The sequence below is a fragment of the Pipistrellus hanaki genome (assembly GCF_964339955.1).
Source record: "Pipistrellus hanaki genome assembly, chromosome: 18".
In the NCBI taxonomy this organism is placed as follows: domain Eukaryota; kingdom Metazoa; phylum Chordata; class Mammalia; order Chiroptera; family Vespertilionidae; genus Pipistrellus; species Pipistrellus hanaki.
This window is the reverse complement of record NC_140520.1, coordinates 39,203,912-39,275,363: the sequence shown is the minus strand read 5'-3', so window position 1 is coordinate 39,275,363 and position 71,452 is coordinate 39,203,912. Positions and strand designations below refer to the sequence as shown.

The 71,452-nt window shown below is 48.0% G+C and overlaps 1 protein-coding gene across 1 annotated transcript; it reads right to left on the bottom strand.

Annotated features, from left to right (window-relative positions):
• Positions 1-15,459: 15,459 nt before the first annotated feature.
• Positions 15,460-42,233, bottom strand: LOC311613328 (natural killer cell receptor 2B4-like). The gene is made up of 6 exons (XM_084867120.1): positions 42,056-42,233; positions 31,599-31,946; positions 31,250-31,528; positions 30,027-30,131; positions 29,564-29,643; positions 15,460-16,003 (listed from the first exon to the last, which is right to left on the bottom strand). The coding sequence occupies exons 1-6, from the start codon at positions 42,111-42,113 to the stop codon at positions 15,962-15,964; spliced, it is 912 nt and encodes a 303-aa protein (XP_084723246.1). The 5' UTR covers positions 42,114-42,233; the 3' UTR covers positions 15,460-15,961.
• Positions 42,234-71,452: the final 29,219 nt, after the last annotated feature.

The window sequence follows — 71,452 nt, the reverse complement described above, 5'->3', positions numbered from 1 at the left end:
TACCTTTCTTGGATTTTTTCTACAACTTTTTCTTTTTAGCTGCTACCCTTTAAAATTACACCTTGTTGGAAAAAGGCAAGTTTCAGCTGAAGAAAACTGTGAAGAACAAATAATCTGAGCAGATGAAATCTCAACCCCTATGCTTTTAATTCAGTCAGTACTTACTGATTCTCTACTTGGTGCACAGCTTTGGCGAATGAAACTTGAATTGATGGGAATATGAGTTCTCAAAAGGATTGCCAGATGTACATCACCTGCATAGCTACATCTGGACTTGCCCAGACTTCCCATTCTCCGAGATGCTGTTTTCTTTCTTCTCTCTGTCCTATTCAAACACCGGCCACCTTTGGATCTGTTGGGCAGGAAGCAATCAAAGCTTTATCATAGGAAGGCCTGAAGAGGCAAGACTTATGCTGGAACATGAGGCTTTACATTATGATATAAACATACACTTGACTCCTTTGCTGATATTAACTTTAGTTTTCTTGAGAAAGCTAATATTTATTCATTTACAAGATCCACCTTTAAAATAAATAAATAAACATATATGGATATAGATGTAGACATATAGATGTAGATATAAATTAGATATAGATATAGATATATAGATATTGATATTTTGGGCACTCATCAATTTGGAACTCACCATTGACCAATCCTCACTTATCTAGACACAAAAATCTTGAGCACTTAGGCTATTTGTTCAAAATCAAGATCTGGATTAGGACATAGTAAGCCACCTTCTCACTTTCCACAAAATATCGGCTTTCTAAAAGTTTGATTATTCCTCTGCATCTCTGTTAGTCAGAATTACCTTTAAAAAAGAGAAAATAATTAGTGTAAAATCACACATTACATACTGATATAGATTTTATATGATTGACATTAAATAGATTCTAAGGGAAAATTGGGAAGAAGTAATCATTGCATGCAAATATTCAGTTTTGAAAGATGAATAAGTCCTAGAGATCTACTGTACAGCATAGTGACTATAGTTAACAATTATGTATTATACACTTAACATTTTGCTGAGAGGTTAGTTCTTATGTCTGTGATCTTATCACACACACACACACACACACACACACACACACACACACAAGTGAATAAAAAGGATGGATGGAAGCTTTAGGAGGTAATAGATGGTTTTCGGTACAAATTGTGGCAATGTGTTGTGGTTATATACTATTTCCAAAGTCATGAAGCTGTGTACATTAAGTATGTGCAGCTTTTTGTATGTCAATCATATCTCAATAAAGTGACAAAAATTATTTTATTGGGATAAAATCTCACATACAAAATTATTATATCAAAGTCTTTTGAAAAAAGCCCTCATTCAAGGATATGTTTTTATTGATCTTAGAGAGAAGGAAGAAAGAAACTTCGATGTGAGAGAGAAACATCAATATGCACTCACCCCAAAGGGGATCGAAACTACACTTGGGTATATGCCTTACTGGGAATCAAACTCACCACCTTTTGGTGTATAGGATGACACTCCAACCAACTGAGCCACACCAGCCAAGGCTACATCAAAGTCTTTTGATAGAAATTTCCATATTGACTTCCAAAAACTTGTACTAGCATACAATCCTTAAAGAAAAAATTTATTTATTATGCTCTCAAAATTCAGTTCAATTATAACATCTGCATTACTGATCTATGAGGCACTTTCACTGGAAGGCACTCCTGCTTTCCCTGATTCTATGACAGTAGGCTTGATGTCAGAGTTATGAATTTACCTCATCTCATTTCATATTTCAGAAGATCACAGTTAGATTTCCGGTCAGGACACATACCTGGTTGCAGGAGGCAGCTGATCAATGATTCTCTCTCATCATTGATGTTTCTATCTCCCTCTTCCTCTCCCTTCCTCTCTGAAATCAATAAAAATATATTTTAAAAATATAGTCCTTTGCTTTAAATTGTTTCCACTCCAGTAGGACAGTATATTTGCCTTCCATGGCATGTACTTCTTGCTGTTTTATATTAGTTATACAGCTAATACAAAACAAAGTAATAAGAGCCATATTTACAAACAGTTTAATGAGGAAACAGAACAGACAAACCCATTTGATGAGATGGAGAGATCTAATATCAACTACTTAGGGCTTTGTCCTTTTCTGGCATTAAAAGGAGTAAAAGCCAGAGACAGAGCTTTGGGACCTTAAGATTCGTTTATATAAGTCTCTGGCAGAAATAGGAATTTAGACATTTGGGGTTTCTTTAAAGCATTGTATATGATGGAATGAAATCTCATGATTATCTTTATTATCATTTCCATAGTGTTTCAAGTGGAATGGATACACAAATCAACGCTTCATTTTGCATATATTATTGATCTATATATTTTAAGGTCTTTCCTTTTCCCATATGTAATAGAGATAAAACTGGTTCTTGTGGTGGAGTTAAACAAAAGAAACCAGTGAACCTTTGGCCTACTAGGATTCTGGCTGTATGTAGAGTGGAATAAAAAAAAAAAGAAAGGAAGAAAGAAAGATGTTCTGCTTTTATATTAATGCCATACACTTGTCCTATTACTCCTAGTGATCTATACAATGTAACTGTTTAAATTTACTTTTAAATTAATCATAATTAAATAAAACTTGAAATTTAGGTCCTCGGTCACACTAGCCATATTTAAACTCCTCAGTAGTCCATGTGGCTAGTGGCTACTGCCAATGATAAAAATAAAGTCAACTAGGCATTCTATTACCAAAAAAATGATTTATTCAGGAAAAAGAAGGGATTGCAGTCTATTACATATAGACATAATAAGTCACACTCACAAACTTGAGCCAAGGTAAAAACAGGAAGTCCCTTATATAGATGGAAGGAAGAAGTTAAGAGCTTCAACATAAAGCTCTGTTGAAACCATAGAAAGTTCTTTCTGTAGGGCTTTCCTGACCAGCATATGGAGTGATAGCTCCTCCCATAGGCCCTCTCAATTCCTGTCTCCGTTAAGGTCTCTGTTAAAAATTTTAACACTGCTGTACCGGATAGTGCACATCCAGAGCATCCCATCATTGTAGAAAGTTCTACTGGGCAGTGCTGCTGGCGAGTGTGAGGTAGTCCTGTGGTCTCACAGTCCGGAGAAACTGTTCTTCTCTCCTCACACTCACACTCACACTTCTGACCCAGATGTATGGGCTTTTACAACAAGCAGTTCTAACACGAACTGCCTGGAGTTCGTGCAGACTCCACAGGCTAAGGGTTCTATGCTAAAAGAGTTCCCCCTTCTTCAGATGGCAATTGTAATAAGCGGTTCCCCAGTTACCCACAACCTCCTACTGACATAGCTACAAATCTGAGGTTCTAGCATCCTCTTCCTGGGTTTTATAAGTTGCTAGACAACTCACAGAACCCTGGGACAGTTAACTTACTATTACTGAGTTATTACAAAAGAGCACAAGTGAACAGCCCCTTGAAGAAATACATAAGGCCAGGTCTGTGAATTTCCCAGTGCAGGTGCTCCTGCCCCCTTGGAGCTGGGATTTACCACCTCCCAGCACACGGATGTTCCTCAGCCTGGAAAATCCTGAAGTGTACTTCATCTTTCTCTTTTCTTAGCCTATTTTCCCTTTTTTTATTCTCTTTATTCCTATTTTCTATTCTATAGTTTATTATTTACTATTATTACTCTTTAAACTGATTTTATTTTAATTTTTTAATTTTTCTTTTCTTTTCTATCTTTCCTTGTATATTCTCTTTTTTTATTTCAGTTGTTTTTTTCTCCTCTAATCCTTTTTGCATATTTTGTTATTTATTTTTTGTGTGTGTGTCTCTTTTTTCTCCTTATACATTGTTGTTGTTTCTGTTTTTGTTGGTAGTGGTGGTTTTTAATTTCCTTTTGTTTTCAGTTTGATCCTGTTTTGTCTCTTTTGTTCTGTCAGTACCTGTACAACAGTTTGCACAATGTGGCCGGGATTGAGTCGCATTATCAGTCAACTCCAATTATCCGGACAACAGCAATCAAAACTGAGCTATACCAGGGGGGCCTACATAACCCACATAAGGGACATTCCTACAGCACCCAGCTCAGGAGATCAAAGAGATTACACCACTGGGTCCCACAGGACACTCACTACAGTCAAGACTTATCCTCAGTTTTGGTCCTTATAAGGGAATTCCTTGTATCACACGATCTAACGCATTTAGGGGAAATAATGAACAACATAAATTGATGAACAGAAATAGACCTGGAGACAGAGAAGCAGCGATCAGACTGTCAGGCCTCAGAGGGAAGGTAGGGGAGGGTGGGGGCAAAAAGGAGAGATCAACCAAAGGACCTGCATGCATGCATATAAGCCTAACCAGAGGTCATGGACAACAGGGGGTGGGCATACATGTGGAGGGGTTTGGGATGGGAATGGGGGGATGAGGACAATTATGTGACACCATAATCAATAAAGAAATTTAAAAAAGACTTTATTCCAGAACCAGAAAAAGACACTACACAGAAAGAAAATCATGGGCCAATATGGCTGATGTACATAGATGCTAAAATCCTCAGCAAAATATTTAACAAATTGGATCCAGAAACACATTAAAAAGTTTATACACTAGAAACTATGGCTACCATAAATAAATCAACAAACAACAAGTGCTGGTGAGGAAGTGGAGAAAAGAGAACACTAGTTCACTGGAAATGCAGACTGGTGCAGCCACTGTGGAAAACAGTGTGAAGTTTCCTCTAAAAATTAAAAATGGAACTGCCATTTGACCCAGTGACTCCACTTCTAGGAATAGATCCTTAGAATCCCAGAACACAAATCGGAAAGAATATATGCACCCCTATGTTCATAGCAGCATTATTTACAATCTCAAAGATCTGGAAACAGCCCACGTGCCCATCAGTAGATGAGTGGATAACAAAGAGGTGGTACATTTACACAATTGAATATTAGGCAGCTATAAGAAAAGAAGGATCCCTCACCCTTTGACACAGCATGGATGTGCCTGGAGATTACTATACTAAGCGAATAAGCCAGGCAGTGAAAGACAAATTTCACATGATCTCATTTATATGTCCAATCTGATGAACAAAATAAACTGGTGAACAAAATGGGACCAGAGGCATGGATACATGGAACAGACTGACAGATCTAAGAGGAGGGGAGTGGGAAGGGACTGGAGAGATAATGACGTCACAAAGGCCTAGTGGGGCTGGGGGTGGAGGGTGTTTGGAGGAGAGAAACAGGTGGGGGAGTGGTGAACATCGGTAACAGTATCAACAATATAAAAAAGAGAGAGAGAGAGAGAGAGAGAGAGAGAGAGAGAGAGAGAGAGAGAGAACAAACTAATAGTCTAAAATAATATAAGAAAATTCTTTAATCACAGTAAAGATGTGTCTTGGAGTTTTCTGGAAACAGAACCATTAAGTTTTGCCTAGAGCCCTTGACAAGAGCATTTGGGAAACCCTGTAACTGAATGCAATCTTAATATGAAAAATGCATTATTTGGACACTACAATATGCTGTGTGACCATCCTAAAACTGCCACATGAACAATATTTTTTCTCCTGCTCCTGCTTCTGTAGGTTGTTGGCAGTTTGGCTGATTTAGGATGAGCTCAGCCGGGTGGCTCTGCTCTAGAAGGAGGAAGCTGGGCTAGGTTGTTGGTGAACTCACGCCTATTCCCCATTTCCCCCAGGGCCTCGTCTAAAGGTCTCCATGGCTGTTTATCCAAGGGCAGTGGGGCAAATGCAGACACATATTTACCTTTTCTGATTGTGTCAAATGTGCGAAAGTTTCCCTGGCCAAAGCAAGTCATGGGCCAAGGCCACATCAGTGGTGGGAGAGGAGGGAAAGGGATGTGAACGTCTCTCCTGTGGGCCAGCAGGGAATATTTACTAAATCGTTACAGGTCATATGATTTCACTTTTAGGACTGTATCCTAGAGAAATAATGAGAAGTGCAGGCAAAGTTACCAATCTCTGCATTTGTAGTAAGATGAAAACAAACCAAACATGCAGATACCTAAAAGTATGGATAGCTGAGTAAAGTAGGATCTATGAGGAAATATTACACAGAAATCTGTAAAACATTATAAGGAAAACATGGGGAAATTCAGAAAGCAGCATGAAGGGGAAGACAAATTGCCGGTTATAAGGGAAATTCCCCAGGGACTGCTGCAGCATCTTCAGGAATCACAACGCTCTGCACAGGGAAACGCGGCCCCTTTGTTTGTGAAGGTGAAGGGGCGTCTCTGGCGCTGGAAAAGGGCACAGGCCCGTCTAGATAAGGAGAGATTTCAAAAAATCCGACAAATTTCTCATCATATTACAAGGTCTCAGTGTTTGCATTGGTGTCCTGAAAGATAGACTGTTTGAGACCTTGAGCGAGAAAGAGAAAAGAAGCAAGAGGAAGGTCCACCATAGAGCAGTAGTCCAGGCACTGGGGACACATTGCTTCTGAAATGGAAATAAATCTCTAATTATTATATAAGATTACTTAATCTTAATTTTTAAACCTTTCACCATATATTAATTCATGGTGCTTTTAATTAGAAAAGAAGAGCATGCCAAATACTCAAAATCTGTTAACACTTGAATAAAAAGGTAATTATATCTCTACTCACCAGCTGCAGAACTGAGGCCCAGTCAGTTCACTGGTCGGTTAGATTTATACATTGTATCTGCAGGTTAGTGAATCTGAGCCACAGGGACACCTGCTATTTCTTTTCCAGTTATTTTCCCGTCTTTTTCCTCTGCTATTGCTAAACCTTTAGCAAATACCTTTACTTTAATATCCAGCAGCAATGCGGGTTTGGTGTTTTGGGAACTATAGGAGTGGGAGCTAGGCAGTAAGAGGAAATGATAAGCAGGTGTGTGGGGGTGCGGGGGCAGGGGGTTCAGATGAGCAAGGGTGAACCAGAGCAATGACACCCGATGGAACATTCAGTAAGATAGCCATCTGTGCAAATTGAATATTTTCAGCCTGGGGACTTGATTTTCAATTTTACTTAGATAGAATTAATTTAAATATAAGCAGCCACATATGGCTATTATATTGGACAGCACCAAGGATCTAGATAAAACCAGAAAACAGTGGGTGAAAAACGATCAAAAGAATGTAAGTAGGTCGTCTGTCATTCAGAATTCTCAGAACTAGTATATCTGGGAATCACATAAAATAGAAGCTTGAAATAGTTTATTTCATTATTTTAGAAAGGGAAACTCTAAAATGTTGAAAGGTAAAGTGTATAAACTTAAAGTTTAAAGTACATTTCTGTGTTCAGAGAAAGGGTTGGAAGGTTATATTAAAAATGTTAAGTTTAGGTGGTGTGATTATAAATAATAGTTTTTTCTTTTCTTTACTGCACTTCTCAAATTTTCTCCATGAGCATGCATATGTTGTTATTTTATAGCTAACTGTTTACTAGTCTGGATAATCTTTTGAAGTACTAATTCTGCCCTACAATTTCTCCATTTCCTTCCTCTGCCCAATTGACCCTGGGCACCCTCATTTCTGGGAAAGTGTGTGGTTGGCAGAAAAGTGAAGTTCTCTGCAAGATTTCCGGTCTTTTGCTTTAGGATGTAAAGATGTGTAAAATTATTAAGAGAAATTGGGGGGTTTCAACAAACAGGAAGGGCAATAAAACTTGCCCCCAGAGAGCAAAATGCTTTTAGGGAGTGAGAGAAAGGTCTGTACATTTCAGACCACAGGCCATCAGAATGGGCCATCTGGTAGACCTGAGGTCTTACATAACCTCAGAGGGAAATGGCTGCAAGCAATGTGGGGAGAACTTACAAACCTTGGGATTCTCTGCTTTATAAGAATGACCCTTGCCGGCCAAACCGGTTTGGCTCAGTGGATAGAGCGTCGGCCTGTGGACTGAAAGGTCCAGGATTCAATTCTGGTCAAGGACATGTACCTTGGTTGCGGGTACATCCCCAGTAGGGGTTGAGCAAAAGGCAGCTGATCGATGATTCTCTCTCATCTCATTGATGTTTGTAGCTCTCTATTCCTCTCCCTTCCTCTCTGTATAAAATCAATAAAATATATTAAAAAAAAAAAAGAAAAAAAGAATGAGCTTTGTCTCAAGGGGGTGAGAGAAAGCTGCCAACCATGAAGGTGTCAGATAGCAGCAAAGAACATGTCAGTGGTAATCTGTGTGGACAAAGGGCCCAACACCACTTCCTGAATTTCATTACAGTCCTGGTGTAGGTGTGAAGGGCAAAGAAAGGAATGAAATTTCCTTCCAGCTGGTCAGGAAGGATTTGTAAAATATATATATATATATATATATATATATATATATATATATATATATATATATATATATTTTATAATATATTTTATTGATTTTTCACAGAGAGGAAGGGAGAGAGATAGAGAGCTAGAAACGTCGATGAGAGAGAAACATCAACCAGCTGCCTCTTGCACACCCCCTACCGGGGATGTGCCCACAACCAACATACATGCCCTTGACCGGAACTGAACCTGGGACCTTTCAGTCCGCAGACTGACGCTCTACAGTTGAGCCAAACCGGTTTCGGCTGTAAATTATATTGACTTAAGTAGCTTAAAAAAAAAAAAGGTGGCCCAGCTAGTGTGGCTTAGTAGTTGAGTCTTGACTCATGAACCAGCACATGCCCAAGTTGTGGGCTCAATCCCCAAAAGGCGGCGTGCAAGAGGCAGCCAATGGATGATTCTCTCTAATCATTGATGTTTCTATCTCTCCCTCTCCCTTCCTCTCCTTCTGATATCACTAAAATTATATTTTAAAAAAAAGTGAACAAAATGGAACCCTGTCCAGCATACCAAAAGATGGCTGGGCTTGATTTCCAGTCATGGCACATACCCAGATTGCAGATTTGATCCCCATTTGGGGTGTGTGTGCAAGGCAACTGATCAATGTTTCTCTGTCACATCAATTTTTTTCTCACTCTTCCTCCCCATTCTTTTCTCTAAAATCAACTTAAAATATCCCCCCCCCCCCCCCCGCCAAAAAAAAAAATAGAATGAAAATGAAATGCATTGCTGATTGGAAGGTGAAATGGTGCGGCCACAGTGGAAAGTTTAGCAGTTCCTCATAAAGTTAAACAAGGAGTTACATGATCCAGCAATTCTACTTCCAGGTATAGACACAAGATAATGGAAAGCACAAATGCCAACACATACTTGTGTGGACAAAAAAATGGCCACAAGCCGACAGCTAGCCTGACTAACTCAGGGAAGGCTTGTGTGGAGGCCTTGCAAACTCAAGAGACCTACACACAGGATGGTCTGAGATTAAAAACCTTTCTTTAAAAAGCAGTTGATGGTGGGTAGTCATTGAAATATGGTAGCAACCATACTTTGGTAAAAACTGCTGTTTGAATTTTAACCCTTTTGTCTGGCTCCTATACCTGATTAAACACAGGATGGTTACCTCAGCTTCCAGGTGGAGACCTGGAGGCTAAGGCAATTTTCCTGTGCCTGGGACTAGAACTACAGGAGATTGAATCCCACTGACTCAGTAGCTTCAGGGGTAGAAACTGTAGATAACCTTTAGAGACTAACCGCTGAGCTTTGCTTCTGTATTATCAGCTATCGCAAGATAGGGCCACATTCCAATGTCCAGCAGGATGTGACTGCAGGGTTCCCAGCCTTTAGAATTTAGAACTTAGAATTTAGAACAAAGGAAAATTCTTGTGGTTTAGGCCTTCAAAAGGATTGCCTACACCTTCAACGGTGTGGTTGTGTGGACTCCACTTGCATGTGGTGCTCTTGCGGCCGTCCTGGCCAGTTTTTCAATAAATCCTTGCCTGCTTTTTTAAATTAATTAGCTTCTGGTGGTCTTATTTTGAACCCAGGGTTCGACCCCACAATAGTCATGTCCTAGGCCAGTATCTTCCTTGACAAAGATCAACTTCAATCTTTATTGAGTCTATTGTCTTTTCGCATCTAAGATATCAATCCCGTGAAATGTCAGAGTAACTTGTAACTTCCCTTTTTCTATACCCCTCAGGGCACAACCAAATGTGTCAGGACTGGAGATCACAAATTCCTTAATTGTTATTGTTATCATGTTAATTGTTGACTGTTAACTATCCTATAGCCTCTTAAGTAAAAGAAGTCTGTGTCTATCACTTTACTTTTTATCCAGACCTAGAGGTTTCCTTGCTTTGCTTTCTCCCGCCTCCCCAATCTCCCATCAATGGGTTTCATGTAACCCACGTACATCTCTTCCTTTAATGGTAATGTACAAAGCAAGTGAGAGAGCAGGGTAGAACTCCTGAAATGGACCCTATCCCTCACCCAACCAATCAGGGTCAGCCAAAGCAGTGACATCACCACCCCTATAAAACCCCTTGATCTGTTGAAGCTTGCTCTCTTCTGCCACGCTGCTGTCGGTGTAAGTGGGACAGAGCCCATGCTAGCATGGAATACAGGCTTTCTGCTATTGCATTGGACTCAGCTACCTGGTGGTCTTTGGGGATCACGAAATCTGGGCATAACACAAGATGAAAAACTGCCATTCTGGAGCATTATCCAGCATTATGTGTTGAGATTCTGCTTCCTGGAAATTGTTCACAGTTTGGCTCAAATAAACTCACAAAAATTCATATATATATATATATATATATATATATATATATATATATATATATATATATATATATTATTAATGTCTTACAGAGAGGAAGAGAGAGGGATAGAGTTAGAAACATCGATGAGAGAGAATCATCAATCAGCTGCCTCTTGCACACCCCCTACTGGGGATGTGCCCCCAACCAAGGTACATGCCCTAGACTGGAATCGAACCTGGGACCTTTCAGTCTGCAGGCCGACATTCTATCCACTGAGCCAAACTGGTTTCAACTCACAAAAATCCTTTACAGGTTTGACTGTTTTTTTACATGAACACTTGTGCACCAATATTCATTGAAGCTATTCAAATAGCCAAAATGTGGGAATGACCCAAATGTCTATCACCAAGGTAGTGGTAGAACGGTGCCAGGCGTTATTGGTGATTGGACCTCAGTGCTTCAGTTTGGCAAAGAAAGGATCCAGGGCCAGGGAAATCCAATGAAGGAGGAAGTTTCTTTCGAAGCCACAGAACTGGAAAGAAGTGAGTCAGAGAGGTTGTGACAGCTCAGGAAATGGGTTATAGCAAGTGTGTCACACCCAAAGGCTAGCACAGGCCAAGTAAACAAGGTGTAAGTATATGTGGCCGCAAAACATCAAAAGCTTCAATTTTTGTAGAAACGGAGGTTTATTTCAATAGAGACTTGCTGAATACAAAGGGCTGAAATAAATGAGTAATCATTAGCATAAAATAATAGAGCATTTTAATAATTAATATTTTTTCTTACCAGACACTGAATAACTGCACAAATTAATAAGTGTAAGGCAAATACACCTATTTTTCTTGTTCTTCAAAAGCAAAATATTTCCTGTTGCACACACCAGACAAGTTGTTAGAGAGTGGGAAGTTTTGAGCATGCTTTCTCCTAGTCGACTTGGCCATAAATCCCAGCTACAGCTAACAAAATAGCCTTACAAGTGTTAAGGGGGAAAAACCATTGAAACCTGTAAAGAATTTTTGTGAGTTTATTTGAGCCAAACAGTCGACATATGCCGGGAAGCAGAACCTCAATGGATTGAGATAATGCTCTGAAGAATGGCGGGGTTACATTTCTATTTATACACTGAAATCAAAGGAGGGACATAGGTGGGTTACATGAAATTCATTGGTGATGGAGTAAGGAGGTGGGAGAAAGCAAAGCGGTGGGAAACCCCTGGGATTGGATAAAAAGTAAAATGATGGACGTGTACTCAGTGAGTGCAGGAACAATTAACATGATAAGGAAGGAATTTGAGGCATCTGTCCTGGCACCCACCACATTGGGTTGTGCCCCAGGGGCTCCAGAAAAAGGGAAGTTACAAGTTACTCAGACATCTCATAGATATGTTATCTTAGAGGCAAAAAGGCAAATGGGCTCAGTAAAAAGATCAAAGTTGATCTTTGTCTGGGAAAATATCGGCCTAGGACATGACTACCCACTATAACCTGTTTGTAGTTAGATATTTAATTTTCAAACCATCTTTTGTGGTTATTTTCGGTCTCTGGGTTTGCAAGACTGCCTCTAAGGACTCCCCTGAGCATGTCAGGTCAGCATGTGACTCTTTTCCTTCACACAAGATAGATCCCTGTCAAGTTTCCTGATACTTACTCACCAGGCACCAGGACCCTATAAATGACATGTTGACTTTACCTAAGAAAAACTGCTTTGTTTAAATTGTTTGCTATGCAAAAACAGGAGGCAGTGAATGGGTATAAATATGGCCGGACACAAAGGTTCAGGCTGCTCTCGGGGCTGCGTGGAAAGAGCAGTCAGCCGGCCGTTTTTGAAAGGTTCCCTGAATTTTAATTTGTTCTGGACTCCAGTGCTCGTTCACTCGTGTTTGCTCCACAGCAAAGTCAGTATAAGACTAATGACCTGGCAGTTGGCTGCTAAAATATTCACTGCTAGTATCAGTGGAGAGAAATGGTGTGCCTGTGTTATGCCCAGATTTTATGATCCCCAGAGACCACCAGGGAGCCGAGTCCGATGCAATAGCAGAAAACCTGTATTTCGGACTAGTCCAAGCTCTGTCCCACTTACATTGACAGCGGCATGGCTGGAGAGAGAACGAGCTTCAACAGATCAAGAGGTTTTATAGGGGTGGTGATGTCACTGCTTTGGCTGACCCCAATTGGTTGGGTGAGGGCTAGGGTCCAGTTACAAAATGGAGGATCAGGAGTTAGCCCTGTCCTCTCACCTGTGCATAGGTGTGTAAGGGAAATCAATGCAATATGATTATAGTAATCAGTCACTAGTGAACCTGGTAGTTCATTCTTAATAATTACATATAACAAGATATTGCAAAAATTAAATTACAAAAATTTTATTAAAATGTTTCTTACATAACATTATTGTAATTATGTTATGTATATTGCAATTATATTATGTATAATTATGTTATATTGGATGGGCTGCAAAAATATTCATTATGGGCCGTGAGTTTGACATGCTTGAGTTACAGAGGCAAAAGAAGGGCCCTTGGAGCTTAGGGGAAAGAAAGGCAAAGTTATACACCCAGAGAAAGGAGAAGAAAGGTATGAGCGAGAGAGCGAGAGCGAGAGAGAGAGAGAGAGAGAGAGAGAGAGAGATCCTGTGTGCACCCTGGGGAGAGGAGAGGGTGGGACAGGGAGGTGGGAAGGAGGGACAGGGAGGTGGGAAGGAAGGGCAGGTGTGCTACAGAGATAGAGAGAATGCTTGCTTGCTGGGTCTTCATCTTAAAGATCTTAAAGGCTTTTATCTGGAGGTCTGGGGTGGGGGGTGGGGAGAGGAGGGGAGAGAGGATCTCAATAGAATGTTCCTCAGTTTTCCAGCTGGGTCTTTTCAGGGTTGTGGTCTCTCCTGATTGGTTGGTGCCAGCACAGGGATCATTAGTCATTGCAGCTGGTCCTGATGTCAGCCATGGGGTCAATCCTCCTGACTTTGCTGCTTTTTCTGGACCCGGAGCTGAAACTCAATTGAATCTCTAGACCTAATGCTTAAGGGAGAGGTAGTGCAAGGGCTTCTATGGGAGTAGAATGAGGCTATTCTAGCCCCTTGCTCTTCCTATAAGGGGGTCAACTACATGGCCAGCAAAATGCGAGGGGAGGAAAGGTGAGGGCAGGGTACCAACTGCATGACCAATGATGTGAACGGTCAGGGAGGTCTAAACCACGTGACGTGTGTTATGCCAGAGGAGGAAAAATTCACCCTGGGGCTGAGGTTCCTCCCTACGCTTACTTGTCCCCCTACAGCTTCCACAGCTTCAGACTTCCTGAACTCTGATCAGCATTTTTGAGAGGGCGCCCCTCTCTCTGTTTTGATCCAAAAGGCTTCTCCACCAGAAGCCAGAGCAAGTGTAGGTGCCATCTAATTTGTTTTCCTCCTTCAGGATCACAGTCCTACTTCAGCTGTTATTTAATGTCTGAAAGCATCTGCTCTCTATATGCAATCCGGTTCACTTGTGTGCTATGGTAGCAGGACAAGCCTGGCGCTAGTTATGCTGTCTGGCCAGATACGGAAGTGTAAATTACTACATACTTTTTTAATTTTTAGAATTTTCTTTGTCATTTTTTAATCAGATCTAGTCCTTTTCATTATGCGTTGTTCTTGTCTTATGACTTCTACTCTTCACTTCTCTTTGAACATTGTAAATATCCCTAACTGATGGCATGTTCATATTTTTCTATTATCTGTATCTCTTCAGATATAATTTCTCTAGTTCGTTGTACCTTATTTTTCTGTCTCTTCCTTAGTTCTCTGTCTCCTCTTGGGGGTTATACATTTTTACTAGGAACTCTTCTTCAATGGGAGTTGTTTCCATGGGAATAGAGTTGACTGGTCTTCGAAGGTCCCCCTGTTGTGGGCCACGAGTTTGGCTATTATACTGGACAGCACTGAGCATCCAGATAAAACCAGAAACATTGGGTGAAAAATGATCAAAAGAATGTACCAAGGCCGCAAGGGTTTCAGTTTGATTAGTTCTGTTTTTTTGCATGTCTTCATGCAAATTCATTCAACACCTTGAGCAAGGTTTGAGGTGGTTTCCTTGCCTTTTTGCTGCCTCCCTGGCCTAGAGGGCAGGGTATTCCAGTTCCCACTGCACGGCCTGGCTCCCACATCTATGAAAGGGCCCATTTCTGGGGGCTGACGTTGCCTGGGACTCAGCTTAACTCAACTCCCAACCCTGGTCTCCAGAGGGAACTCCTCTATAGGTCAGTGGGGTTAGCTCTTGCTCACTACATTGATTTTGAATATTGTACTCATTTCTCCTACCTGGAGATTTCCACTCTTAGTTTCAAGCTCAGTTATGTATGTTAAAAAATTAATTTGGATTTATTGTATTATTTTGTGTGGGAAGTCAGTATAGTCTACTGTGTTGACTTGATGGATGTGTAGTGATAAAGGGTGCGTCACATTGGTTCTCAAGGAACACATTTTTCTGAATCACAGTCTCACTTTTCATGAATGTATTATTTACCCCATGCTTTGTTCCAAAAGAGAATTTTAGATGCTAGTGCATGAATTTATGATCTTGTTATTTGATTTTAAGGTATGTCAATAAGGCACGGAGCGTGTTGTTTTAATTTGTACACTCCAGGACTTCAGATGTAACACCAGCTTAATATGGCATTGAATAAGGATCTGCTGAAAAGAACGCAAGGGAGCTTTCTAAAAATTTCTTTAGAAATGGTATTTATTAAGTTCAAATTCTTTAAAATCCAACTTAAGACAAAATTTCTCCATTTTTATTTGATCTCAAAACAACTGTTAAATATTTAAACATGCAAAGAATCTCTCAAGTAGTAGCTACCTTAACACTCCCCCTCCCACCAATTAATCTGATAGGAAAATCTCAATAAGAAATACTTTCTGTAAGAAGCCATGTTTCAGTGAGCTAAAAGTGGAAAGTGACAAATTAGAGCCAATCCTTTGAGATTGTTTTATTGATCATAATTCAAATAAACAAGAACGTGTAGAGAAATATACAGCAAACTCCAGCAAACAGTATAAGAAACAAAGCCTTGTGTATGGGAGTGGGGGCTCAGGAAGGAGTGAGTGTTGGTGTTTTGGGGGGTCTGTTATTGAGCCACCCAGGGGCAGCCTCAGGGTCTGGAGCCAGGACAGAGTGGGATGCAGGGGGTGGGACCCCTTCTGTAAGGAGGAGGTGACGGCTGTCGGAGCTCTGAGCTCCCCACACTTGTTGGTTGTAGCTCCACCAAGGGCAGCGTGCCTCAGAGGGCTTCTGTGGCCAGGGGCGGACAGGCCTCCGGCTGACCTCCCAGCTGGACTTCAGGAGGGGTAGAAACACCCCACTTCTCCTCAGGTTAAGAGAATCCCTGGAGACTCTTGGCTGGAAATTTATGCAGCTGAACGGCCTCAGACTTCCCAAAAGGAGGAGGAACTTCTTGCTTTCTGCCAAGGAATGGATCATTTGGAAAACTCGAGGCTATGAATAGTCAGAGGATTCTCCTAAGGAGGGAACACAGAGAATGAGGGGCGCATGACACTCATTTGAAAAACTTGGGGGGTACATCAGGGGAATGATTGATTTGGGGACCTGATTTCTACATCAGGATCTTAGGAAACCTCTGTGCAGGAAGTTCCAGGGTCACTGGGGAGCAGGTAGTAAGGGGTGAGGGCAGGCTTGGAAGTGAGGGGGTCTCAGCTCTGAGCAGAACAGACTTGGTGGGTCTTGCTGCCAAGCTGAGGACAGAGGCAATGTTCCAGCCGCTGGGCGAGGCCTCCTTCAGAGAGGGAGTCTCAAAGAGCCCAGGAAGATAACACCCAACAGTGTATTTTAAAAAGCTAAACACACCCCAAATATCTGTCATTTCCATGGAATTTTAAAATCTCGAGTGGAGATTACTAAGAAAGAGGGAAAGCAGCAATAATGACTGCTCTCCAGAGAGAGATGAAGCTGAGTCAATCCGTTTGGCATTCGTGAACCAGATTAGCTCTGCTGGCAAACAACTATTAAACCAAAAGGAAGAAGGTATCGTGGCAGTTAATAACTTTCTGTAGTTTTCTTAATTCAAAAGTGGTCTTAGGCATCCTGTAAAGAAAGGATTAAAAATTTAAGATGTTCTAGTTCTGTTTTCTTTGTTTTAAAAATCACTGCTTCAGTCTACAGAGAGAGAGAGAGAGAGAGAGAGAGAGAGAGAGAGAGAGAGAGAGAAGAAGAAGAAGAAGAAGAAGAAGAAGAAGAAGAAGAAGAAGAAGAAGAAGAAGAAGAAGAAGAAGAAGAAGGGAAGGAAGGAAGGAAGGAAGGAAGGAAGGAAGGAAGGAAGGAAGGAAGGAAGGAAGGAAGGAAGGAAGAAAGGAAGGGAGGGAGGAAAAACACAGGCCAAGTTTGCTTCAGTTACTTCTTCAGCAGGGATTGCTCATAGAATCACTCATTCTAATTCCAGGGACTTTTGAAGGAAGGTCAGGAGCCCATTTCTAGCTTTGGTTAAATGGTAGTAGAATCGGTACTAATGCTGGAAGGCACCTTTGAGGTTCTTCACTTGAACTCGTTCAGTTCTCAGGTGAGGATATGAAGGCCCTGAGGGTATTAGGTGATCATAAAAGTCGGTGACAGCTATGGCTGGAATCTGATTTCCTGACACCCAGCCTGGTGTGAATTCAAGACACAACTCAAAAGTCCCGAGCAGGAGAACATGCTCATAGTCGGCCTGTCTGTGAAAAACAATTAAGATAATATTGACCTGGGTTGGAAAGCCACTTGTCCAGACAAAATGGAACCTTTCCAGGGGCAGGAAAATACATCAATCAGGCTGTACTTATTGATAACCTGTGATAGGGAGGAAGAAGGTCTGGGTACTCTTTAGGCCTTATGTCTGTACTAAAATACAAATCTGTGATTAGTTTTGAGTGTGCCTGGTTACCAGCACAAGTGATTTCGATCCCCTCATTTTTAGTCATACTGATACCATTGTAAGGAGCTCATCCTATGTAATAAGAGAGGAATGTGCTAAATATCTGTTATTCCCTGACGCTTAATGACTGTAACAACTGGATCAGGGACCAGCAGGAGGGTGGGGCGGAGAACTACAGGAGGGGGCAGGGCAGCAAGCTATAAGGGAGGGTAAGGGTGGGGGGGGCCGAGGGGAGCTACAGGAGGGTGGAGCAGGGGGTGGAGAGCTACTGGTGCATGAATTCCTGTGCAGGACTACTAGTTAGTAACAATAGGAAAGGAGCAAAAGGACGGCCAGGCATTGTAGGCATGTCATTTGGGCAGCTCCACCAGGAATCCTCTGCAATTTACCCTCCGCAGGAACCACAGGTCCTCTCCCTGCTGAGCTGGAGGGAGGCACCGGACAAAGGGGAGATGGGCACATGTGCAGTGCAGTTGGGGTGATACAGGAAAGGTGCCTGTCAATCAAATCTGGGAAGGAGATCATTGGCCGGAGTGGATGGGCCCCACTGCAAGTGGATGAAAATGTGGGGACACATAGTCACCGGACAAAGGAGTTGGCTCTCTTGGCTCTTGTGTGTCTCTCTTGCACTCACCCGTGTCTCCTCCCTAGCCCTGTGGCCCTAGAGGAGCATGGCCCATGGCCATGAGGCCCCATGTGCAATGGATTGATACACTGCAACTGGGAACAGAAACTAAGCTAGCTTGATGCTGGGCTGCACTGTACCTCAGCATCGAACATAAACTAGGCAATGGCTTAAAAAAAAAGGTATTTTTATTGATTTCAGAGAGGAAGGAAGAGGGAGAGAGAGATAGAAACATCAATGATGAGATAGAATCATTGATTGGTTGTCTCCTACTGGGGATCGAGCCCACAACCCCAGCATGTGCCCTTGACTGGAATTGAACCTAGGACCCTTCAGTCCTCAGGCCAATGCTCTATCCACTGAGCCACACCGACTAGGGCTGGGCAATGGCTTTAATCCTACCTCTGCTGAAGCCACAGCTCTACTTCTTCCATAGCAGGCAGAGGAAAATGGGACCTTGGAAACTCAGGGATTTAACTCCACCCAAATAAAGGGCACTGATGGGGAGAGAGAGGGTGAAATCTGGGTGTGGAGGGAGGAGGAGGGCTGGTGCAGAAGGAGAGTTGGGGTCAGCATAGGAAGGTTTGGAGGTACTGGGGGAGTAAGAGGGATCATCAAATGCCACAATAGTGGAAAGGGTCTATGGACTTAGGTGGGGGTCCATGAGGTGACTATAGACTAAGTGCCTTTCCCAGACACTGCCACCCCAGGTGCCTAGTGGAGGACCAATTCTGGTTGTCCAGCTAGCCCATCCCGCTGATGATATACCCAGGTCCAGATGGCATCCGGCCCCAGCACTCATGTGAACAACCACTGGCTGTCAGCTGGCCCCTCCCCCTGATGACATAAACAGGTCTGGCGGCCCACCGGACCCCACCTCCCCTGACTCACGTGACCACATTTGGGTATGCTCGAGGCCCTGGCTCATGTGACCAACTTCAGGATGGCACTGGGCCCCTCGTATCTGATAAGAATGACTATGATTTGCCTCATTCTACAGAGGAGCCTCCAAAAAGAGAAACAGCCCAAGTCACAGTGTCACAGAAGCAGCAGAATTTAAACACAGACTCCCCAGGGTTCTTTCCTCCATGTCTCCTTCTGGCAACCATTTTCCTTCTCTGTGTCTGAAAGAAGCATCTCTATGCTCCAGGCAAGGGAAGTCTCCCTCAGCATCTCAAAGTCCTCTTTTTATATTTTTAAATATATTTTTAAAATATATTTTATTGATTTTTTTACAGAGAGGAAGGGAGAAGGAAAAAGAGTTAGAAACATCGATGAGAGAGAGTCATCCATCAGCTGCCTCCTGCACACCCCCTACTGGGGATGTGCCTGCAGCCAAGGCACATGCCCTTGACTGGAATGGAACCTGGGACCCTGCAGTCCACAGGCCAAAGCAATATCCACTGAGCCAAACCAGTCAGGGCTCAAAGTCCTCTTCTTAGAATACAATGTGACTAAACCCAACGCTCGGGAATCAATTGCTCTTACATCTGGGGGCAAAAGGGGCCACATACTAACGCTGACAGGCTCTGGGAGGCCTGCAAGGCAGGCCTTAGGAACCCGGAGACCTGCGGGAACCACACAGGACGCCTGCTGTCACAACTTCCCAGCTGAAAGTGAGTCCTGGGGGCAGTCATGTCCTAGGCCTGCATCTTCCTCGACAAAGGCCAATCCCGAGCCTGCCTATTGTCTTTCTGCATCTACCACAGCTAACACCTGTGGCGTGGTCCCCCTCTCCAGACCCCTCAGGGTGCAGCTCCCACCAGAGCAGACCACAGCACCTCTCATGGTTACTGTTAGCATGTTCACTGGAAACAGTTAGATATTCTATACTCACAAACACCTATTATTATTTTGTTTCTTTCTTTGTTTATTTTTTCTTTTCTGTGTCTTTTCATTTTACTTTTTTTGTTTTAAATATATATATTTTTAATTTTTTCAGAGAGGAGGGAAAGTGCACTATAGAAATCAAGGATGAGAGAGAGCCATTGATCAGCTGCTGCCTGCACGCCCCCAACTGGGGATTGAGCCCTCAATCCAGGCATGTGCCCTGACTGGGAATCAATCCGTCACCTCCTGGTTCATAGGTCAACGCTCAACCACTGAGCCACGCTGGCCAGGCTTCATTTTACTTCTTATCCAATCCCAGAGATTCCCCCCCTTTGCTTTCTCCTGCCCCCAGAATCCATCACTGATGGAGTTCATTTAACCCACTTATGCCTTTCTTTATTGTAATGTACAAAACAAGGGGCAAAACTGCCATTCTCTAGAGCATTTTCTCAAGCCATAGATTTTGATTCCAGATGATTGTGGTCAGTTTGTATCAAATAAGCTCATAAAAATTCCTACAGGTCTGGCCCTAACCAGTTTGGCTCAGTGGATAGAGCGTCAGCCTGCAGACTGAAGGGTCCCAGGTTCCATTCCAGTCAAGGGCATGTACCTTGGTTGTGGGCACATCCCCAGTAGGGGGTGTGAAGGAGGTAGCTGATCGATGTTTCATTCTCATTGATGTTTCTAACTCTCTATCTCTCTCCCCCTTCCTCTTTGAAAAAAAAATCAATAAAATATATATTTTTAAGATTTCTTACAGGTTTGGACTCTTTAAGGCTCTGTGACTTGACCCAATGAGCCCCATTACTGTAAGGGGAGTGGGAGGAGGCAACACACTTCTTGGGAATTCTAGGACGGCACTGAGGGACCAGACACCTCTGCTCTCCTCCTCCTGTTGTCCGTGGCCGTCCTCTAAGCCATCCACATTCCACCAAGCTGAAGAGGTTGCTGCTTTTTTTTTTTTTTTTAATTAAGTGATTTTTATCAGAACTTTTTTTAAAAAAAGTAATTTCTTAAAGTAATTTTTATCAGAAGTTTTTCATCATTGGCCACCAGGGGGCAGTGTTTCTCTAGAAAGAGATGCCCAGCCGGGTCCCCTACTGATGGTGCAGCTCTAACCCTGGGTGTTAGAGCCAGTGCAGGGGAGACTCCGGACTCCATGGCACAGCTTTGTCCAGCTCATGGCCTTGAGCACGTTCATTTATCTCAATCTACAGACCATGAGACCATTAGAGGAGATTCATTTAAAAAATAGACAGGCCCCATTGATAGGCCCAATGACACTGACTGGCATAGAAACTGACCAATCAGAACCAAATTGGCCAGCAGAGGTGGACAGTTGGAGGCAAGATCAGGCCTGCAGGGGAGAGCAGTTGAGGGCAAGATCAGGCTGTCAGGGGAGGGTAGTTAGGGGTGATCAGGCAGACAGGCAGAGGAATTAGGGGCAATCAGGTAGGCAGGCAGAAGCAGTTAGGGATGATCAGTCAGACAGGTAGGTGAGTGGTTAGGAGCCAGTGGTCCCAGATTGCGAGAGGGATGTCCAACTGCCAGTTTCAATCCGTAGAGATTGGGCCTAAAATGGCAGTCAGACATCCCCCAAGGGGTCCCTCATTGGAATGGGTGCAGGCTGGGCTGAGGGAACCCCCCCTCTGTGAATGCATTTCATGCAGCAGGCCACTAGTAATAAGATAAAAGAGAACAACACAGACCAGTTATTTCCTGAAAACAGGTATATTAAATGGGGAGAAGAAGTGCCCAGCCAGTTTTGCTCAGTGGGTAGAGCATTGATCTGCAGACTGAAGGGTTCCAGGTTTGATTCCAGGCAAGGGCACATTACCCGGGTTGCAGGCTCGATGCCCAGTAGGAGGCAGCAGAGAAATTATTCTTTTCTTTAAAAAATAAATCTTTATTGTTCAGATTATTACAATTGTTCCTCTTCCCCTCCACCCCCAATAGCTCCCCTCCACCTGGTTCCCACCCCACCCTACCCTCTGCTCTTCCCCCCTTTCCCCCTGCCACTGTCCTCATCCATAGGTGTACAATTTTGGTCCAGTCTCTCCCTGCACCCCCCCACATTCCTTTCCCTCCTAGAATTGTCAGTCCACACCCTTTCTATACCCCTGATTATATTATATTCACCAGTTTATTCTGCTCATCAGATTTTTTATTCACTTGATTTTTAGATTCACTTGCTGATAGATATGTATTTGTTGTTCATAATTTTTTTTAAAAAAATCAATCTTTATTGTTCATATTATTACAAAGGTTCCTCATTTCTTCCCCCCTCCACCAGGTTCCCACCCCACCCTCCACCCCCTCCCCATTCCCCATTGTCCTAATCCATAGGTGCAGAGTTTATGTTCAGTCTCTTCCTCCCTCCCTTTCCCCGATAGTAAATCCCTTTTCAGATAGTAAATCAGTTACTTAGCATTTTCTCATATCAATAATACCTCCACATGCCCAATGATACATTTCACACAAAAGACATTTCCAAATAGGTCAACCAGCCTCATCCAGGCCCCACCCAAGGCACTCACAGATCAACACCCCAGCCCTATACTAACTCAACACATCCAGATCTAAGTCTTCATCACTTGATTCAGCAGACCCTCAAGTTCCCACAAAAGTTTCCAGCCATGTCTGAGAGGCCGCCGTGGGGCAGGAGCAGGCGAGGAGCAAGCTGTTCAAGGCCTGGCTGCTCCGGGCCTGGCCTCTGTTGCTCTGGTTCGTTCCACAACCAGCTGCTCCGGGTCTGGTCACTGCCGCTCCCGACCTAGTTGCTCTGGACTTGGCTGCTGCTGCTCCGGGCCTGCTGCACTCGACCCGGCTGCTCTGGGCCCAGCCGCTCCGGGCCTGGTCACTCCCAGCCTGGCAGCTGCTGCTCCGGCCCTGCTCGCACCCGACCTGGCTGCTCCGGGCCTGGCTGCTCCCAGCCTGGGAGCCACTGCTCCAGGCCTGGCCGCTCCCAGCCTGGCAGCTGCTGCTCTGGGCCTGGCCGCACCAGATCCGGCTGCTCCGGCCCTGGCCGCTCCCAGCCTGGCAGCTGCTGCTCTGGGCCTGGCCGCACCAGACCCGGCTGCTCGGAGCCTGGCCGCTCCCAGTCTGGCAGCCGCTGCTCCAGGCCTGGCTGTACCCGACCCGGCTTTTCCGGGCCTGGCCGCCTGGCAACCGCTGCTTCGGGCCTGGCTGCACCAGACCCGGCTGCTCCGGGCCTGGCCACTCCCAGCCTGGCAGCCGCTGCTCGGGGCCTGGCTGCTCCCAACCCAGCTGCTCTGGGCCCGGCTTCTCCAGGCCCGGCCACTCCGGGTCTGGGTGTTCCTGGGCTGGCCACCCTGGGCTTGGCTGCCTCCGCCTCAGGCCTGGCTGCCACTGCCCCAGTTCTGGCTGCTCCAGTGCTGGCTGTTGTTGCTCTGGTTCTGGCTGTTGCTGCTCTGGGGCCTGGCCGTTGCTGCTCCGGGCCTGGTTGCCACTGCCTTGTGCCTGGGCACTCTAGGCCTGGCCGCCACTGTTCCAACATTCTGTTCTTTTTTTCTTTTTCTTTTTTTTTTTTAAACGCATATATGTTGCAATGTTGGCTGGTGAGTTGAGTTCTGACTTAGTCTTTGATTTTTTAAGATCTTCTTTGTATTCTTTCTTAAGTAATTTTACTATCTTTTGCTCTCACTTGATTTCTTCACATTGAGAACTTCTTTGGTTTCTTCCTCCTTGTCCTGGGAGCTCAGCAGGTTGGCCTGTGGCACCCCTTTGTTCTCCACGGGCTCCCGCACTGCTCCAGCCTGTTGCCGGGTCAGCGCCGCCCAGGAAGCAGCCCACGGCCTTGGCTCCATTGCCCGCGCTCAGAGGTCGAAGGCTCAGGGGCACCTCCTCCCCCCCACTGGGGGCCCCGTCACCCGGCTCCTTGCCGGCGCCCGGCTGGCTGGTGTCCAGCAGGGGCTCCTGCTCCTTGTCGCGTTCCTCCAGTCTGGAGCTTTTTTTTCTCTTTCCCGCTAGGGGAGTCTAGGATCAGAGTCAACAGACTGTCCTCTGCGCGCAGTGCGCGCGACTCTGGGGGCTCCGCTTTTCGCCACTCCCCTGGGATTCTGCCACACAGCCCCGTCTCCCCCTGCTCGAGCCTGGGTCTGGTCCAGGACTGGGGTTCAGAGCAGTCAAAACTGGAGCCCAACACCGCCAGGGCTCCCGTTTCCTTCCCTCCAGGGCAATCCCACATCAGAGTCAACATTCCTTCCCTTGCAAGCAATGTGCGGGACTCCGGGGGCTAGGCCTTTCGCCGCTCTCCCAGGACTCCACCTCACATCCCCGTTTCCCTCTACTTAAGCCTGGGTCCCCAGGGATTGGCCCAGAACTGGGGTTCAGGGCAGTCTGGACTGAGGCTCAGCGCCGCTGGTGGCCCTGTTCCTTCCGGCTAGGGTAATCCAGCATCAGAGTCAACATTCAGTCCTCTGCACGCAATGTGCGCTCGACTCCGGGGGCCCTGCTTTTCGCTGCTCACCTGGGATTCCGCCTCACAGCCCTGTCTCCCCCTGCCGGAGCCTGGGTCCCCAGGGTCTGGCCCATAACTTGGGGCTCAGCGCTGCCGGTTCGGGGGTTCAGCCCAGGCTGGGGGTTTTATTTCCTTCCTGCTAGGGAACACCAGGCAGCACCCAGCCCTCTCCTCCTCTCCGGCTGCGACCTCTCCGCGCACGTGCGTGCGAGCATGCAGCATGTCTCTGTACCTTAGGTTTTTTTTCAGCTCCTCTGATTTTCCTTCTGGTTTTCTCTTTCCTTCTTGTTGTAGAATTTTCAGTCAGTCGACTACCTGTAGCTCTGGGCGATGTCCACTCTACATTTTAGTTGTATTCCATTGAAATTGTTGTGTGCTGCTGCGGTTAGGTGTCTACCCGAGCAGCCATCTTGGATTCTCTCCCGTTGTTCATAATTTTTATCTTTACCTTTTTCTTCTTCTCCCTCTTCTTAATGAATACCTTTCAGCATTTCGAGTAATACTGGTTTGGTGATGATGAACTCCTTTAGCTTTTTCTTCTCTGTGAAGCTTTTTATCTGCCCTTGAATTCTGAATGATAGCTTTGCTGGGTAGAGTAATCTTGTTTGTACGTTCTTGATATTTATCACTTTGAATATTTCTTGCCACTCCTGTCTGGCCTGCATAGTTTCTGTTGAGAAATCAGCTGATTATCCTATGGATGCTTCTTTACTTAGTACGTAACTAACTGTTTTTCTCTTGCTGCTTGTAAGATTCTCTCTTTGTCTTTTGCTCTTGGCATTTTAATTATGATGTATCTTGGTGTGGTCCTCTTTGGATTCCTTTTGTTTGGGGTTCTGTGTGCTTGTGGACTTGTAAGTCTATTTCTTTCACCTGGTGGGGGAAGTTTTCAGTCATTATTTGTTTAAATAGGTTTTCAGTGTCTTGCTCTCTCACTTCTTCTGGCACCCCCCATAATTCTGATATTGGTACACTTGAAGTTGTCCCAGAGGCTTCTTACACTATCTTCAACTTTCTGGATTCTCTTCTCTTCTTGCTTCTCCAGAGGAGTGTCCTTTGCCTCTTTGTATTCCAAATCTTTGACTTAATTCTTGCATTCCTCTAATCTGCTGTTGGTTCTCTGTATAATATTTTTTATTTCAGTCAGTGTATGTTTAATTTCTAGTTGGTCCCTGTTCATATCCTTGAGGGTCTCATTAAATTTATCAGCTTTTTCTAGGAAATTCTTCAAAAACCGTGTAACCGTGGTTTTGAACTCTATGTCCAGTCATTTGTTTTCCTCCATTTCTTTCATTTGTGATTTGTTTCCTTGTCTCCTTATTTTTGCTGCTTCCCTGCATTGGTAAGGTAGCTTTGTGTGCTGGGTATCCTATATGGTTCAGTGAGTCAGCCTCCCAGTTATCTGAGGTGGACACTCTTAGTGCACCCCTTTGTGGACTGTGTATACAGTCTTGTTGTAGTAAAGTCTTGAGTGTTGTTGGTGTCACTGGGAGGAATTTACCTTCAGTCCAATTGGCTGTGAGGACTTGCTCTGTCTATAATGGAAGAATATCTGTGCTGGAGACGTTTCTGGGGGAGGACTTGTTCCAGTGGGGCTTTGGTGTCTACTGAGTCTGCCTCTTGAATGTGTCCCTTATAATAGTAGTTGAAATCTGGTGTTGTTTCACACTGACCACTAGATACACTAGTTTCTGGATCTTCAATGGGGTGTAGGTCAGCTACTGTCTGAGGCCACCAAGCAGGAGCTACAGCAAGAACTACAGTTTTCTCCTCTTTTCTTGGGATTTGGCAGTTTTGGAGCAGTCTGACTAGAGCTGCAGTTTATTTTGTTAAGCTGCCACAGGGCAGGCCATTTATATGCAAAAGCCACTGTGTGGAGCCTGGGAAGGTTTGTAGAATGTGTAGGGCGGCGGGGTCTCAGGGCATCACTAGGCTGGGGCATGGCAAACAGCAATGGCTGCCATCAGCCTTCTCTGCCTTTCTGCATTTCCAAGTCCCCATGTCCTGCACTCCAGCACAGTAAACAATGATTGCTGCGCGCACCTCTGCAAAAAAGTCACCCTCACGTTGGGACCCGATGGCTGACAGACCAGCTTCTCCCTGTAGGCGTCTGGGGCCTCCTCGTGTCTCCAGAAACTGGATTTCAAAGTGATTGGGAGCTTGTTTCCCTTTGGGTTGGAAAAAAGCCACGTGCCCAGTTGCCTGCCATCAGCCCGATTTGTGCACCTCTGTCCCTCAGCTTTTCAGCATTTGTCCTCCTTTCTCTTTCCTTCTGTTTTAAGTTTTAAGACTTCCATTCAGTCACCTTTCCTGTGGTTCTGGGTGATAGACGTCTTGTCTTATAGTTGTAGTTTTGAATTGTTGTGTGACGTGGCAGTTACATTGTTTACCTTTGCAGCCATCTTGGTTTCTCTTGGATTCTTTTTTCTTTTTGCTTTTCCAGTTGGGTGTTTTTTGCTTCTTTGTATTTCAAATCTTTGACTTGATTCTTGCAATCCTCTAGTCTACTGTTAGATCTATGAATATTATTTTTTATTTCAGTCAGTTTATGCTTAATTTCTAGTTGGTCCTTTTTCATATCCTCGAGGGTCTCACTAAATTTATTGTCCTTTTCTAGAAAATTCTTGAAAAACCTTATAACCATGGTTTTGAATTCTATATCCAGTAGTTTGATTTCCTCCATTTCTTTCATTTGTGATCTGGTTTTTTGTCTCTGCATTTTGGCTGCTTCCTTGAGTTGATAGAGTGGCTTTGTGTGCAAGGTGTCTTATGGGGCCCAGTGGCTCAGCCTCCCCAGTTACCTGAGTTGGACACTCTTGGTGCACCCCTTTGTGGGCTGTGTGCACAGTCTTGTTGTCAGTAAGCCTTGATTGTTGTCGGTATCACTGGGAAGAATTGACCTCCAGGCCAGTTGGCTGTGAGGATCAACTGTGTCTGTGATGGATGGACTTCTGTACTGGAGACACCCTTATGGGGCAAGACTTGCTTCAGTAGGTCCTTGGTGTTCACTGAGTTTTCCCCCTGAGTGTGTCCCTTATGGATCTGAAGAGTTGTAATCCGGATGGTCCCATTCTGACCCCTGGGTACACTGGCTCTTGGATCTCCAAGGAGGTGATAATTTAGCCTCTCCCTGAGGCCACCCAACAGGAACAAGAAAGAGATCTGCAGATTCCTCTTCCTTGTTTGGGTTTGGAGGTGCCCAGATGAGGCCCAGCTGTGAAGCAATGCAAGCTGCTTTGGGGCTTAAGGCCTTCTTTTGGATGTTCTGGGTCTCTTTGACTCAGCTGCAGTTTGTTAGGTAAGTTTATCTTTCAAAGGACCACGTCATTCATATGCAAAAGCCTCTGCACACAGCTTGAATGGGGCAGAGTCTCAGGGTGGAGCAAACGGCAATGGATTCCCATCAGCTCTGCCCTAAGAGGCCCTGGGGTCTCAGTGTCTCTTGGATATCACTGCAAGCACCTCTGAGAGAAAGCTGCCCTTGAGTTCCACTGCTGCTAACAGTCCAGTTTCTCCCCATATGAGTCTGGGTCCCCAGAGTCTTATCCGGAACTGGAGTTCAGAGCAGTTGGGAGCTTGTGTCTCACTGTGGATTGAAAAAGCCAGCCGCATCCTCAGTTGCCAGTCCCCTCCAAGCACACATGCACCTCTGTACCTCTGCACTTTACTTCTGCAGCTCCCCTGAGTCTCAGTGTGCTTTTCTCTTCCCTTCTAGTTGTAGAATTTCCACTTAGCCAGCCTTCCTGTGGTTCTAGATGATGTCTGTTTTGTCTTTCAGTTGTAGTTGTGAAGTTGCTGTGAGAGGCACCAAGTTCAGGTGTTTACCTATGCTGCCATCTTGGTTTTCCTTCAGATCAATGATTCTTATCATTGATGTTTCTCTCCCTCTCCCTTCATCTCTAATATTAGCATTATAATAAAAGAGTAATATGCTAATTAACCATCACTCCGCTACACCCACAAGCCATACCCATCAGACACGCCCACAAGACAATCAGAGCGAGTATGCAAATTAACCCAATCAAGATGGTTGCAGCCACAGAGAAAGCAGGAGGGAGGCTTGGATTTCCCAGGTGATGGAAGAAGCCAAGCCTTCCACAAAACCTGGCCTGCCCAAGCCTCTGATTAAGGCTACAAAGTTTCAATTATAGAAGGTAAACCAATGCAAACAGAAATGGCGGCAGCCACTGAGTGATTTGGAGGCTTGGCTTTGCTCCAGGCTACAAAGTTTCAATTGTAGAAGAGAAATAAACCCCAGATACCAAGGCCTCCACTTGGGTCGCAGGGGGCATGGCCAGCCTGCAAACTGCCACAGGCCCCTTGTCCAGGCCACCCCATGCTCCAAGGGAACCCCCACCCTGAATCAGGACACCCTTCAGGGCAAACCAGCTGGCCCCACCTATACACCAGGCCTCTATCCTATCTAATAAAAGAGTAATATGCAGATTGACCATCATTCCAACACACAATATGGCTTCCCTCATGTGGTCAAAGATCCTGCCACCATGTGGACATAAGATGGCCACCACAAGATGGCCAGCAGGGGAGGGCAGTTGGGAGGGACCAGGCCTGCAAGTGAGAGCAGTTGGAGGCAATCAACCCTGCAGGGGAGGGCAGTTAGGGGTGACCAGGCTAGCAGAGGAGGGAAGTTGGAGGCAAACAGGCTGTCAGGAGAGCAGTTAGACGTCAATCAGGCTGGCATGGGAATGGTTAGGGGGTGATCCGGCTGGCAGGCAGAAGTGGTTAGGGGCAATCAGGAAAGCAGGCAGGCGAGCAATTGGGAGCTAGCAGTCCTGGATTGTGAGAGGGATGTCCGACTGCCCGTTTAGGCCCAATCCCATATTTTATGTGTTTGTGATTCTGTGGAGCTAAATGCTAACACTGTTCTTCACATTCCCATTTCCCTCTTCTTTGGGAAGATGTGTCCACCGGGATCAGGTCTAAACGGGCAGTCAGACATCCCTCAAGGGGTCCCAGATTGGAGAGGGTGCAGGCTGGGCTGAGGGACACCCCCACCCACACCCCCATGCACGAATTTCATGCACCGAGCCTCATCTCATCATCTCCCCCCAGTTCTCTCTGTGCACCCGCGGCCAGAGCTAGGACCCGAGAGGGACCGAGATGGGCTGAGGCCACTCGGAGGCAGCAGCGGGCTCTCGGGCCCCTGATGGGCAGGGCCATGCTCCCAGGACACGTCCGGAAGGAAGGAGAGAACCCACCTCGGGCCGCACCTGGCCGCTCCCGATGGGCGGGCTGCGGACATCTTCATAAACGGTCAGCGCCTCCTCTGGGCCGGGCTCTGGGGGAGGGAAGCAGAGTAGAGCTGCAGAGACCTCCGGGGGGGGGGGGGGGGGGAGGGGGGGCGGGCAGGCGCTTGCTCCCAGCATCCACCCTTGTTCAAGGTGGCGAGACTCTGAGGAAGGTTCTAGAATGGAGGAGGGTAACTCAAAGAGCTCAAGGCAGCACCTGCCTGATAGTTTCCCCCAAACCAGCCACAGCCAGTAAAGCTGCTGCTAGGGATCAGGCCATGCACATCTCCCCCCACACCCCGCACCCCTCCCCCGGCACCCCCTTCTCCCAGTGAGACCCGGAGCAGCCATTGCGTTCCCTCCCTGATGCAGGCACGTCCCTCTGGTGCGGGGAGGCAGGTCAGGCAGCCTGTCCTAGGGCCCCTCCCCTTACCTGCCGGCTTCCTCCCCCTTCTCCACATGCATATGCAGGTGAGGGTGCCGAGCAGCTTGAGTATGGGAACCAGGATGATCATCAAAAGGGGCAGGAGGCTGAGCTCTGAGGGAGACGGAGACATGGCGTGAGGACTCTCCTTCTCCCGGCCTCCCCGCCTCCCTGCCTCCCTGCCCCCCTGCCTGCTGCAGTGACCGCTCCCCCCCACCCCACCTGCTGGGGTGCTGCTCTCACCCCTGTGAACTCAGGTCAGAGGAGTCTCCCTGCTCCACTGGAAGGCCGCCCAGTGACACTGGAGCAGGGGACTCAGAATCAGGTGCTGACGCTAAGCTCTGTGCCCTTGGGCAAGCTCCTCAGGCTCTCTGGGCCTGTTTTCTCACAGGAGGAGACAATGTACCTACACAGCAAGCAGTACCAGCGGACAGATCCCAGCTCAGTCACTGTCACCCAGACCCTTTCCTTTGTTTTACCGCGACAAGCATGTCTGCTCCTGCCAGGCCGCCTCCGCCGCCTTCTGCTCTCCCCGCGGGACGTCCGTGCCTGGGCCTGTCCCGCAGCCGAGGGCAGTGCCGAGCGGCCGCGCAGGGAAGGAGGGCAGCCCAGTTGCTGCTGACGAGACCCTCACAAACAGGGCCTCGCTGTTCCTGAACAGCAGCCTGCCAGGCCTTTCGGAGCTGCCCAGTGTGCCCGCGAGTAGGCTTTCGTGTCGGTGTGCCAGGAGAGCTTACTCTGTGCCCCTGTTTGGCTCTAAGTTCCTTAAAGACAGGGTGCAGGCGGTCTTGCCCTCACACCCTGTGAATCCATGCTGACATCACATTAGGTCTGATTTACCCGAGAAAAAGCGGTGTGAAGTGGCCCGGGTGACTCTCCGGGAAGAACAGTGCCTCTGCCCAGTGCCCGTCTGAGCCGCCAGCCCCGGCACTGCTCTGGGACCTCAGGGCAGGGGCAGGCGGCCCCTGAGGGGGAAGCGTCCGGCAGCCAAAGAAGAAAACAGCTCACAGCCAGACTGGCTGTCCCTCCCAGACAACGAGGGCTTCCTGCGGGAAGGAAGCGACTTCCAGGAGGTTCTTGAAGGGGACGAATTCTCCCAGCTCCAGGCGGCCTGGCTGCCGGACCTGTGCGCCCGAGGCCAGGACCCTGGCGAAGGGCTCCCAGAGCTCCCCGCTCCTGCTCCTGAGCCTGCCCCGGCCCACACCCTCCGGCCCAGCCCCGAGGGCACTCACTGTGGCCAGCGATCCCGCAGCCCGGGCCGAGCTGGAGGCTCCGGCTGGCCCAGCTGACCGCGTTGCTGGCGTTGCAGGTGTATGTGTGCAGGCCGCCCGCCCCGATCTGCTCCTCCAGGCGGAAGGGGCTCCTGGGCGGCGGGATGGCCTGGCCCCCTCTGGACCAGGTGTAGGCCACATCGCCGCCTCCGGAGGCCGAGCAGTTCAGAGTCACCTGGCACCTGCCGCCCGGGGCCGCCCTCTGCTCCAGCAGCCGCAGCTCGGGCTGCCGCACGGGGTCTGGAAGCAGAGGTTCGGTCAGGTCAGGCAGGCCTTCACGCCCCCGCCCGCGCGCGAGTGGGGCACTCACCCAGCACGGACACGAGGAAGCAGTGGGTCCTGGCGGCGCCCGCCTCTCTGGTGACCTCCAAGGAGTAGGTGCCGCTGTCGTCCTGCTGCGCGGCCTCGAAGAGGAGACTCAGTGGGCTGGTGCTGAGGCGGAGCCTGTGGCGGCTGGAGTCCCAGCGCTCCCCTTCGGAGCTGCCATCGGCCCTCCAGGTGAACAGCACGCGAGTGCGTTCCTCTGAGCGCAGCTGTGCCTTCCATTCCAAGTAGCTCACCGCTGTCGGGGTGTGGCCGGGCCCCAAGTGGAAAGACGTGCCCGAGTGCCTCACCACAGCTTCATCCGGAGGCCGGGCTCCCGGACAAGAGGCAGCGGCTGCGACAGAGCAGAGCCGGGCCTCAGCAAGGGGGCAGCGGCCTGACTTCCCTGAGCCTGAGCCTGAGCGCCAGCCTGCTCACTGGCCCCTCTCCCCGCCCAGAGGAGAGGGAGCCCTGAGCTCAGCATGAACCGCTCTGAGGCTGTGAACCTTTCACTGCGCAGTGGCCCCATCTGACAAGCGAGGAAACAGACTTAAAGTCACAACCCTAATTATCAGTGAGAAAGATGAGCCTGCAACACAGTCAATTTGGCTTTAGAAGGTGAATTTTAATATATTTTCATTGATTTCAGAGAGGAACGGAGAGATAGCAACATCAGTGATGAGAGAGATTCATTGATCATCTGCCTTCTGTCCACCTCCTACTGGGGATGGAGCCTGCAACCCAGGCAGGCATGTGCCCTTGACGGGAATTGAACGTGGGTCCTCTATCCACTGAGCCAATCCAGCGAGGGCTGAATTCTCTTATTTATTTACTAGAGGCCCGAAGCACAAACCTGTGCAAGACTAGGCCTTCCTTCCCCTCTGCCGGCACCAGCTTCCCTCCGGCACAGGGACCCAGGCTTTCCTCACAGCCCCGGCTTCCTCTGGAAGGTAGTTTGGTCTAATTAGCACATTACGCTTTTATTATTATATACTAGAGGCTCGGTGCATGAAATTCGTGCACGGGGCCGGGGGAGGGGGTGTTCCTCAGCCCGGCCTGCATCCTCTCCCATCTGGGACCCCTCGAGGGATGTCTGACTGCCCGTTTAGGCCTGATCCCATGGGCAGTCGGACATCCCTCTCACAATCCAGGACTGCTGGCTTCCAACTGCTCACCTGCCTGCCTTCCTGATTGCCCCTAACTGCCTCTCCTTGCCAGCCTGATTGATGTCTAACTGCTCCTCTGCCAGCCTGATCACCCCTAACTGCCCTCCCTGCAGGGTTGATCACCTCCAATTGCCCTTTCTTGCAGGTCTGGTCCTCCCAACTGCCCTCCCTTGCAAGCCTGGTGCCTCCCAACTGCCCTCCCCTGCTGGCCATCTTATGGTGGCCATCTTGTGTCCATATGAGGGCAGCCATCTTTGACCACATGGGGGAAGCCTTCTTGTGTGTTGGAGTGATGGTCAATCTGCATATTAATTTTTTATTAGATAGGAAAGAGGCCTGGTGCATGGGTGGGGGCCGGCTGTTTCGCCTGAAGGGTGTCCCGGATCAAGGTGTTGGTTCCTTGGAGTGTGGGGCAGCCTGAGCAAGGGCCCTGTGGTGGTTTGTAGGCCAGCCACGCCCCCTGACAACCGAAGCAGAAGCCCTGGTATCTGGGGTTTATTTATCTTCTACAATTGAAACTTTGTAGCCTGGAGCAGAGCCAAGCCTCCTTACTTGCTCTGTGGCTGCCTCCATTTCTGTTTGGATTTCCTTACCTTCTATAATTGAAACTTTGTAGCCTTGAGTGGAGGCTTAGGCCAGCAAGGGCAGGTGGAAAGCTTGGCTTCCTCCATTGCCTGGGAAACCCAAGCCTCCCTCCTACTCTCTGTGGCCGCAGCCATCTTGGTTGGGTTAATTTGCATACTTGCTCTGATTGGCTGGTGGGCATGTCATGTGGGTGTTGCAAAGTGGTTGTTAGTTTGCATATTACTATTTTATTAGATAGTTGTTGTTTTTTATTGATTTCAGAGAGGAAGGGAGAGGGAGAGAGAAAGAGAAATAGAAACATCAGTGATGACAGAGAATCATTGATTGGCTGCCTCTTGCATTCCCCCTACTGGGGATTGAGCCCATAATCTGGAATCAAACCTGGGACCCTTCTGCAGGCCAACGCTCTATCCACTGAGCCAAACCAGCTAGGGCTGGAGAGTGAATTCTTAACTACAATGCTCTAAATAAACATTTTATCTGATGTGACGGCCCCTGCAGGGGGACCATGGGTGACCAGTGGTGACCATTGCACCACGTTCTGAACAGTCAGACCAAGGAAGACGAACTCCACACCCATTTCCCAGCGCCCTCCTTGCCCTCCCACAGAGCTGGGCTCCTACCCCCTCCCTCTCTCTACCCTTCTCCCCCCCAGAAAAGTTCGTGCAACAAACTGGTCCTTCTTGATTCCTATTTGCCAGGTTTTCAGTCACTGGAAGGTCTCCACAAGTATTACTCCGTAGGAAAAAAATGGAAAGGCAAGAATAAAAATACACTGCCTGGGTACCCCCAGCTCCTGCCCGGGCACCCTCAGCTCCTGCCCGGGCACCCCCAGCTCCTGCCCGGGCACCCCCAGTTCCTGCCTGGGCACTCCCAGCTCCTACCCGGGCACCCTCAGCTCCTGCCTGGGCACCTCCCAGCTCCTGCCTGGGCACCCCCAGCTCCTGCCCGGGCACCCCCCAGCTCCTGCCCGGGCACACCCAGCTCCTGCCCGGGCACCTCCCAGCTCCTGCCCAGGCACCTCCCAGCTCCTGCCCGGGCACCCTCAGCTCCTGCTCGGGTACCCCCAGCTCCTACCCGGGCACCCTCAGCTCCTGCCCGGGCACCCCCAGCTCCTGCTCGGGCACCCTCAGCTCCTGCCCTGGCACCCCCAGCTCCTGCCCGGGCACCCCCAGCTCCTGCCCGGGCACCCCCAGCTCCTGCCCGGGCACCTCCCAGCTCCTGCCCGGGCACCCCCAGCTCCTGCCCAGTTCAGGGTGGGACCTGTTGCACAGAAGGGTGCCCCCACCCTCACAGAGCAGCCAGTGGGGAAGAGCAGGGCCGTCCCCATGGCCATGTGGGCAGGAGAGTTCTCACATTGCCAATGAGGCAGGAAAGCCAGCCTGCCTGGGTGGGCTGGAGGGGGTCAGAGTTTTGTAGAGAGGTTAGGAGACAGCTATCCATAGGAACAGATCTGTTAAATGAGGCTATAGTGACAAGAGGTCGATAGAATCTGTTCCTTTGGTGGTGACTCTGAGGTTGATGCACAAGAAGGGAATCTGCCTGTCACCACACTGGGAGCAGCCTGGGCCTGCCTGGCCGTCTCCGTGGCCCTCAGACCCTTTACACCTAAGAGCGGGCAGCACGCCCAGCCCTGCACATAGGCCCCTCGGGAATGGACAGTCATGAATAAGCTTCTAGAAAGGGTTGGGTGTTCCGTCTGACTGTTCCCACTGTCCCAGAGCCCTGAGGAGCCCGGACCCCTTCCTGAGTCGGCACAGGTCCTGACCCCGGAATCCGGCATCTGGGACTAGGTCATACTGGTCCCACAGCACACTCTAGTGCCTGAGATAAGGGGCCACCCAAGGAGTTTTAATCTGATCACAGAAGACCAGGTAGAAACACGCTAACCAACACTCCCACTAAGAATCAGAAGAAAATTGGGCAAAATATACGGACATTTGTTGAAGGCATCAGAGAGCTAATGAAATGGTGAGGGGAATTTTATAAGAAAGCTTTTTGTTTGTTTGTTTTGTTTTTGTTTTAAGATGTAAGACACACTCTGACCTAACTTTCTTTATTTAAAAAAATATATTTCTTTTATTGATTTCAGAGAGGAAGGGAGAGAGAGAGATAGAAACATCAATGATGAGAAACATTGATTGGCTGCCTCCTGCATACCCAACCTGGGCATCAAGCCCGAAACCCGGGCATGTGCACTTGACTGGAATCGAACCCAGGACAATGCTCGATCCACTCAGCCCACCAGCTAGGGCCAAAAAACGGTGAAATATTAAGGGCCAGGACCTGAGAGAAGGAAATTGAGAGGGCTAGCTGTTTTACTGTTGTTACTGGAGGCATCTGTTTCCATAAAAAGCAGCTGGGAGGCTGAGCAGCTTAGCAGAGTTTACTCAACTCCAGGAGCCATGAGAGCACGGAGCTCAGAAAGGAGGTGTGGGTGCCTCACCCACCAGGCTCGGGGTCGGTGCCGGGAATGGCTGCACACTCAGAATTAAGAGTGAACAAGAACCCCCGCCAGAGAGGGTCCCCTGTCACCCCAAGGCTGTGGGTTCGATCCCCAGTCAGCCAATGAGTGCATCACTAAGTGGAGCAGCAAATTGGCTTCTCTCTTTCCCTTCCTCTCTCTGTAAAAGTGAGTAAATAAAAATATCTTTGAAGAGTGAACAAGAACTCACTCTCACAGAGACTCAAACCCTGTGGGGAATCACGTGCACAGACTTGGATTACAGAGGGAACTGTGTTATTCCTGGAGGAAAATACCATAAACCAGAGCATTAAATCACTTCTAAAACTTTTCATAAATGGTGTCCAAAATGAAACAAAACAAAACAGACCCCAAAACGGCCTCACAAGAGGAAACATCCCCAAATGGAAAGGAGACGCTGGGACAGGCCAGGGCCTCTGGGGAAGGAGACGCAGCAGCAGCTTCAGAGCAATGCTGTCCGGCGCGCTGGGAGCTGAGGCATAGTTTGAGCACCTTGACAGAGAACTAATGTGACAATGCAACCACAGCCGCTCCCTTTGCAGTTCTACCGTGAGCCTTAGATGCGGGAGCAGGACCATCCCGCAAAGCCTCACTGCGGTCCGAGCCCCCGTTCCCCAAGCCCCGCTAGCCTCCCAGGACACCCAGGGCTGCTCTCCCGGGGCAGCCCTGGCCCCAGCGGCCACCTGGGGACCTGCACTGTCACAGCACAGTCTCTCCAAGGAAAGGAGGCGCCTGATAGGGTCCTCCCTCCTCCCAAAAGGTCTGCATCCTGCAAGGCCCCGCCCAGCGCCTCACCAACAGGAACCTCCATTTTCTCCGTCCTGGTTCTCTACGTCCAGCTTGCCTCTGAGCGACCTTAGCATTTCCTGTCTCTCCTTGTTTACAGGACTCCACCCCAACAGGATAGAATCCACATCTGTTTCACCTTTTCCCTCACAAAATCTAGCATATGTCTTGGAACATAACAAGGGCTTAATGAAGCTGTCTAATTACCTAATTAATTAAATTCCAAAATCTCCCTCAGTTAGCTCCCAGAATGACTAATGGAGCACCCACAAAAGGCTCCAGAAGCTTCACCACAGAAGACCAGCCTCCCCAGCGGCAGAATGGTGATCAGCCGTCATAGAGTGGACAACGAAACCTTGTCCAGCCATCAACATGATCAGCCACGATAATGCAATCTCATCAGATGTGGAGCAAGAGGCCAAGTACAAGAGTGCCTTCTGTGGCCACTCACAGGAGCTAACCCAGGATGCAGGGGGGAGGGGGGAGAAGCACGGGGAAAGGCGTGGCCGCAGAGCCGTCCATCTGAGTAGCAATGACGGTGCCCCCTGTGCCTGTCACGTCGGGGGACGGCCGAGAAGCAGAGGCTCAGCATCCATAGTGATTTCTGCGGGCCGAGCTCCTTCCGGCGGGCCCGGCGTCTCTGCCCGGGCTCTCCCTGAGCCCGCACACCACCCCTCACTCTGAGGAAGAGAAGAGCTTGCCAGCCCCGCCACGCAGCCGTCCGAACCCCGCTGCGACGTGGCGTGTCAGCCGCAGCCCCTCAGCTCACCCCCAGTGCTGCCCGTTTTGTTCGCAGCCTCCAGCATGTCCTTTGGGGTTTCCTCAGGATGCACAGCCAAAACCGGGATTTGGGGGTCAAAGTGACCTTTAGGACCAAGGCCCACTCGTGTGGGCAGTGCCCTGAAGGTCCCCCAACCCCTCTGACCGAAGCTCCCCTCCATCTGCCTCTGAGTGCTTGGCACGGGCCCCTTCCTCGGTGCCAACTGCCTCGGCCGGTGTGCGCTGTGTGCGCTGAGAGCCCTGTGCCACGCGCTGGCTGCCGGGCAGACACGGGCCCGGAGGGAGGCGTGGAGCCCAGCGTCTCATACGGCTGCGCAAACACATCCAGGGAGGAGCAGGAATGGAGATTAAAATGAAATGTTTCACATGATGTAATAATACAACTAAATATCTCCCAAGTCAAATACATGTTCCCCTAAGCTAAAGGTGTGGAGGTCTCCCTAAGTTCCTGGTTACGATGATAAGAAACCTCAGCAAAGAGCCACACAGTCAAGGTTTATCATCTCATCTCAACATTTTCTTACTTTCTATTCCATAAGTGGTGGCAGAGGGGTGACGGCGCGGTCTCTGGGCTCTGAGGACGGAGCGCAGGGAGCAGCCGCCTCTTTGGGCCCTGGGGCTGGAGGCCTGGCATTGCAGCACTCCGTTCGCGCCTCCCTCCAGCCTCGCTGCCCCAGGAGGCCGCTGCGTCCTCACTGCATCCTCACTGCACACGCGAGGAACACACATCCTCACTGTACATGGGATGAACATGTGTCCTCCTGCACACAGGAGGAACACACGTCCTCACTATACACGGGAGGAACACACATCCTCATTGTACACGGGATGAACATGTGTCCTCCTGCACACAGGAGGAACACACGTCCTCACTATACACGGGAGGAACACACATCCTCATTGTACACGGGATGAACATGTGTCCTCCTGCACACAGGAGGAACACACGTCCTCACTATACACGGGAGGAACACACATCCTCATTGTACACGGGATGAACATGTGTCCTCCTGCACACAGGAGGAACACACGTCCTCACTGCACACGCAAGGAACACACGTCCTCACTGCACACACGAGGAACACACATCCTCACTGTACACGGGATGAACATGTGTCCTCACTGCACACAAGAGGAACACACGTCCTCACTGTACATGGGAGGAACACGCATCCTCATTGTACATGGGATGAACATGCGTCCTCGCTGAACACGGAAGGAACACGTGTCCTCACTGCACACAGGATGAATACGCATCCTCGCTGCACATGGGAGGGAAACGTGTGATCACTGCACATGTGAGGAACACATGTCCTCAGTGTACATATGAGGAACATGCATCCTCACTGCACACGGGAGGAACATGTAGCCTCACTGCACATGCGAGGAACATGTGTCCTCACTGCACACGGGAGGAACCCGGAGGTGCATCCCCACCCTCAGGGCCACAGAAACAGAAAACTCGCCGGCCAGGTGCTAGTCTGCCTGTGAGGAGACTGCAGCGAGAGGACAGACCAGAGCGGACAGACCAGGATAGACCAGAGTGGACAGACCAGAGCGGACAGGCCGAAGCGAACAGGCCAGAGCGGACAGGCCAGAAGGGACAGATGGGCCGCAGAGGATAAGCTGTGGGACATGTGGAATGGGGGGCAGTGCGGAGGAGCCCAGCTGGCTTGGCCTAGGTGGCTGCCATTTCAGGAGGAAGAAGACATCTCTGAGGAAGTGGGTTTGGGGTTTGGGAACCAGCGGAGGGAGGGGCGGGCGGGCAGGCTGAGGGCGGGAGCCACAGGGTGTGGGGCCGGCAGGCAGGGTGGGGGGAGGTGGGCAGGGTGGGGGGGCGGCAGGCAGGGGGCGGGGCCCAGACCCAGGTGCTTTCTCAGGCTCATCAAGCCCCTGGGGTGGCTGCGCAGATGGAGGGGTGAGGGCCTGCACCGTCACTGAATTGTGCAGGAACCCACGTTTTTAAGAAAACATCTCACTGCCATCATGCCCTCTGAAGGGACGAATGAACCCAACCAACCCCAGGTCCTGGCTGGCGCTGGGTGGGTGCAGCACTGGCTCGAGCACCCGCGGTGGCTGGCTCCATTCTGGGTGGAGGCTGGTACCAGGTTGCAGGTTCAATCACTAGTCCTCTGGCCAACCAAGGTGTTCCTCTCACATCCCCACCCTCCCTTCACCCCCTCCCATCCACCCCCTAAAAACATCAGTGGAAAAGCGTCAGAGGACTGAAAACAAAGGCGGCAGCACTTGTTCGGCATCCTGGCCAAAAGGGCTCCTCTGAATCACAGGAAACACCTGACAAACCCGGAAGAGGGGCTGTGGCTGTCGCCACAAACGTCCTGCAGGAAGGAGCAGGGTGCGGAGGCCGGCAGAGGGACAGTCCACCTGGTGCAGCCCGCGTGCCTTCGGCTGCTGGCTGCTGGCTAGCGGCACCTTCACAAGTGGCCTCTGTACTCCACGGCGTAGCATTGGGTTTTCTAAATGTGATGATATGATGAGGTCATATGATAAGGAAATATTCCTGTCCCTAAAAGATACATGCCAAGATATTTAGGAGTAAAGAGGCTTTATTCTCAGATGGCTCAACCAGCCATCATCAGCATCCACTTCCCAGTGCACGCACACGGGTAATGGAGAGAAAAGGAATGAAGCGAAGGCGATTAGATGTTAACTGGTGAATCTACCGTGTTTCCCCCAAAATAAAACATCCTCCAAAAATAAGACATACTTACAGGTTTCCTTCTGAGTGAAATATAAGGCATCCCCCTGAAAATAAGGTCCCCATAGGCTCTGTCTCAGAAATTTTGTGAAACCTAAACTGCAAGAAGTTGTGACTTGGGTGAAGAATTCATGGGATAAAATCACTGACAGTTGCATTGCAAATGCACTGCGAGCAGGCTACCTTGACAAGTGCTATTTAGAGACAGTGCTATTGCTAAACATGAGAGATTTGGTCCACTGATTCTGAAAGAAATGGAGTCACAGGAAATTCACCCGGAAATTCAGGAATTGGATTGTTATGATGATGTTCCAGAAGATGATGACATGATTGTTATTGAATAAGTGAGTAAATTCTTGATACTGTAGGATTCACAGTTTGTCTGGTTTGTGTTGACAACTACCATACTACCGTACCATATACAGGTAATAAATTTCCTTTATTTTCACTTAACAATAAATGTGTACCGTATTCTTCTTCATGGAAAAATAAGACATCCCCTAAAAATAAGACCTAGCGCATCTTTGGGAGCAAAAATTAATATAAGACACTGTCTTATTTTCGGGGAAACAGGGTAGGTGAAGAAATACAAGCATTTTCTTAGAATTGCTCTGGAGCTCCAAAATTTTTTCAAACTATTTAAAAATTAAAACAAGAGTGGTTTCTGCCCTGACCAGTTTGGGTCAGTGGATAGAGCATTGGCCTGCCAACTGAAGGTTCGATTCCCATCAAGGGCATGTACCTTGGTTGTGGGCACATCACCAGTGGGGGGTGTGCAGGAAGCAGCTGACTGATGTTTCTCTCTCATCGATGTTTCTACCTCTCTATCCCTCTCCCTTCCTCTCTGTGAAAAATCAATAAAATATATTTTTAAAAAGAGTGGTTTCTGCTGAAACCGGTTTAGCTCAGTGGATAGAGCGTCGGCCTGTGGACCAAAAGGTCCCAGGTTCAATTCTGGTCAAGGGCATGTACCTTGGTTGTGGGCACATCCCCAGTAGGGGGTGTGCAAGATGCAGCTGATCGATGATTCTCTCTCATCGATGTTTCTAACTCTATCTATCTCTCTCTCTTCCTCTCTGTAAAAAAAAAATCAATAAAATATATTTAAAAAAAAAAGAGTGGTTTCTGTCTGCCTCCACCAGGCCCGCCCCACAGGACCCTGCCAGTAGTTTCCTTAGCCTGAGCCCTTGCCCCGCACCCAGCGCCGCCCACCAGGGCTGCAGAGCTGCCAGCAGAGCCAGCCGCTGAGGGAGAGCTTACCCCATCACAGCCTCATCGTCTCATCTCACCCTCGACCTTCTGCCACTCTCATCCCCAAAGCCAGGCTCCTGCCCCCTCAGCCCGAGCTCAGCCTTCTCATGGGCCCTGGACAAACACTCATGGGCCTGTGCCCTCGCTTCATGCCCAGGGTGCCCTCAGTACCCGCCACAATGCCCTCCAAGTCTCCCAGGCTTCCGGGCGGAGTCTCTGAGCTCCCAATGGCCTCACCTTCCCCCTCCCCCCACAGGCGCCTGTGGCTTTGGTGCTGCCAGAGGGCCAGGCCTCCAAGCAGAGGACAGCCATCCCTCCTGCCTCTGGGACGATGTGTGGTCTCTGGACTCCAGAACCACCACCTGCTGGTGGAAACCCCAGCCCAGGGCCCTTTCCTTTCGGCAGCCAATAGCATCCAGGTAGAGGCCATTTCCTGGCCTCCTTACGGCCAGGCAGGACCCCTCCCACCACACAGAGGTAACCAAGTCCGAGGCTGTGCTCCGGGTCCACAGCCCTCCGGCAGCCTGTCCCCGGCAGGTGCTCAGCCAATTCCAAATGGCCATGGGGAGCCCCACCACCCAGAGGGGCCAGGACCTGACGCCCGTGGGCCTGGCCCCTAGTCCATGCACACACACACACACACACACACACACACACACACACACACCCCAATGCAGATGGGGCCTCCTCACCTTGGCTGTGCCGTCCGTGCAGGAACAGGACTAGGAAGGTGAAAGCTGGCCCCAGCATCCCCACAGGCCGTGGCCGGGCGCTGTCTGCAGCCTCTGTGCACAGGCCCACGGCCACCAGTCAGGGGGACAGGAGTGCGTGGCCGCCGCTGGTCTGGCCACAGTTTCCTCACCCGGAGGCTTTCTGGTTGACTGAGAGCTAATGAGGCTGCTGAGAAAGCCACAGCCCCTTGCACAGCTGACGGTTCCCACCAATTGAACCGGCCAAGCTTGCCTCAAGCGGGCCGGGTGCAGTGACTCACGCCAGCCTCACCATCTTGTCAATCCCTCTCCCCAGCCCAGCAGCTTCCTGCAAAGGCAGAGCCAAGGACTGGCCCAGCTCTCTTCATCGCACTGGCCACATGGAGACCTGCATGGGGGCCACACCGCTTTGTCCTGGGCGTCCCATTCCAAAGCGCTGTGGGGTGGAGGGGAGAGCGTGGCTGAGAGGTGGGGTCCTTGGTGAGCGGGAGGCAGGGGGTGGGGGGAGGGTTGGTGCTAGAAAACCAGACTAGGCCTGGGCGTTCTTTGCAAGTTCACATCCACGTTTGTTTGTTTTTAAAATTTAATAAATCTTTATTGTTCAGATTTATTGTTTCTCTCCCCCCCCCCGCCCCATAGCTCCCCTCCATCTCGTCCCCACTCCTTCCTCTGCCCTTACCTCCCTTCTCCTCACCCTGCTGTCTTAATCCATAGTTGTATGATTTTTGTCCAGTCTCTTCCCATACCCCCCACACAGACACCTCTTTCCCCCTGAGAATTATCAATCCCCTCCCATTTTATGCCCCTGATTCTATTATATTCACCAGTTATTCTGTTCCTCGGATTTTTAATTCACTTAACTTTTAGATTCACTTGTTGATAGATATCTTTACTTTTTTCTTCTTTTTCCTCTTTTTAAAGAATACCTTTTAGCATTTCATATAATATTGGTATGGTGGTTATGAACTCCTTTAGCTTTTTCTTATCTGTGAAGCTCTTTATCTGCCATTCAATTCTGAATGATAGCTTTGCTGGGTAGAGTAATCTTGGTTGTAGTTCTTGCTAGTCATCACTTTGAATATTTCTTGCCACTCCCGTCTGGTCTTTCTTTTGAGAAGTTAGCTGATAATTATATGGGTGCTCCCTTATAGGTGACTAACTGTTTTTCTCTTGCTGCTTGTAAGATTCTCTCTTTGTCTTTTGCTCTTGGCATTTTAATTATGATGTGTCTTGGTGTGATCCTCTTTGGATTCCTTTTGTTTGGAGTTTTGTGCTCTTCTTGGACTTGTAAATCAAATAAACTTACACCAGGTGGGGGAAGTTTTCAATCATTATCTCTTCAAATAGGTTTTCAGTGTCTTGCTTTCTCTCTTCTTCTGGCACCCCCATAATTCTGATGTTGGTACACTTGAAGTTGTCCCAGAGGCTTCTTACACTATCTCCAACTTTCTGGATTCTCTTCTCTTCTTGCTTCACCAGAGGAGTGTCCTTTGCCTCTTTGTATTCCAAATCTTTGACTTGATTCTTGCACTCCTCTAATCTGCTCTTGGGTCTCTGTATATTTTTTTATTTCAGTCAGTGTATGTTTAATTTCTAGTTGGTCCTTTTTCATATCCTCGAGGGTCTCATTAAATTTATCATCCTTTTCTAGGGAATTCTTGAAAAACCTTATAACCGTGGTTTTGAACTCTATGTCCAGTCATTTGTTCTCCTTCATTTCTTTCATCTGTGATCTGTTTCCTTGGCTCCTCATTTTTGCTGCTTCCCTGCATTGGTAGGGTAGCTTTGTGTGCTGGGTGTCGTATATGGTTCAATGGGTCAGCCTCCCAGTTGCCTGATTTGGACACTCTTGGTGCACCCCTTTGTGGCCTGTGTGTACAGCCTTGTTGTAGTTAAGTCTTGAGTGTTGTTGCTGTCACTGGGAGGAATTTACCTCCAGGCCAATTGGCTGTGAGCACCCGCTGTGTCTATAATGGAAGAATTGCTGTGCAGGAGACACGTTTATGGGGCAGGACTTGTTCCAGTGGGGCTTTGGTGCTCACTGAGTCTGCCTCTTGAATGTGTCCCTTATGACAGTAGTTGAAATCTAGTGCCGTCTCACACAGACCACTAGATACACTAGTTTCTGGATCTCTAATGGGGTGCAGGTCAGCTACTGTCTGAGGCAGTAGCTGTCAGCAAGAACTGTGGCAGCTACTGTCAGCAAGAACTACAGTTTTCTCTTCTTTGCTTGGGATTTGGCAGTTTTGGAGCAGTCTGACTGGAGCTGCAATTTATTTTGTTAAGCTGCCACAGGGCAGGCCATTTATATGCAAAAGCCGCTGTGTAGAGCCTAGGAGGGTTTGTATATTGTGTAGGGTGGGGACTCAGGGCATCACTAGGCTGAGACCTGGCAAACAGCAATGGCTGCCATCAGCCTTCTCTGCCTTTCCGAGTTTCCAAGTCCCCCTGTCCCCACGTTCCAGCGCAGTAAACAATGATTGCTGCACGAACCTCTGCAAAAAAGTCACCCTCACTTTTCGCCCTGTTGGCGTCTGGGTCCCCCAAGTCTCCTCAGAAACTGGATTTCAAAGTGATTGCGTGCTTGTCTCACTTCGGGTTGAAAAAAAGCCACACACCCAGTCGCCCACCACCTGCCAGATTTGTGTGCCTCCGTCCCACAGCTTTTCAGTGTTTGTGCTCCTTTCTCTTTCCTTCTAGTTGTAGTACTTCCATTCAGCCAGCTTTCCCATGGTTCTGGGTGATAGACATTTTGTCTTTTAGTTGTAATTTTGAAATTGTTGTGCGAGGCAACAATTTAGTTGTTTACCTACACCGCCATCTTGGTTTCTCTCCATCCATGTTTAAGCACTGCAAACTGAAGCACTTTCTTAAGAAGCTGCTTTGGCTTTAGGTCCCTCTCTGTACTCCCACATTCCCTCCCTACCCTCTCACACACAGGGTCTGACCCCTTTCCTGTCACCATGGAGGGTAAAGGCAGGGACTTTCCCATCATAGCAAATACTTCCAGTTCCCCTCAGGCCAGCCTTTCTCATTTGCCATCCTTTGACCCACTTTCAGTTCAGAGTCTGAAGCTGGGCTTAGCAGAGCGCACGGAGAGCTGGGGCCATGAAAGCATGGTCCTCTGAACGGAGGCCTGCCTGTGAGTGAGGTCAAGGTGCAGAGTTGGCTCATTCCCAAGTGAACAGTGTTTCCATAACCTTGATGAAGGTGGTGGTCTTCAGAATCCAGGCTCAGAGCCCATCTACCTGGGTGGCACTGCACTCTCAGCTGGGACCTGCAGCGAGCAGCCAGCCTCTATGCCCCCTTTCCTCATCTGGAAATCGGGATAGTAACAACACCTTCTCTTAGGTGTGAAGATTAAATAAGTCATGAATTTATGGAATCTAGAACAATCTATAGCAATTACGAGAACTCCAGACCAAAGATGACTATGTACACACTCTGTAACCTGCCCTCCCACCAGATTGGTGCTTCCTTCAGAACCACTCCCTTACAGCACTCCTCTGTGGCTCCACCAGGGAAAATACAGGCCGTTTTCCACCTGCACCTGCTTATCTTCGTCTCTAAAGAATACCCACATCTGACACTTAAAAAAAAACAAAAACAAAAAAAAAACTGAAATGGTTTTACCCAACATTAATGACACCCCTTCACAGTCTGAACATCTTTAAGGATTTCAACCTGTCCTTTATAGGATACTCCCATCCAAAAATAAACATTGATGGGTGACAGAATATGCTACCCCAAAATATGCCACTTCAATTATTCCAGATGAAGGCAGTTTTTCTTCCCCTATGGCACATGCATGGACTTTAGGTGTGTGCAAACTGTCATGAAGTAAAATTTCCCCCTACTCATCTAGGCTTTCGGCTGACCTAATTAAATTGACATAAACCAAATAAATTTAATTGCTCAGAAACTCCATTTCTTTAATATGACCCTTTCTGCCCTAGCCAGTTTGGCTCAGTGGCTAGAGCATTGGCCTGCAGACTGAAGGGGCTGGGGTTTTATTCTGATCAAGGGCACATGCCCCGGTTGCAAGCTAAGTCTCCAGGTGGGGCATGCAGAAGGGAGCAGATTGATGATTCTCTCACCACTGGTGTTTCTTTCTATCTTTCCCTCTCCCTTCTGTGAAACCAATAAAAATATATTTAAATATCCTATCTAATAAAAGAGTAATATGCAAATTAGCCACCACTCTGCTGCACTCACAAGCCATGCCCACCAGCCAATCAGAGTGAGTATGCAAATTAACCCCAACCAAGATGGCTGTGGCCACAGAGAGTAGGAGGGAGGTTTGGGTTTCGCTGGCAATGGAGGAAGTCAAGCTTTCTGCATACCCTGGCTGGCCCAGGCCTCCACTTAAGGCTACAAAGCTTCAACAGAAATGGCTGCAGCCATGGAGTGAACAGGAGGCTTGGGTCCGCTCCAGGCTACAAAGTTTCAATTGTAGAAGATAAATAAACCCCAGATACCAGGGCCTCTGCTTGGGTGGCAGGGGGTGTGGCCAGCTTTAAACCACCACAGGCCCCTCACCCAGGCCACCCCAGGCTCCAACAGAACCCCTACCCTGATCCAGGAAACCCTTCAGGGCAAACCAGCCAGCCCCTACCCATGCAGCAGGCCTCTATCCTATCTAATAAAAGAGTAATATGCAGATTGACCATCACTCCAACATACAAGATGACTGCCCCCATGTGGTCAAAGATGGCTGCCCCCATGTGGACACAAGATGACCACCACAAGATGGCCAGCAGGAGAGGGCATTTGGGAGGGCAGACCTGCAAGGGAGGACAGTTAGGGGTGACCAGGCCAGCAGAGGAGGGAAGTTGGAGGCAAACAGGCTGGCAGGGGAGCAGTTAGAAATCAATCAGGCTGGCATGAAAGTGGTTAGGGAGTATTCAGGCTGGCAGGCAGAAGTTGTTGGGACAATCAGGAAGGCAGGCAGGCAAGCAGTTGGGAGCCAGCCATCCTGGATTGTGAGTGGGCAGTCAGACATCCATCCCTCAAGGGGTCCCAGATTGGAGAAGGTGCAGGCTGGGCTGAGGGACACCCCCCCACCCCCCCGCCTCCATGCACGAATTTCGTGCACCAGGCCTGTAATATATATATATATATATATATATATATATATATATATATATATATATATATATATATATATCCTTTCTGTTCATTCACTGCATTCCTTAATCATTAAGCCCTTAGGACACCAAATTTTGGTTAGCATCAAATTGAGTTTGGAGACAAGATAAAAGGTGTTGGGAAAATTGGCTACAATCAAACAGACTGTCTAACCTATGAGGGAAGGCAGGGGGTAAGGGGGTAAGAGATGAACCAAAGGACTTGTATGTATGCATATGAGCATAACCAATGGACACAGACAGTAGGGGGTAAGGGCATATTCTGGGGGGTGGGGGTGGCTAGGAGAGGTCAATGGGGGGAAAAGGAGACTTATGTAATACTTTAAACAATAAAGAATTAAAAAATAAAGTAAGAACAAATGGCCTCAGGTTGTTAGCTGTGTGGTCAAGAATAAACCCCAAGGAGCATTAAAAATGATAGTAGAGTAAGTGGATGCTACACAGACACCGTCTCAGAATCAAACTAGAATTACAACTAAAATACAACAAGAACAAAAAGCATCCTGAATAACCAAATGAAAGCTAGCTGGAGAGAACCCTGATACCAAGGACTGTAAGAGGAAACACATAGAGACTGGTAGGAGGGGCAGAGACGTGAAAGGGCTGGCTGGGCTCCCACAGAGAGCAACTCAAGTCCCAGAGGGACATCTCAGCCGTAAAGGCTTGCCACTGAGAACTCTGGCTTGTAACCCCCAAGGTAGGCCCCCAGCAGAGAGCACCAGAACTGAGAAAATTGCCCACATGACATCTGGCTGTGAAAAGCAGCAGGATTGCTGTCTCCTAGAGAGAGACAGCTAGAAATTCAGGCACCAGATCCCAAATAGCTGCAGCAATCCTGAGAAAGAAGACCAAAGTTAGAGGGATCACAGTACCAGATATCAAGCTATATTACAAAGCCACTGTCCTCAAAACTGCCTGGTATTGGCACAAGAACAGATATATAGACCAATGGAACAGAACAGAGAACCCAGAAATCGACCCAAACCATTATACTCAAACTAGAGGCCCAGTGCACAAATTCATGCACAGTGGGATCCCTCAGCCTACCCTGCAGAACCAGGCTAAAACCAGCTCTCCAACATCCCTCGGGGTTCCGAATTGAAAGATGACTCAGGCCAGGCCGAGGGACCCCACAGGTGCACAGTCCGGGCTGGGGAGGGACTGTAGGAGGGCTACAGGGTGTGTCCAGTCCACCTTGTTCAGTCTCAATAGGCCAGACCCCAGCAGCAAGCTAACCTACCAGAGCATCTGCCCCCTGGTGGTCAGTGCATATTAGAGTGAGCAGGTGAACAGCCTTAGCATTAAACTTTGATTGGTTGAATGGATGACCATATACTTAGCATATTAGGCTTTCATTATATAGGATAATATTTGACAAAGGAGGCAAGAGCATACAATGGAGACTAGATAGTCTCTTCAATAAATGGTGTTGGGAAAATTGAACAGATGCATGCAAAAAGTGAAACTGGACCACCAACATACACCACACACAAAAATAAACTCAAAATCGATAAAGGACCTAAACACAAAATGGGAAACCATAAAAATCTTGGAAGAATCCATAGGCAGCAAAATATCAGACATATATTGTAAAAATATCTCCACCGGTACAGCTCTTAGGGCGATAAAAAATAAGGAGAAAATAAACAAATGGGACTACATCAAAATAAAAAGCTGTTGCACAGCAAAAGAAACCATCAACAAAACAAGAAAGCCCACTGCATGGGAGAACATATTTACAAATGTTATCTCCAATAAAGGTTTAATCTCCAACTTTGGCAGGGAACTCATATACCTTAACAAAAGGAAGATAAAACAATCCAATAAAAAAAGTGGACCTAAATAGATACTTTTCAAAAGAGGACATAAAGAAGGCCAAGAGACATATGAAAACACAATGGAATATTACCAGCGTAGTATCCCCTGTGTTCATAGCAGCATTGCTGGTGGGAATGCAGGCTGGGGTTCCAGGTTCAATCCTGGGTTGTGGGCTTGATTCTCTAGGGAGCATGCAGGAGGCAGCCGATTCATGATTATCATCATTGATGTTTCTGTGTCCCTCTACCTCTTTCTTCCTCTATGAAATGAAAAAAAAAAAATTAGCCATAACCTTCCCTAAGATTTGATGATTATACTTTAACTAGCAGCCTGGTGCATGAAATTTGTGCGTGGGGGGGTTGTCCCCTCAGCCCAGCCTGTACCCTCTCCAAACCAGGACATCCCTCTCACAATCTGGGACTGCTGGCTCCTAACTGCTCACCTGCCTGCCTGCCTGGTCACCCACAACTGCCCCCCTCTGCTGGCCTTGTTGCCCCCAACTGCCTTCCCCACCACCACCACCAGCCTGGTTGCCTCACGCAACCTTCTGTTCAGTCATTTGGTCGCCCCTTACTGACCCCCCTGCCATCCTGGTCGCCCCATGCAGCCTGATGTTCGGTCTTTACTGTTACTGTGTCCCAGACAATTTTCCTATTCCTCTATTAATATAGATTTGGCCTGTGCTTAAATGGGAATGACAGACTGGGAGGTGGATACTAGCACAATTTCCCGGACATGGTGTCTGACATGAATCTACCAGAATAGGGAAGAAATGGTTGAGTGTTAAGTGTTCCCACTTTGCTGAGAGTTTTTATCAAAAATGGGTGTTGGATTTTTTCAAATGCTTTTTCTGTGCCTATTGATACGAGCATATGGTTTTTGTCTCTCAGTTTGTTTATGTGATGTATCACATTTATTGATTTGCATATATTATACCAGCCTTGCCTTCCTGGAATAAATCCCACTTGGTCATGGTGTATGATCTTTTTAATATATTGCTGGATCCAATTTGCTAATATTTTGTTGAGGATTTTAACATCTACGTTCATCATAAATATTGGCCTTTGTAGAGTCTTCATCTGGTTTTGGAATCAGGATGATGCTGGCCTCATAAAAAGAGCTTGGAGTGTTCCTTCCTCTCGGATTTTCTGAAACAGTCTGAGGAGGATAGGTGTCAGTTTTTCTTTGGATGTTTGGTCAAACTCCCCTGTGAAGCCTTCCAGACCTGGGTGTTTGTTTGTTTGTTTGTTTGTTTTAAATATATTTTATTGATTTTTTTTTTTTTACAGAGAGGAAGAGAGAGGGACAGAGAGCCAGAAACATCAATGAGAGAGAATCATCCATCAGCCGCCTCCCGCACACTCCCCACTGGGGATGTGCCCGCAACCAAGGTACTCGCCCCCGACCGGAATCGAAACCAGGACCCTTCGGTCCACAGGCCGACACTCTATCCACTGAGCCAAACCGGTCTCGGCGAGACCTGGGTTTTTGTTTGGTGAGAGTTTTTTATTACTGCTTCTATTTCATCAGTTTTTGTTGACCTATTCATGTTTTCTGCTTCTTTCTGATTCAGTTTTGAGAGGTCGTATTTTTCTAGGAATTTGTCCATTTCATCCACATTGTCCAGCTTGTTGGCATAGAGTTGTTCCTGGTATTTTCTTATAATCCTTTCTTCACTGTTTTTGTTAACGATGTGGGTCATCTCTCTCTCTCTTTGTTTCTTGATGAGTCTGGATAACTCTTCATCAATTTTGTTTATGTTTTCAGAGAACTAGCTTTTGTTTCATATATATATATATTAGTATCTGTCATTTATTTCTGCTGTAATTTTTATTATTTCATTCCTTCTGCTTTTGGATTTTCTTGTTCTCTTTTAGTTTTTTAAGTTGTAGGGTTAAATAGTTTATTTTTGTTTTTGTTTTTTAGGTATGCCTATAGTGCTATGAACTTCCCTCTCATAACTGCTTTTGCTGTGTCTCAAAGATTTGGGGTTGTATGTGTTCATTTTCATTTGTTTACAGGAAGTTTTTGATTTCTTTCTTGATCTCATTGGTAATCCATTCACTGTTTAATAACATGCTATTTAGCCTCTATGTGTCTGAATGTTTTGGGGTGTTTTACTGTAGTTGATATCTAATTTCATTCCACTGTGATCTGAGAAGATGCTTGATATGATTTCAATCTTCTTGAACTTGAAGAGTCTTGTTTTGTGTTCTAACATGTGGTCTATTTTTGTGAATGATCCATGTGCACTTGAGAAGAGTGTATATTCTGAGCTTTGGGGTGAAATGTTCTATAAATGTCAACTAAATCTATCTGATCCAGTGTGTCCTATTTCCTTGTTAATTTTTAGTCTGAAAGATCTATCCAGTAAAGTCAGTGGGTATTAAAGTTCCTACTATGACTGTATTGTTGTTGATCTCTTCCTTAATGTCTTCCAGAATTTTTAAAAAATATATTTAGGTGCTCCTATATTGGGTGGATATGATTACCAGTGTTTATCATCTTGTTGGATTATATAGTATTATGTAGTGACATTTGTTGTCTCTTTGGTAGCCTTCATTTTGAAGTCTATTTTGTTGGATATGAGTACTTCTAGCCCAGCTTTTTTTCCTTTTCCATTTGTATGGAAAGTTTTGTTGCATCCCTCACACTCATCCTTTTTGAGTCTTTTGTTCTGAGGGAGGGCTCTTGTAGACAGCATATAGCTGGGTCATGGTTTTGTATCCATTCAGCTACCTTATGCCTTTTGATTGGAGCATTTAACCCACTTACATTTAAGGTTATTATTATTTAAAAATATTTCTTGCCGAGACCGGTTTGGCTCAATGGATAGAACGTCAGCTTGGGGACTGAAAGGCCCCGGGTTCGATTCCGGTCAAGGGCATGTACCTTGGTTGTGGGCATATCCCCACTCGGGGGTGTGCAAGAGGCAGTAGGTCGATGACTCTCTCTCTCATCGATGTTTCTAGCTCTCTATCTCTCTCCCTTCCTCTCTTTACAAAATCAATAAAATAAGTTTAAAAAAATATTTCTTTATTATTGATTTCAGAGAGGAAGGAAGAGGGTGGGAGAGATAGAAACATCAATGATGAAATAGAATCATTGATTGGTTGTCTCCTACTGGGGATTGAGCTCACAACCCTAGCATGTGCCCTTGACTGGAATTGAACCTAGGACCCTTCAGTCCTAATGCCAATGCTCTATCCACTGAGCCACACTGACTAGGGTTAGGCACTGGTTTTAATCCTACCTCTGCTGAAGCCACGGCTGCACTTCTTCCATAATGGGGCAGAGGGAAATGGGACCTTGGAAATTCAGGGATTTAACTCCACCCAAATAAAGGGCACTCATTCTCCCTTGCCAGTCTCAGAAAGTTATTTTTCTCATGTCATTGCAAGAACCCCACTTCCCCACCTCCCACCCCATCCCCAACCCTTGAGCAACTTGTGGGGAAAGGGAGAACTCCCCACCAATAACAACACTAGCTGCCAAGGAAGACTGGGTTTGGGATTACAGCTTTGGGTTTTACATCCCGTTATTTTCAGGGCAGGAAGCAGAAATTAAGAGAAACTGAGGTCCCCATTCAGTAGCTCTTTCACATAGAGTATATGGTCAGGATCTACTATTTCACAAATATAGTCAGAAGATTTCTCAGGCGCCCAAGAATTAGTGGACTTCCAAGTGGATTTGGAGTCTGCTTGTTCAGATGTTACAGAACCTTGACAGGAACAGAAAAAATGTAAGGCCTTTTATCTCTGTCCTCCATCCTGCTATCTCGTGTTTTCTACAAGTCACAACTCCTTTGAGCAGAAAGTGACTTGTAGGAAGAGAAAAAACAGCTTTTTAAAGAAAAAGAACCTGATACCACTCTTCTTTACAGTTGGTCTCTGCCTCTCACATGCACACTTCTTGCAGAATGCCTTATACAATCAACCAACACAGACTCTTAGCTTGTTTTTTCCCCTTTATTTATTTTTAAATTATAGGCAAAAGTTTGTTGAACTATACAGCTTCTTCTCCTGGACATTCTTTTAATTTATGGCAGAAGTCTTACCTTACCAACAACTCACCCATTAGAGTTTTAAGAAGATGGCTGTAGAAGGTAGAAAAGTATATATTTGTATAATTGTATGTCTTTGAAGCCTCCCAAATTTATGGATATCATTTTTGATGGTCAGTTTAATTCAGCCTAAAGTATAAGCTTTTATAAAATAATCTTCGATCTTACTATCCCACATACTTCTCACATTCAGGGACCTTATTGCTATCTTTATTATGTAATTTTATAATATTGTATGTTCCTATTGGTTGTGAGTATTTATACAAATATTAGGTCACTTATTCATCATAATTGCATATGGGGAAGGTCTTATAAAAAGCCCTGGATTTGGAATCCGGGCATCTAAGATAAATTTTCATCTCTGCCATGTACCTGTTTATTGATGCTGGGTAAATTGTATGATCTCTTTGCACCACATTTCTTCATCATAAGACGGATCCATAAAACATGTATCCATAAAGCAAAGTTGTGAGAAGGGTTAAGAAGGCCACGTGTATAAAGGAAGTTTAGGTTGAGGCAGAGCTGATAAAATGACCGTCTAGTTAATTGACTCCATCACATAAATAAGAGCTGGAAGCACCTTTAAGATATTTTTTTGAATTAAAATTTTAGATTTTAGATGAAAAGATCTTGTTAATATTTCCAAACCTTGACACTTCTAATTTGAAAGGAGACAAGTAAAATTTTAATAAAGTTACCATGTAACAGCAAATATTATTTCCTCCCTGTGTGACAGCAAGATAAACTGTGGACACCGTGATGACATGTACCAGTAGCAACCACAGTAATTCCTCTTTATACAGCACTCCAGATGTCTCAGGTGATGTGACTTTAGTACTTATACAAATACTTGAAATATATTTCCACCACTAGATGGAGACATACTCATAACTGGTCAAAGTTCACTTGCCTGTTTAAAAGAAGGGGAAAACAAGCTACTCACCCTCCAATAACTGCATATGGGACAGTATGTGTACATTAGCAATACGTTCTGATAGATTTGCCAATCTGATGAATCAAAACTAACTTATAATTTATATTTGAATAGGTTTGAATACCTTTGATTTTGAACCTCTTCGCATTTTTATTGACTCCATGCAGTATTCCTTCTGTAATTGCCTATTTGTTTTGTTCATCCAATTTCTTATTTGATTATCTGTCTGTTAACAATGTGTAGAAAGACATCATTTTAGAAAGGTATTAACTTGTCTACTATATTGGTTGCAAATATTTTTTTCTCTGAATTACATTTATAGTGAATTGCCATTTATAATTTGTTATTGATTTTTAGAGAGAGAACAGGAAGGAGACAGAGAGAGAACATCAATTTGTTGCTCAACCTACGTGTGCATTCACTGGTTGTTTCCTGCATGTGCCCTGACCAGGATCAAACCTGCAACCTTGGAGTATGGGAACGAAGCTCCAACCAACTGAGCTACCAGGACATGCCATCCATAGTTTGTCATGTGATCAAATGTTTTATAGTTTGGGGGATTCTGCTATTGTTTATTTAATTGTTATTCTCAACTTTTATTATAAAAGCACTCATGTAGTGATAAAATTATACCTGTATATTTAAATTTTATATACTTACTCCACCTGGGCTTTAGTTATGTACCAGTAAATGGTGTGATGGGACAATATTTTTCTCCCAGAACAACATACATTTATGTTGGTCTCATTTTTAAAATACTGAATTGAGATGTCAAGTTCATTCAAAATTAAGTTTGCAGTCCAGCCAGCATGGCTCAGTGGTTGAGCATTGACCCATGAATCAGAAGGTCATGGTTCGATTCCCAGTTAGGGCACTTGCCTGGATTGTGGGCTCAATTCCCAGTGCAGGGGAGTATAGGAGGCAACCGATCAATGATTCTCTCTCATCATTGATGTTTCTATTTCTCTCTCCCTCTCCCTTCCTCTATGAAATCAATAAAAACATTTTTAAATTAAGTTTGCATATAGTATTGGGTCTATATCTGTATTTATACATTTCACTCTATTGGTTTACCTATTATGAAATGTATATTAGTACCTTTTATGATCATTTAATTTTATCATTTGACACACCTTATTTTAAATAATCAGATAAAGATATGAAACAGTAACTACTGTGAAAATTACAATAACTCTCCAATTGAGCGTAGGCCCTGCAATCCTGGGGTGAAGATAAACAATTTCACTTGTTCCCCTTTGCAAGCATCACAGATCATTAATCTCTAATTTTCCTGAAACCTAAGCACAACACAGTGCTTTTTGTTTCAACAGCTTTTCCACAATGAATCCTTCTATTGTCTTGATTTGGACTTACTTTTCCTACAGCAAGTAATTCTGTTTGCTTAGCAAGTAGTGCGGAATGCTGTCCATCATACTAGAAAGTCACCAGCTTAGCGAGAGCCATTGTCTCTGAGGGGCTTTCGGGAGGGGAACGCCTGCCGTACCGACAGGCCAGCCTGGTACCACGAATTTCCCACCGTCTCTCCTGCAGAGCCTCTCAGAACCGTGACATAAAAGTCACCCTCTGGCTTGTAACAAACCCCCTGAAAGTACGAGATTGGTTGCTGTATTCATTCATACCCCTGTTATGATATTTACATTCATACATTGTGCCAAGCCAGCACGACCAAGGGTGAGCCTGAAGGAGTTAGAAAAGACAGACAAGAAAGAAAGCTGGGCTGAAACTGGTTTGGCTCAGTGGTAGAGTCTCGGTTTGCGGACTGAAAGGTCCCAGGTTCGATTCCGGTCAAGGGCATGTACATTGGTTGTGGGCACATCCCCGATAGGGGGTGTGCAAGAGGCAGCTGGTCGATGTTTCTCTCTCATCGACGTTTCTAGCTCTTTATCTCTCTCCTTTCCTCTCTGTAAAAAATCAATAAAATATATTTAAAAAAAGAAAAAGAAAAAGAAAGAAAGCTGGGTCTGGGCGGGACGCTGCCCTCTGTGATGGAGACAGACAGTGCACGGACTACAAGCCATGTCTTATTTTATAGCAGATGCCGCTGCTGCAGAAGACCAAAGAAAACCAAGTACACTTCTGAGAAAAAAGAGGGACACTGTGTAATAGCCGGCGGATTCAGGGAACAGCCTTCCAAGTCTGAGCGAAGGAACACGCCCTCCAGTATATCTCCCTCCCTGTGGTCCTTGTCCCGCAAACATGGATTATGTTTCTGGTCCTTTTCGAGGCTTTGCAATAAGGCCCCCGGATGTTGGGGTCTCCAGCCATATCTGAGGGTCTGGCCTGGTGCTGCGTTAATAAACCCTCTCCGGGGCAGGCACTGTCCACAGTGACAGGCTCTGTAGGACCAGGGTCTGGGAAGGAGAGAGGGACTTCACTACAGGTTATCAGGATGTGCACTGAGCTCGCTGGTGTGGATTCAGATCACTAGCCCCGAATATCAGGGTTCCATTGGAATTAGCCTTCTTTAGCCTTCTCATTAGCAACGTGTCCAGGCCGCTAAGGTGTGATTCTTAGTTCCCATCCAGTCAGTTCCACACACACTGCCTAATGTCCGCGGGAGGCTAGGCCCTTGAGCTGGCGGACAGGGTCGCCCGGAGAAACTCCTGGCCAAAGCCATGGGGTGGCGGGAGCAGGAGTGTCGCTGACACTGAAAAGCTACGCGACCCGGGGCCAGCTGTCGGGAAGAGGGTGGGAGCCTGTGTCACAGGGCCGGGCGCTGCTCCATCTCCGATCTCAGCCGCTCACTCCGCAGACAGCGGCCTGGGCTCCTGTCCCCTGTCCTCCTCACGTGGCAGGCGGAGACCAGGTGGCGAGGGGCCTCAGGGGTGGTGTCCGGGCGGCGGGGGCCAGCTGCCAGTCCCAGAGGCAGACCGCACGCAGGTCTGGGACAGGCCCGTCAGCTGTGGCCCGGCCTGCGGGCAGGGCCGCCTGGGCAGCTCAGGAAGTCCGCGTCCCCATCCTGCACTGTTTCACTCTGACTTCAGTTGAGGGGCCCTGGCCCCCCCGGTGGAGGGGGTTGGTTGGCAGCAGCCACGGGCAGAGCAGGGGGGCTTCTCTCCCCCAGCCTCGCCCTTTGCCCATGTGCCCGCCTTCCTCAGGCCTGGCCAGGCTGGCACCCAGCGCAGCCTCCTCCCATCTCGTCAGGGCCACCCCGAGAGGCGAGGGGCCAGGCGGCAGGTGTTCCCCGTGGCTCCTGGAGGTCCTGGGGTCCCCCTCTGCCCTGCCTTAACCAACCCCCTTCCAGCTGCCTTTCCAGCGCCCCGAGAGCGTGGCTGTGTGGCCTGTGTGGACAGGGCAGCGGGCGGGGTGGAGACCGCACTGCTCCTATGCCCGTGCCCACGTCCCACATCCCCACCCTGTGTGCCCAAGGGGGGCGGACGGGGGGGGGGTTTGGGGCCAACAGATGCTCGCTGAGAGCATGACTCCAGCCTGCGCCAGGCTGCCTGGCAGGGCTCCAGGGCCTCCAGAACCAGATGGCTCCCCAGGGCCCCTCGCTCCCGGTGCAGAGAAGCACGTAGCCCAGTGGCAGGCCCAGGGGGCAGGGTGGGGGGGGGGGGGGAGCCGGGACTGTTGGTGTCAGTGTCTCCATGTGTCTGACCCTCTCTGCATTGCCTGCCCCTGCCCACGGATGGCCCAGGGCACACAGACGCGGCTGACACGGAGCACCCATGGCTTCCCGCCCTGAGGTCCCACAGACAACGGAAGGGCTGCTGCCCTGACGGCGACCGCTCCGCCTCTGAGTGGACCTGCGGGGTGTGCGGTGCGGGAGCCGCCAGCTTTAGCCTGAGCAGCCGCTCCCGCTGTGGTGTGGGTTTGCGGGTGACAGGACGGAGCCCGTGGCTGGGAGCAGCGGCCCCGCCTCCGCCCACGGCCACGCGCTGTTCTCCCTGCGCCCGCAGCGCTCAGCGGACACACGGTTTCCCACAGCGTGAGGGCGGGTGGGCGACACCGGTCACTGCTGCAGAGACACAGCCCGACAGGGACACGCGTGGACGCCTGCTCCCTCCGCCACCAGCGCTGGGCAGCCCGCCCACCCGGCTCTGCGCCGCCTCGTCCCGGAGCAGCGCGGGGAGGCGGTTGGTGGTGGCGCGGTGTCTCCCCGCGTTCTTGACTCCTGTCCTTGGTGGCCCTCCGTCCTTACACCCCCAGGGGGGCCGTGACCTGGAGGCTGCTGCCTGGCCGCCCGCCCGCCGGCCGCTCAGAGGCCGCTTCCTGCCCGGGCATCCGGCCTCGCCTGGGCCGGGCGCCCACTCCCCCGGCCGCGCTGTGACGACGCAGGACCGCCGCCGGGGACCAGCCCCAGGCCCGCGCGTCTCAGTGCCGCCTGCAGCCCGGTGAAGTGTGTCCCTCGCCCGGGGACCAGCACCGGGGCGGTCCCTCCGACAGACGCAGGGCCGGTGGCCTGGGAACCAGCACAGAGAGCCACGGTCAGGCTGCGCTGTTGGTGAGGCCACGTGAGAAGGGTCTTGATTCTACTAGGAAAGCCGGGGGTAAGGTGAGCTGATGGGAGAGAAAGTTATGGCTTATCTGTGGCTCCAAACAATCACTTTTTTAAAATTTATTTTTATTTCTTTTTCTAACCCTAACCCTAACCCTACAAACAATCACTTTTTAAAGTAATGGCTGTTTAATACTCATTGACATTTACATGGTTTGATGAATATTTTATTTTTTAAAAAAAGGAATAGTAGCTGGGCTGGTGTGGCTCAGTGGTTGAGCATTAACTTATGAACCAGGAGGTCATGGTTCAATTCCCAGTCAGGGCATGTGCCCGGGTTGTGGGCTTGATCCCCAGCGTGGGGCATGCAAGAGGCAGCCGATCAATGATTCTCTCACATCATTGTTTCTCTCTCTCTCCCTCACCCTTCCTCTCTGAAATAAAAACAGAAGGGAGAGAAACTGCCTGATAAATGCTTGAGCACAGGCCTCGGGCTCGGCAGGTGAGGTGGCCATTTCACACCCGTCACCCGGCAGCCTGTCTCCCACAGTGTTGTGTCACCTTCTGGAAAGACAGCGACTCCTTGGGAAGCTGGGGTTTAAAACGGAAGTGGCTGCAGATCCCAGGCGCAGGGACTGCCAGGACCGTCCTCCGCTCCAGCGGCGGGCCTGCACGTGGGAATCAGAAGCCCTGCTCACGGCCCAGGAAGTTCCTCAGAATGTCCCGGACAGGCCTTCTCACATAACCCCTTTGTTCTCTAAAACTTAGAATGTTTAAAAATGTTTAAATTGATGAGAGAGATAGAGAGAGAGAAAGAGAGAGAGAGAAAGAGAGAGAGAGAGAAGGAAGGGAGAGAGAGAGAGAGAGAGAGAGAGGAGAGAGAGAGAAGGAAGAAGGGAGAGAGAGAGAGAGAGAGAGAGAGAGAGAGAGAGAGAGAGAGAAGGGAGAGAGAGAGGAGAGAGAGAGAGAAGGGAGAGAGAGAGAGAGGAGAGAGAGAGAGAGAGAGAGAGAGAGAGAGAGAGAGAGAGGGAGAGAGAGAGAGACTGGCTGCTTCTGGGAACTGAACCCGCAGCCTGGGGATGTGCCCTGACTGAATCCCACCCCAGGACGTTGGGATGAGCCTAAGCGTGGGGTCGGCGTCTGCACTTCAGCGCCTGCGGCTCACGTTCTGGCTCTGGAAACGGCCGCTCAGGTCTCTGAGCCTCCGTTTCCACGTCCCAGGGTCGGTGTGAAGAGCCAGCAGGATCACGTGTGACGTGCATGGAGGTCAGCAGGTGGACGGCGTGATGCACCTGAGAGCCTGAGCCCGGGTGACCCAGATGCGGCCTGCGGGAGGGCCCTCCCCGCCCGGTCCCCCCCGGTCCTCACCCGGTCCGCTCCGTCTCTGCTCCCCTTACAGGCGGAGAAAACCGCGCTCCCAGCATGAGACTCCACCTTCGGTGTCAGCACCCGGGTCCTCCGACACCTCCCTCTCCTCCTCGCCTGCCTGCACCCGCCCTCCCGCCGTCCAGGCTCACAGGGGTGTGCTCAGGAGGACGGGCTCCGCAGCTTCTCTTCGCTCCAGGCCCGGTGCCTTCGTCCCACTGAGCTCCAGCCTTCGGGAGGGCGGGCGTCTCGCCTGCCTGCAGCCTGGCCCCGGGCGGCGGAGCCTGGGGAGGCTGCTTCGTTCTCGGTTGGGGCAGCGGGGACTTCAGGTCCTCCCTTCATCGGTGCTGGGCTGTCCTCGCGCACACAGGCCCCACCGCGGGTGGGAAGGCCTAACCGCAACCCCGGCCTCCCTCCGAGCGGCGGGTGGAAGGAAACACTCGGGTGAGGCGTGCTTACACGCAGGAGCAGGAGCAGACACTCGTCTCACGGACCCAGGAGTCGTTTGAAGATGCTTTTCTCATGTGCACGTTGTTGATTCATTTATTTAACTTTCATTGATCCATTCCCAGAGTGTTGTCATGGTTGTCAGCATGCTACAGCTATATATATGGTGTAATAATGTAATATAACACAGCCCTTTAAGATTATGTTTTAAGACTATGTATCTATATGTCTGGAATGACACAGAGCTAAAATCCAATGGTTCAATTAACTAATCTGATTCAGGAATCAAATCTCTTATAATGTAGGACCCCAGTTTTATAAAAAATTATAGTTGTGCCTAAAATAGATAAGCCAAAATACTAACAGGGATTGTCTGACCGCTGGGCTTACTATTGATTTTGATTGTTTATTTTTTTCATCATACTTTTCTGTGCTTTCTAAATTTTTTATCATAAAAGGTATATTTGTTGTTTAATTGGAAAATGTCATGTAAAAAAGGAGATGTAGAAAGGATATTCGGAAATTTCTGACTTAATGAAATGCAAACTGTTTCAGGAATTTTTTCATAAGTTTCCCCCATTCTTCCTGTGGGAGATAAAACTGGCATTGCAGATGGTTTAAAGACTGAAACATAAAAATAGCTCACTACATTTCCGCAGGAAAGCGCTGGCTGCTGAACTGATCGCTCTGGAATGAGCAGCCTCCAGGCGAGAGGAGCCGAGTCCCGTGGAGACGCGTGACCTGTGGGACTGCATAAAGAGCTTCTTAAAAAATCTGTTTGGCAAGAAGAGAGGCCTCCAGTGATGTTAAAAGTCAAACCACAGAGAAGAAAGCGTTTTTGTAGCAGATGTGATGTTAGAATAGTCTTCACTGGCGGAGCCCATCTAAGTCAGTAAGAAAAAAGACTTGGGAAGCATGGACAAGCGGGTCTGCTTCCGCTGAGAGCAGACTCGGAGCTTTAGACCACGATCTGGTCCTGCAGAAGCCCATCAGGCGAAGGAGAGCTTACAGAGTGGGAGTAAGGAGGGGCAGGGTTAGGGAGGCTGGGTCCCTGCGGGGAGCGTGGGGCATGGCCGCCCGGAAAGGGCAGGAGCGAGGCCAGGGGACACGGGCCCTGATGGAGCCCCGGCAGCAGGGTTGGGGGAATGAGGATTCAAACACAATGGAGTCAGCTGCCTGCCATGGGCATCCTGACCCCTGGAGAGAGACAGCGGAGGCCGAGCGGAACTGACCACAGGTGTAAGGTGATCATGAAAGATGGGGTCTTTGCTGCAGCAGGAACTGAGCAGCAGGCCAGGACTGGTTGTCAGGTGGCAGAGGTCCAGAGGAAGTTGACTTTGAAGCTGAGCCCCTGACGTGGCACCAGCCCTTGAGGGAGCCGGGAGCCTCCACGGCACGTGGCTTCCAATGGGCCTCCCCTCCCCCTCCGCTCGGTGTCCCACTCGCCGCCGGGTCGCTTCTTGTCCTTTGCTCCAAGCGAGGGCCTGTCCCCTGCACCTTGCAGCCTTCCTGCAGTTTTGAGGTTCACCCTCGCCGTGTCGGGGAGGTGGAGCTTAAGTCCGGCTCTACCGACCATTGGAGTGACAGCAGGAGCGTGAGGACAGCTTGTCTGAGGCCAAGTACAGGAGACTCCTCTCACAATTCTTCCCCTGAGATCTGCAGAAACAGATCTGGGGGAGGGTAGAGAATATCTGCAAAGTTGCAGAGCTCGGAGGTGGCGGGTTGGGGTTCCAGCCTAGATCCACCTGTATCCCAAACCTGCTCTGTGGTCGGCTTCCAACACCTGGGCCTCAGGGTCTCGGGGTGGAACATGCGAACAATCACGCTGCCTCGAGGACCTTGGGGAAGGCTCCCGGAGCGTGGGGAGGTGCTCTGCACAGAGCCAGCCACACGGACGCAGGCGCTGACCGGCACGTGCCATCCAGGAGCCGGAACACGGACACCCATGGCAGAGCTCCAATGGGCCCACAGGCTGAGCCCTGTCCTCGCTGCTCTGTGGCGTGCAGGGATAGACCCTTCCTCCGGCAGCTCGCTGGTCTGGAAGCCGAGAGCCTGAGCGCTGGCCATGGCACCCACCTCTCACGCACAAGGTGCTGCTCCTTAGTCATTATACGTGGTCCCGTGTTCGTTTCCCAGAGCAATGGGACTAAGGACCATAAACCAAGCGGCTTAAACAGCCGACATTTCCTGTCTCCATCCTGGAGTTACAAGTCCCAGGTCAAGTGCTGGTCCCGCATGAGGGGGGATCGGCTCTGACCTCTCCCCTCCCCTCGCACCCTGCCCCCTTCTGCTGGTTTGTGGACAGTCTTTGGGGTTCCTTGGCTTGTAGAAGCATCACCCAGTCTCTGCCTTCGATTTCCCATGCCATTGTCATTACTGAGTTATGAGTCCGTCCTCATTCATCACAGCAGCAACAAGCTCTTTCCAAACGAGGTCACTTGCTGATATGGGGGGGGCGGGACCAGGACTTCAGTGTATGACCTGTGGGGCCACACTCGTCCACAGGGCCCGCCAGCAGAAAACTCCGGAGAACCTTCTGTTCTTGCTGCCGAGCAAACCATGCTGTGCCGGGTGCGGCCATCGTGCCAGGTCCGCACCTTCAGAGCCACAGGCTGGGAGACGGCCGCCCTGGGACCTTCCTGCACCAGGTGGGGCTGGGGCTGGGACCACAGCACCTCGCCCATCAGAGGCTGTGCACGCTCTGGTGATTGACATGTTTTTAATTGCTTCTGCTTTATTGTGTTTGCTGTGGCCAACACCACTTTCGATGAAGTCCTCTCTTTACATGACATCTCATCGTGTTAGCCAAGAGTAGGTTCGCCTTGTAGCAGGGACCAGTGGAAGTCTGGAGACGGAGGACTTGAGCCTGATCCCCCTTCTCTGGGCTCAGTTTCTTGAACTGAGTTATCTTGAGGATGCCCACCTGTATCTAGAGAATTGTTTGTTAATTGTTTGGGACCGCCTGCCACCACACACACATTGGAAACGGGTCTTGGGACACAAAAGACTACTATATAATCTTGTACCTCTTATAGGAGTGCAATTTGCCAATTAAGTCTCAGCTCCATGCCCTTTCTGGTGTTGAATCTCCAACCTCTCACTTATATGTGTTAACATTAAAAAAAATCCATACCTGTGAAGAATGTTTGAGCTTATTTGAGACAAACTGTTGACAATTGTCGGGAAGCAGAATCTCAACATTCCCGAGAATGGCGGATTTCCACCTTGTTTCGCACATCATAATGGAAGGAGGAGACGTAAGCGGGTCACATGATCTCCATTGGTGATGGATTAGGGAGGCGGAGAAAGCACAGGGAGGGCCTCTGGGATTGGATAAAAAGTAAAATGATAGACATATTCTTTACTTAGGTGGGTGCAGGATAGATAACAGTCAACGATTAACTCAGTAACAATGACGAGATTTGTGGTCTCTGCAGAGTGGTGCCTGTGCTTTAAGGGTTCTGGGAAAAGGAAAATTACTTTCACATTCCAAGGACATGTTATCGCAGATGCAAAAAGACAACAGGCTCAGGGAAGGTAAAGGTTGACTTTTGTCAGGGAAGATACTGGCCTAGGACGTAACTGCCCACCATCACCGCTCTTAGTTTAAGTTCTAATTTCAGACCATTCTTTGTGGTGACTTTAGGTCTCTGAGTTTGTAAGACCACCACACTGGCCTTCTCTGAGCTGGTCAGGTTAGCATGTGGCCCTTTTCGTCCACATATCCCCCTTTTGGCCATAAACCAATCCAAAGGATACACTGATAACCAACCTTCTGATTGGATCATGGGGTCCCATGGTGCTAGGCAGGCTCATTCCTGGAAAGTCTCAGTGGCAGCATTTGTCTTGCTGAACAGGGCGGACCACTGGGGATGGGGTAAGACCATAACTTTGGATGGCACTTAAGGTAGAATTATTATTATTCAAAATAAAAGGCAAATAAATGAGAAGCATTTATGTCCTATATGTCCTTGTTAAAAAGTATCTTGGATCATTTCTAATATTTGAGTCACCATGATCCAAGTCTTTTTGCTGCTCGTCTTAAGTTTTGTTTTTCTGCATTTAGTGTAACATTTACATACCAGGAACAAAAGCAGTAATACTAAACCAATAACACTGATTAGGAACACAAAATGTCTAATATTAGACAAGGAAGGATCTGAAGGGAACAAGTATCTGCTATTATCCAGAAGTTGTAATTTTCCTTCTGGGCAGTTAGCTTCATCCATTCCTATAGTTAGGCAATATTCATCTAGAATACTCATCTAGATTAGATCTATACATAATGGTACCTCAGGAAGTATTAGGGAGGTGTTCTGGAGAGGTTTGTCCAAGATGTTCCTCTGTAATAGATACAGCCTGAAAAAATGTACCAAAGCTTATATTGATAGTAGAAGATGACCAGTGTGTGGTCAACAGAACATTAACTTCATTATTATAGCTGAAAATTAGAATATCATTGTCTAGTTGGTGGGAAAGATTAGTTGATACCCAAGTTAAAAGTTTTTCATATCTAATAATACAGAGAGGTGGATATTGTTTCTCCCAATAAGTATATAATTTCAGCATGTTAAAGAGCAAATAATATGTAAGATTTTAAAACATGGCCCAGGAGCATTAAAAATAATTAATAAACTCCCAATATGTGAAATGCAAATACACAGAGTATCACTGGCAGATGCCCCACAGGGAATCATCACTTTTGCTTGCCTGGTATCCCTGACTGGACACCTGCTACCCCTGAGAGGTTCCTGTTTGAACTTGGCTCTGAATCTGCAAGTTCCTCGTGGAGCAGATTGCAATTTCTATAACATTCATTTTAACAAAATATTTACACTAATAAAAAAGAAATATGCAAATTGACTGTGCCTCCATGACACACAACAGCCAATCAGGAGTGAGTATGCAAATTTACCACCAAAGGTGGCAGATTAATTTGCATAAGCAGGAACAGAGTGGCCGGATGGCACACCTGCTATGAGGGGGAGGGGAAGGGATGAAGGGAGCTACAGAAGCGGTGCTCTGGCTGGGAGCAAAGACTTGCAAAGGCTCCCGGGCAGCTGGGAGCAAAGCAAGGGGAAGAAAGACCTATTCTTGCATGAATCTTCGTGCAATGGGCCTCTAGTATGTACATAAATAGAACATAGCTATTATTAGTTTTTATTTGACAAAGCTTCCCACATAATTCCAAGTATATTAAATAGGCATAATTTAGTTTTAAAATATTTCTTTTAAGAAGAGAAAATAAATCCTTATTTCCCAGAACCCATTGGAATGACTCAAAATAATTTCTCAGTTAAAAAGTCTTAAAATTTAAACTTTGGGAAGGTTGTCAAATATTCTTAACCAAAAGATTATATCATAAATTCTTTGTAAATCCAGATAAAAATATATATTTTATAGTAGTAACTCTTAAAAACATTAATCAAACTTAAAACAGTTTTAATAGTAAATATTTTGTCCAGACCACAGAATTCTGCTTAATTTATCTAAGTATTTAAAATGTCTTTTTTTGCCGAGACCAGTTTGGCTCAATGGATAGAGCATCGGCTTGGGGACTGAAGGTTCCCGGGTTCGATTCCGGTCAAGGGCATGTACCTTGGTTGCTGGCATATCCCCAGTGGGGGGTGTGCAAGAGGCAGCTGATTGATGACTCTCTCTCATCGATGTTTCTAACTCTCTATCTCTCTCCCTTCCTCTCTGTACAAAATCAATAAAATATATTAAAATGTCTTTTTTTTTTTAATTAGGCTAGTGAAAGATTATATCCCAGTAATGCCAAGGGAGGGTGAAAATTCACCACATATAATACACCGACAAACTTTGCAAACTCAAGGGACCTAAAGTCACCCCGAAGGATGGTCTGAAATTAGAACTGTAACTAAAAGCAGTGCTAGTGGGCAATCACATCCTAGGCCAGTATCTTCCCTGACAAAGATCAACCTTTACCGTCACTGAGCCTGTTGTCTTTTTGCATCTAAGGCAACATACCTGTGAAATGTCAGAATAACTTGCAACTTCCCTTTTCCTGGACCCCTAAGGGCACAACCAAATGTGCCTGGGCTCCAGGACAGAGACCACAAATCCCCTCACTGTTACTGAGTTAACTGTTGACTGTTCACTACCCTGCACCCGCCTCAGTAAAGAAGTGTGTTTCTATCACTTTACTTTTTATCCAATCTCAGAGGCGGCCCCCCCCCCTTTGCTTTCTCCCGCCTCCCTAATCCATCAGCAGTGAAGTCCATGTGACCCACTTATGTCTCCTCCTTCGATTGTGATTTACAAAACAAGGTGGAAAACTGTGATTCTCCAGAGCATTTTCCCAGAACATTGAGATTCTGCTTCCTGGCAATTGTTGATAGTTTGGCCCAAATAAACTCACAACAACTCTTTACAGGTTTGAATTTTTGTGTGTGTGTGTGTGTGTGTGTTATACAAGTTATACAGTTTTACAAGTGTGTGTTATGTAGATCATACATAACATTTATATTACTATTTTTTTTTTTGCAGAGAAAAAGCAATAATTTTTAAAAATAAATTTAAAACTTTTACAAACTTTTATAACCTTCACAACATTTTATGAACCTTTCTACATTTTTTCACAAGTCTTAAATTAAGATTTTTCACCCATTCAGAAATAATTGTTTTTAGAACAAGTTATTTTCTTCCTTTCCCTTCAAAAACCAATCTCTATACCTATGCCTCTATTATCACAACCATTTAATTTCTCCTAACTTAACTTGAACTTTTGACTCTTTAATAAGCCTCAATTTCAAATAATAACCAAACAAAATGAAAGGAAATGACCAGCATTCCTTACATTGACATTTATTAATGTATTTTAAGCATACTTTCAGGAAACACATCTTCAACAAAGCACAAGACATTCCATCAACAGTTCAAATCCACATTGCAGACTTTCTGCAATACAGACAAAAGCAGGCGAATACAGGACTTACCTAGCAACTAGTCTTTCAGTATTTCATGTTATTTAAAAATACCTAGATATTCAATAACTTTAATTAAAATTCACTAGTTTAGAAAGGAATGGTTGAAATAAACGTGATTTGCTTAGGTAGCTATCTTTCAGAGATTTGTATTTTAAAAATAGCCCAGACCAGAGTTCCTGGTGTTATATTGTAAATCATCGAGCCAACATGAGACGCCTCAATCAATAAGCCAAATTAACTTGATGTATTTTTATTACGCTAGCACTAGTGGGCTCAGAGTAGAATATCTCTGTCAAATTCTGGGCCCCAACATGGTGGAAGTCTTCTCTATATTTTTTTTCAGCTCTTTGTCTTCCAAATTTGGAATGAGACTTCTGAACCTTCTGAGAAAAAAGTCCTGTGTGCTGGGACAGATCCATGAAACCACATCTCAAGGCCTGGTCTGGCGCCAGACTGACAACCCTGTCTGGGACATAGTTTATGGCCTCTCTGGAATGGGAGTAGTTTTATTTTCCCTTATTATTTGAGCAAGTAAGCATTTATAGAAGCCAAAATAGCAGGGCTAGCATTTCAAACAGCCGTTTTTGCACAGGATAGAGTTACTATGCTTCACTGGTATTTGCATCTTAAAGGTCCTGGGACTTTGGCTTTGGAAAGCCAACCCTATATAACAAATTGTCCCCTCTACTGGGAGTTCTACTGGGAGTTCCACCAGGGGACAGAGGCATCTGGAAAACTGCCCACGGCCCCTCCTCCAGCCAGCTTCAGCCCCTGCCCTGGCAGGCCTACCCCCCGATCCCCACAACCTGGATCAGGGCTAGGGTTGAGCCACCATCTTCCCACCCCTCCCCGCAGGCCTGTGGCCTAATTAGTCCTGATCAGGGCAGGCAGGCTGGCTGGACCCCACCCATGCACAAATTTGTGCACCAGGCCTCTAGTTCTCTAGAAGCATTTTGAGCTGAGAAGGGGAGGTTTGGGGGATGGGGAAGGATTCAGTGAGCTTAGATATTCTGAGCCACACACCTCTGACCCTGCAATGTAAAGGGACAGTACTTTTTAATTCCTCAAGGATTGGAAGATGTTGGCAAAGGACTAACAAATTCACCTATTTTGAAATGTTTCTTTTTATTTGAGTAGGTTTCTCCGGGGCTCTGCAGCCATCACAGAGATCAGGTTTCCAGGGAGCTTATAGCTGATGCCGTTTCTGACTCCTAAGGGCTTGTGTGCCTGGAAAAGACACAGTGACCTCAGAAGGCCGCATTCTCCACTCACTCCCCTGGGAGAGCAGGCTCAGCTGCTGGGTAGCATTCCACTTCCTGGTGCCAGTGCCTGGCCAGACCTCTCCACTGTCACTTTGTAGTGGGGCCAGGCTATGCTGCAAAACATTAGCCTTTTTCCTTGAGGGACCTCGAGTCAAATTTCCCCCAGGTGAAGAGTTTGTGCCCCAATAGGAAAGGGGACTCTGACGGCCCTGCGGCCAGGTTCCCATCCACAGAGGCCCAGCAGCAAGCCGAGGGTGAGGCACCTCTGCACGTCCTGGGTGTCTGGGCCGTTCTGCGGGGCGGGCTCTGCTCAGCCTTCTCTCAGGCTCTCCTGGAAGCTAACCAGGAAGAAAGGTGGTTAGCAAACGTCAGTCAGGCTCAAGGTTAGTTTCCTCTTGGAAGACTCTTTTAAAATCATGTTTTCCCTTTTGGCTCAGGATCTGGTTCTTTTAGTTCTAAATACTTGTTACCTTTCTGCAAAACGCATACGTGGGCATCAGTGACTTAAAAAACCTCTCCCTATCAGGGGACTCGGGGCCGATCTGACCAGTAAAATAGATGTTGTCCCTTAACGTGCCCTAGTTGAAAGGGGACCAGTTCTGATTTTAGAACAGCCGTTGGTGGCTGAGTTATCCTACCACTTGTCCTTCTGTAGAGGCAGAGGGATACTGACACGGGCAGGTTAGTTACAGATAAAGTGGCCCCAGTATCTACGAGGCCCTCAGTGACTTCTCTGTTACGGTGATTTCAGTTTCTCCTAAAGAGAGAAGCGGAGTACCCGCTCATCATCCTGAGCAGCCCTGTGCTCGCTTCTGTTTCTCTTAGTCAATCGCCCTTCAGGCTTTATTTCCGTCTTCCTCCTGGTGACCTGGCTTCTTCAGCAGAAGGTTCCTCTGCAGCTCCCACAGGCCTGCTTGTCCCTGTGGCCTTGCCCGCGGGAGCGGGTGGCGTTCCCTGGGACAGGCCGGAAGAGCAGAGCCGCGTTTGTGAACCCACCAGGGTCCCGGGGGAAGTCGGGAACAATTGCCGGCTCCGAGCCCAGCTTTTCCCAGAGGGAGCTGCTGGAATCCCTCTGCTCATTCTCCCTCAGTGAGCGGGAGCAGAGGAGGCGGAAGGGAAGGAAGAAGGGAGGGGAAAGGCGAGTCTGGACAAGGAAGCTCAGAAAGCAGGGGGGTGGGGAGACATTTATTAGCTTCAGAATACTAGTTCTGAGAGTCTCTAACATTTCTTTTATTTCCTTTCTATGCTTTTTCTTAGAAGCTTCTAATTTCAAAATCAAGGTATGCTTCCAATATAGTCATTCAGTTTATTGTGAGAGCCGGCATTTTTCTAATTTCTGCAGGCAAAATATTAATTTAGGTACCCAAGGTCAACTGCATTTGGGCCATTTTTAAGTTGACGTTTTCTGGTTAAATCTTTCCATTTCTGCAAAGCACCTGTGAGTAAAGGCTTCCTTCCTGTCAGGAGTATTAAGAGGACTGGGGTCTGGGGGCTCTGGTCTTGGAGGCACAATTTCCCCTGTTGATTTTTTATTTTATTTTTGGATATCTGCAGTCTGAGCAAATTTCCTAGGGCTATTATGTAGTGGGTCCAGTGTGCTGCCTATGGATTGAGCTCCATGAGGCTCTCACCCCTGAATCCCATTCACCCTCTTACGTGCCTCAGTTTCTCTCCCGGCTGTCTAACACAACCTGAAGGGCAGGCCACGCCTTGTGGTGCCCCTGGATGAGCCAGTTAGTTAATTCCGGTTGAGTGGGACTCCCTGTGGGGCTCCTGCACGCCGTGGGAGGACCTCTGACACCTCCACAGATTCTTAGTCACCTGAGGACTCCGAGAACCAGGCTGCAGAGAGCACGTGCCCCTTTGTCTCCGGAGCTGAAGGAGTTCTGCTCTCATTTACATAGTGAGTTGCAGATTATTATGATCTCTGAACGCATAATAATCTGTCCACTCAGTGTATATTCTATATAATAAAAGGCTAATATGCAATTTGGCCAACTGCCCATGTCCCCTCCAGACCAGGCCTGCAGGAGAGGGCAGTTAGGGGTGACCAGGCCAGCAGAGGAGGGAAGTTGGGGGCAAACAGGCTGGCAGGGGAGCAGTTAGGCATCAATCAGGCTGGCAGGGGAGTGTTAGGGGGTGATCAGGCTGTCAGGCAGAAGTGGTTAGGGGTAATCAGGAAGGCAAGCAGGCAAGCAGTTGGGAGCCAGCAGTCCTGGATTGTGAGAGGGATGTCCAATTGCCGGGGTCAGTTGGACATCCCTCGAGGGGTCCCAGATTGGAGAGGGTGCAGGCTGAGCTGAGGGACAACCTCCCCCACTCCGTGCACAAATTTCTAGTGTGCACTGGGCCTCTAGTGTGTGTCTGTGTGTGTATATATATATATATATATATATATATATATATAGAGAGAGAGAGAGAGAGAGAGAGAGAGATGAGAGAGAGAGAGAGAGAGATAGAGAGAGAGAGAGAGGCCAGATTATTATGCCTTCAGAGATCATAATAATCTAACCACCCAGTGTATAGTGAGGGATTTTTTCTCAGACTCTCGGAAAGCAATTCCAATTGAAAAGCCAAAATCATTAATTTGCATGCTCTGTGGACTTGAATATTTCAACCCTCACTTTAGCAATAAAGAAACTGAAGGTTCAAGAGGAAAATTCAAGAAGGAAGGACCCCGGGTGACGAGGGGCTGGGATCCCACCTCGCCAGCCCCCACAGGAGTGGCTTCCTCAGGTGCGAGCTCCCGGGGCCGGGGGTTTGGGGGACCGAGCAGCAGGAGTGTTAGGGGGACCCTGCAGGAGCAGGAAGAGCAGAGGCTGAGGCGTTGGGAGAGGAAGTAACGGGGTCAATGAGGTGTGGGGTTTGACCTCCAGGAGCTGGACGCTGCTGGTGGCTGGGCCGCCCAGGCGCACTCAGGAGGCCATGCAGAGC

Excerpts from the sequence above, each read along its gene's own strand:
- LOC311613328 (XM_084867120.1), bottom strand. The coding sequence starts at position 42,113 with ATGCTGGGGCCAGCTTTCACCTTCCTAGTCCTGTTCCTGCACGGACGG. Across the intron at positions 31,947-42,055 it reads GCACGGACGGCACAGCCAAG|CCGCTGCCTCTTGTCCGGGA; the intron begins GTGAGGAGGCCC and ends GCTCTGTCGCAG. Across the intron at positions 30,132-31,249 it reads CTGCGGGATCGCTGGCCACA|AGCTCAGCCTCCTGCCCCTT; the intron begins GTGAGTGCCCTC and ends CGTCTCCCTCAG.